The sequence below is a fragment of the Budorcas taxicolor genome, chromosome 3 (genome assembly GCF_023091745.1).
Source record: "Budorcas taxicolor isolate Tak-1 chromosome 3, Takin1.1, whole genome shotgun sequence".
NCBI lineage: Eukaryota > Metazoa > Chordata > Mammalia > Artiodactyla > Bovidae > Budorcas > Budorcas taxicolor.
The window spans coordinates 34342368-34411556 of record NC_068912.1 but is presented as its reverse complement, the minus strand read 5'-3'; the positions used below and the strand labels follow the sequence as shown (position 1 = coordinate 34411556).

At 48.6% G+C, this 69189-nt stretch overlaps 4 protein-coding genes and 1 pseudogene across 8 annotated transcripts; 4 read left to right on the top strand and 1 right to left on the bottom strand.

Moving 5' to 3' along the window:
* Positions 1-10828: 10828 nt before the first annotated feature.
* Positions 10829-11690, top strand: LOC128044795 (40S ribosomal protein S4, X isoform-like; annotated as a pseudogene).
* Positions 11691-24516: 12826 nt separating this feature from the next.
* SYPL2 (synaptophysin like 2) lies at positions 24517-39357 on the top strand. The gene is made up of 6 exons (XM_052636506.1): positions 24517-24834; positions 24994-25068; positions 32275-32399; positions 33749-33950; positions 34882-35073; positions 36618-39357. Exons 1-6 carry the CDS (start codon positions 24781-24783, stop codon positions 36762-36764), a joined length of 795 nt encoding a protein of 264 aa, XP_052492466.1. The 5' UTR covers positions 24517-24780; the 3' UTR covers positions 36765-39357.
* Positions 39358-41078: 1721 nt separating this feature from the next.
* On the top strand, positions 41079-50856 carry ATXN7L2 (ataxin 7 like 2). 3 transcript variants are annotated; one of them, XM_052637049.1, is made up of 12 exons: positions 41079-41212; positions 43105-43170; positions 43825-43929; positions 44347-44557; positions 44852-45138; positions 45773-45855; positions 46141-46394; positions 47215-47413; positions 47549-47670; positions 48156-48951; positions 49266-49330; positions 49960-50078. In XM_052637049.1, the coding sequence occupies exons 1-11, from the start codon at positions 41086-41088 to the stop codon at positions 49320-49322; spliced, it is 2307 nt and encodes a 768-aa protein (XP_052493009.1). In that variant the 5' UTR covers positions 41079-41085; the 3' UTR covers positions 49323-49330; positions 49960-50078. The 3 variants fall into 3 exon arrangements, with proteins under 3 accessions (XP_052493009.1, XP_052493008.1, XP_052493010.1); XM_052637048.1 differs by lacking the exons at positions 49266-49330; positions 49960-50078 and adding an exon at positions 50510-50856; XM_052637050.1 differs by lacking the exon at positions 49266-49330 and having other exon boundaries at positions 49960-50049.
* A 653-nt stretch (positions 50857-51509) lies between these two features.
* On the top strand, positions 51510-59420 carry LOC128044834 (probable transmembrane reductase CYB561D1). Of its 2 annotated transcripts, XM_052637265.1 has the most exons (4): positions 51510-51672; positions 52199-52236; positions 52806-53305; positions 59185-59420. In XM_052637265.1, the coding sequence occupies exons 1-4, from the start codon at positions 51525-51527 to the stop codon at positions 59192-59194; spliced, it is 696 nt and encodes a 231-aa protein (XP_052493225.1). In that variant the 5' UTR covers positions 51510-51524; the 3' UTR covers positions 59195-59420. The 2 variants fall into 2 exon arrangements, with proteins under 2 accessions (XP_052493225.1, XP_052493226.1); XM_052637266.1 differs by lacking the exon at positions 59185-59420 and having other exon boundaries at positions 52806-54149.
* Positions 59421-60839: 1419 nt separating this feature from the next.
* On the bottom strand, positions 60840-66263 carry AMIGO1 (adhesion molecule with Ig like domain 1). Of its 2 annotated transcripts, none has more exons than XM_052636683.1 (2): positions 66022-66263; positions 60840-65546 (listed from the first exon to the last, which is right to left on the bottom strand). In XM_052636683.1, exon 2 carries the CDS (start codon positions 65479-65481, stop codon positions 64000-64002), a length of 1482 nt encoding a protein of 493 aa, XP_052492643.1. In that variant the 5' UTR covers positions 65482-65546; positions 66022-66263; the 3' UTR covers positions 60840-63999. The 2 variants fall into 2 exon arrangements, with proteins under 2 accessions (XP_052492643.1, XP_052492644.1); XM_052636684.1 differs by having other exon boundaries at positions 60840-65520.
* Between the last annotated feature and the right edge of the window lie 2926 nt (positions 66264-69189).

Below are 69189 nucleotides of genomic sequence, written 5' to 3'. Positions count from 1 at the left end.
CTTGTGATGGTTAATTTTGTGTCAACTTGACTGGGCCATGGAGTACCCAAATAATTTGGTCAAACATCTGGGTGTGTCTGGGGTGGGGTGGGGGTTTGTTTCTGGATGAGATTAACATAGGATTGGTAGAATGAGTAAAGCAGATTGCCCTGAGTAAAGCAGATTGTCTAATGTGGGTGGGCCACATCCTATCAATTTAAGACCTGAATAGAACCCAAAAAAAACTGAGTAAAAGGGAATTACAACTGCCCAACTGTATAGCTAGGACACTGGTCTTTTCTAGCCTTCAGATTTGGACAGAAACCTTGTCTCTTCTTGGATCTTGAGCTTGCCAGCTTTCAGACTGGAACTTACACCATAGGTGTTCTGGTTCTCAAGCCTTTGAACTCAGACTGGACATGAACGTTGGCTTTCCTAGGTCATCAGCTTGCTGACTGCAGATCTTGGGACTTCTCAGCCTCTGTAATCACGTGAGCCAGTTCCTTATAATAAATTTACATCTATATCTAACTCCTATTCTGTTTCTCTGGAGGACCCTGACTAATACAGATACGAGCAGTGGAGTACAGCTGTAATAAGTAAAATGCAGAAGCAGCTTGGAACTGGATAAGGGGTAAAGGCTGGAATAATTTTAAGTTACATGCTAGAAATATGGACATTAGGGGAAAATCTAGTGAGATCTCAGATGGAAATGAGGAATATGTTACTGGAACTTGAAGGAAAGGTGATTCCTGTTATAAAATGGTAAAGAACTTGCCTGAATTCTGTCCTAGTGTTTGTGGAAGGTAGAATTTGAGTGATAAAATGGAATATTCAGCTGAGGAGATTTCTAAGCCAAGTACTGAAGGAAAGGCTTGGTCTCACCTTATTACTTAGAGTAAAACATGAAAGGAGAGAGGTGAATTAAAAAGCAAAGAGAAACTAGAACTTGATGACTTAGAAGACTCTCGGCCTACCCATATCGCAAAAAATGAGAAAACGTGTTTGAATGAAAAAACCAACAGTGTTACTAGATTATTACTTAAAAAGGAGTATAGGGATTACCTGAGCAGAAACACTGCCACTTTGAACTGAAGAGGACAGAGATGGGAAAAAATAAAGGATGGCTGTTGGATTTATTGAATTGGACAGGACAGAATAATAGATGGTCGTCAGGGCTACTGTGTCAGTTTTGACAGGCAGGTGGCTTCTTCCTGAAGCCTTGGGAGTGGGACTAGACAGCAAAGCCTTGGGAGTGATGCTGCCACCCTGTAAGACCTGGACAGCAGAGCACTGAGCCAGAGAATTGCTCTCAAACCTTAAGATCTAATCGAATTTTTCTCACTAAATTCTGAACTTTCTTAGGACCCATCACTCCTTCCTTCTTTCCTGTTTCTTTCTTTTAGAATGGGAATGCCTATCCTATATGCCTGCCCCTCCCCCCACGTTGTATTTTGGAAGCACATAACTTGTCTGATTTTACGGATTCACAGCTGGAGAGGAATTTGGCCGCAGGATGAATCATACCTTGAGTCTTACTATGTCTGATTTAGATAATATTTAGAGGAGGCTTTTTGGTTGATGCTAGAATGAGTTAAGACTTTGGGGGCTGTTGGGATGGAGTGAATGTGTTTTGCATGCAAGAATGACATGAATTTTAGGGGGCCGGGGGTGGAATGTTACGGACTGAATCTGTCCCCATCCCCATTCATATGTTGAAGCCTTAACTCCCAACGTGATGGTGAAGAAGAGACACCAGATAGCTCTCCCTGGCTGCCCCCACCCACGTGAGGGCAGAGTGAGAACGAGAAGGTGACTGTCTCCAAGTCAGGAAGAGGGATCACATCAGAACCTGAACATGCTGGCACCATGGTCTCAGACTTCCAGCCTCCAAAACTGTCAAAAAACAGATTTCTGTGGTTTAAACCACCCAGTCTATGGTATTTCATTATAACAGCCCAAACTGAATTAAGACAGAACTTACGGTAAGCCTCAGTGGAAAAATCAAAGTGCAGTCCCTGGGATTTGAGCAGGGCCATAGGCAATGGCAGCCCACTCCAGTACTCTTGCCTGGAAAATCCCATGGATGGAGGAGCCTGGTAGGCTTCAGTCCATGGGGTCGCAAAGAGTTGGGACACGACTGAGTGACTTCACTTTCCCTTTTCACTTTCATGCGTTGGAGAAGGAAATGGTGACCCACTCCAATGTTCTTTCTTGCCTGGAGAATCCCAGGGACGGTGGAGCCTGGTGGGCCGTCTATGGGGTCGCACAGAGTCGGACACAACTGAAGTGACTTAGCAGTAGCAGCATTCTATCTGTAGCAGAAAATTACCTAAGTTTTAAGAAACAACTCCTAGTGTGATACTGCGCGTTGGTAGAAACCAAACACTTAACCATGGGACTCCAAGTGACTCTGTGCCCAGAACTGCCCGTTATGGTCTGGGTTCTTTTGGTATTCAGATGGACCCAGTAGCATTTATTATAAGATGGAAATAGTACATCTGAAATGGACCTCAAGCACAATTGAGATACTTGTAAGCTGCAGAACCAAGTAATCCAGACTCCCATGTCACCCACCATAGCTGCACCAACAGCTGACCAGCTGAAGGAGGAGGGATAAAGGCTGAGTTTGGTTTATGGATGAGTCAGCTTAGTATGTGGGTGTAAGCCAAAATTAGATAGTGGCTCCTTTATAGCCACATACTTGATAAGCTTTGAAAAATAGAGAAGAGGAAAAATCTTCCTAATGGGTAGAGTTACAAGCATTGTCCCTGGTCATTTGGTTTGTCTATTGGGAGAAGCAGTCTGAAGTAAATATATATAGATGCTTGGGCATATGTCAATGGCCTGGCTCGCTGGTAGGGGGCTGGGAAGAAAAAGGCCTGAAAGATCAAAGACAAGAAGGTCTAGAGTAGAGTCTTATGGGTGTATATACAGGAGTGGGCATGAATTGTGAAGATTTTTGTAACACATTTTGCACTTGCCAGGGAAAAGGTACTAAACAATGAAGTAGAATAACTCATCCAATTGTCATTACCAACCTTAATCATTGGCTACCTTGGAACCAGTCTGATGGGAACTATTGTGGGTTATAATGTATCCTCCACCCCATTTTTTTTTTGAACCATCACACCATAATTTTATTTAGAAACACTGAGCAAGTTTTTACTCAAATGGGTGTGGAAACTCAGGGAATATTTATGTCTTAATTGTACCAAAAATAAAACACTTAAAAACAACCATTTGAACGTCAAGTTCTCTCTCCATACGGGTCTGCCACCGTGAGTACCTTCACCTGCCTGTGCCCCAGCCTGCAGTGCTGGAGAGGGGGCTGGGGTGGCCCACCTGACATCAGCCGCTGAGTTGTGGACGCGCCGCCCTGGGCAGGGCCCACACATGATCGCCTCCCAGGAGGAGCAGACAGCATAGTCATCTACCTTAAGGATCCTCGTTCTGAGACGGCTCCACGATACTCAAGCAGCAGTCCTCAAACTCCACAAACGAGTTCCTGCATGCAGGCCCGCATAAGCTTGGCCTTGTCATCTGCCTGACTGAGGTCAACCATCAGCTGTCTGAGGTGCGGGTTGAGCAGTAAGCTCCTCAGCGCTGCAGACTCCCCTAAATTCTTTAAATTCTGCAAAGACACTCTGTCCTCTTCCTCATCACTACTGAGAAAATCAGCCACAGAGTCGTCATCATCTTCATTTTCCACAGACTTTTTAGTTTTTGCAGTGAGAGCTGATCTTATTTTTTTCTCAACAAGACCAGTTGCAGGCTTGCATTTCCCTTTGTGCTTCCAGAAGCCGGGCAAGGAGCAATAGCGCACGCGGCAGGCAAGGCAGCGGTATTTGGGCTTCTCCAAACAGATAACGCAGACAGTGGTACCACAGCTGAGCGATGCCATGGTTTCTCCTGGGACATGCTCTGCACCTGCCTCCTCCCCCCAATTTATACGTTAAAGTTCTAATCCCTAATACCTCAAAATGTGACATCTGTAATTACACAGATGTAATTAGTTAAAATGACATCATAACTGCAGTAGGATGGGCCCTAATTCAATGTGACTAGTATCCTTATAAGGAGAAGGCAATGGCACCCCTCTCCAGTACTCTTGCCTGGAACATCTCATGGACAGAGGAGTCTGGTGGGCTGCAGTCCATGGGGTCGCACAGAGTCAGACACGACTGAAGCGACTTAGCAGCAGCAGCAGCAGTATCCTTATAAGCAGAAGGCCATATGAAGACAGACACACAGAGGAAATGCCATGTGAAGATAAAAACAGAGATGAGGGTGATGCAGTAAAAACCAAGGAATGCCAAAGATTGCCAGCAAACCACTAGAAGCTGGGGAAGAGAACATGGAACAGGTTTTCCCTCACAACCCTTAGAAGGACTCAAGCCTTCTGACACCTTGATCTCAGACTTCTAGCCTCCAGAATGTAAGAAAATGTATTTCTATTGTTTAGTACTTCCCTGGTGGTACAGTGGATAAGAATCCACCTGCCAATGCAGGGAACACGGATTTAATCCATCCCTGATCCAGGAAGATTCCATGTGCCCTGGAGCAACTAAGTGCATCACCACAACTGCTGAAGACCCAGTGCAGCCAAAAATAAATAAATGAATAAGTAAATTATTTTTTAAATTGTTTAAAAATACATTTCTGTTGTTTAAATCACTTTGGTAATGCAGCTCTAAGAAACTAATGCAGGCACACAAATGGTGTGCCCACAGTGGTAGAGACAGAAGCTAGCTCCTGAAGTGGGTTGCCATTTCCTTCTCCAGGGGATCTTCCCGACCCAGGTGGGTCACCCACATTGCAGGCAGACTCTTTACTAAGTGAGCCACCATGGAAGACAGAAGCTAGCTGTGGGCCCATGAAGCTTGGACTCCAAGTTTTTAAGGCCACCCTAGCTGCTGATGCCTAAATGCCCAACATATCAGCAATAGAGACCAATGCTGAGCCCCCAGTTTGGATCTGTTACTCAGGGAGACAGTTGGCTACTTGGTGACAAGTTGACAACATTGGGTTCCTTCCATTCTGGAGGGGCCAATAGTTCATTTTCATGATAACTGTGGGTTACCATGGGGTTTGTGGGATGTCCAATCCACAGGCACAGAATCCTGCATAATGTAGCATCCAAACAGGGCAACTGTTTCATGGTAAAAAAGAAAAAAGTGCGAGAGTGGACCTATGACCTCATCAGTACCACACCAATCAGAAAAAACTGACCTGATAAAGAGTTAGAATGACATTCCTAAAGGTTCAAGTGAAATGCCAGTCAGTGGCCACTCTGAAAAAGCAAGATGCTATCATCCAGGATATGTTATACACATTAAATCCTGGCCTTTATGAACCTGGTAGGAAAAATACATGGGTCCACTAACCAAGGAGTGGATGCAGAAATAGCTCCACTTACCTTTACTACCAGTGACCCACTAGAGGATTTTTTGTTTCCAATACCCACAAATCTGGAATACGTAGGGTTGGAAGTATTGGTCCCCAAAGGGATTACACTCCCGTCAAGGGTCATAACAAAGGTTCTGTTGAACTATGGGCTATGATTGCACCAGGGCACTTTGAATTCATTATTCAAGGGACCAGTAGATGAAAAGAGAAGTCACCATCCTGACAAGGAAAACTGACCCAGATCAGTAGAAAGTATCACTGCTTTCTACAGATTCCATGTGATCCGCTTGGGCATCTCCTGATACTCCCTTGCCTCACTGTAACTGTGAACACATGCAGCAACTCTGGCCTAAGAAGGATGTGGTTACTAAGAGCTCAGTCTCCACAGAAATAAAAGTTTGAACCACACCACCACACAAGCCATCAAGACCTGCTAAGTTGGTAACTGAAGGTGAGAAGAATTTAGAGTAGGTAGTGGAAAAGGGAGAGAATGAGTATCAATCGTGGCCTCCAGACCAGTTTCTGTAGTTCATTCCACTAACCTTCTTCCAAGTTTCTCTTCAGAAGGAGAGGTCGATGGAAGAGCTTTCCCCCAAACCAGCAAGAAGTAGATCTGTGGGGAAAGGAGTGGATTGTGGTGTTTCTGAAAATGGGCCACTGGATTTCCTGCTGTGGTACACAGTTAATTGATGACCTCAGATATTGATGTAGATCCGCCAATGTGTTCACAACTGAGGCCACACTTCCCACAACCTGCTCCTAGCTAATGACTGAGCATGGTGGAGTAATAATGCAAGCCCACTCCTTCCAGACTTGAGACTTCTCCAGTGGGCCACTTTAGCTAGAGAACTACTGTCAGAATTCAGAGCGCGGATGGAAATTTAGAAAAAGGCAATTTATGCAAAGACAGTTTAAAAAGGAAATAAAGATACAATCAGAAATAGAAAGCAAAAAAACAAGAGAGAAAATCAACAAGGCAAAACTTACTAATCTTCAAAAAGACTAAAAAAGTTAATCAACCCTAGAAAGACTAATCAAAGAAGAATTTAAGAGAATACGTTATCAATATCAACAATAAAAAAGGGGCATCACCACAGGTCCTATAGACATTAAAAATGTAAGAGAATACAACTTTATACCAATAAATTTGGCAATTCAGATGAAGTGGAAATTTTTATTGAAAAATAAAACTTATCAAAACTGAGATAATAATGAAGAGAAAATTCTATATTTTCTATTTTAAGGGAATTGAATTCATAATTCAAAACCTTTCTACAAAAAATATGCCAGATGGCTCCTCTGGTGAGTTCTTTCCAACATGTCTATTTCTTTCAGAAAGACATAAAAGGCATATTCACACTTTCTTATGCTTATATATCACACACTCTATTTGTGGATTAACTTCCCCATGCTCCATGCCTCATTCATTTAGCACCTTCTATGCATTATGTTAAGAGTTGTAGATAAGACGATGAATAAAGTTTTTGGCAGAGGGAGCTTTCAGGTTGGTGGAAGAAGCAGACATATAATGTAAATGCAGTGAAATAAGTGCTAATGAAGATTTTTATAAAGTACTATGAAAGATGGGTATGAATCCAGGGAAGGAAATGCTTTACAGGCATGAGAAGTGAAACAATATGCCATGTGCTGTGAGCATAAAAATAGCTGGAAAATAGGGGATATTCTTTCTCAGTCTTCCTTACTGGATCTACTCCCCTTATTTCCTCTAATTTTTGATACCTGTGGCTATTCCCTGGCTTCTGCTTTTCATTCATCCCAATTTCTTTTAGTTTCACATTTGCCCCTTTCATATATAGTTTAATCATTCCAAAATCTGTTACTCTAGCCTTAACCTCTCTCTTGAGCTCCAGGCCTGTATATTCAAATATCCAGAGAACTCACCTGCTTGAGAACTTTACTTCTTCACCTATGCTCCTCTTTCTTCTGCATCACCAGTCTTTCCTCCCTTCTTGAAGAAACCCTCCTTAAACGGCATATGCCTCTTCAGCTACTGCACTACTTTTCTGCTCCTCTTGATGTACAGAATCTTCTCACTTTCTTTTTATGTACTGTATATTAACTTCTTATGATACTTAAAACCTTTTATCCCTGTTACTTCTCTGAGACTTCTCTTATCAAGGTCACCAATAACCTTCATGTTGCCAAATCCAGTTCTCAAACTACTTGACCTAATAGCAACATTTAAGCAGTTGATTACTTCCTCTTTCTTGAAAGACTACCTTTACCTGGCTTCTATCCTTTACTGATTTTCTTCTTACCTGACTGGACACTCCTTCTCAGTCTCTTTGTTGGATCTTCCTTCTTTTCTCAACCTTTAAGCCTTATTCTACTGTTCCATCCTTGGACTTGTTCTCAGCCTTTGCTTATACTCATTTTAACCAATTCTATCATCTTAAATATCATTTATATGCCAATATATCCAAAACTATATATCTTAACCTTTCTCCTGAACTCCAGATTCATATCTCCAATAGCTACTCTACTTGGGAGTCTAATAGTATTCCAAACTAAACATGTCTAAAAATCAAATTCTTGACTTCCTGTCTATCAGTCTTTTCCATCTCAGTAAATGGCTCAGTGATTCAGCCTGTTGTTCATGCCAGAAACATTGGGGTCGTTGTTGACTCCTTTCTTTTTCTGCTACCCTCATTTAATCCATCAACACGTTGCATCAGCTCTGCCTTCAAAATATAAACCAAACTGATCAGTTATCACCAACTTGATCACTATTTTTCTAGTCCAAACTGCCATCATCTCTCACCCAGATCCCTTCCTTCCAACTGGCTACCCAGCTTCCACACTTGTCCCACTGTAGTCTTCTGGGTGTGATTTTTTTACAGTATAAGTTAGGATATGCCACCCTCTATTCCAAAACCCTCCAGTGATTCACATCACACTTAAAACCCAAGGTATTTTCCATGATCTATGTGCTTCTTGCTATATTCTGACCTTATCTTCTTCCATTTTCCCCTTCCTTTTTTTTTTTTTTTTTTTTTGGTACTTCAATCACACTAGTCTCATTGTTTTTCCTCAGACATATGACAAGAACATTCTCATCTCTGGACCTTTGTACTTGCTGTTCACTCTACCTAAAATACTCTTTCCCCAGATATTCACGTGGCTCATTTCTCTGTTCAGGTGTCACCCCCTCACAGGAACCACTTCATCTAAAATAACTCTCTCCTTCATTTGCTGGGCTGGGATTTTACTCTGCTCTATTTTCTTTCATAGCTTGTAGCATGACAGGGATTGTGTCATGTATGTATTTGTTTATTGGACGTATTATCTGCCTTCTATAGTAGAATGCAAACTCCATAAAGGCAAGAATTCATGTTTTGTTCAGTCCTCAAGTCCTATCAAATCCTCCCCCTTAAAAATATCTTCTGCCCATCTCCTTTTCCATTTTCACTACCTTTGCCTTAATTCAGTTGCCATCCCCACTTGCCAAGACTATCATAGCATTCTCCTACTTGACTTCCTGCCTTCACCTTCTTCTATTGAGGCCCTTCTCTCTCAACACTACCAGTTTGATAGCACTGTAGTTGATATGTATTCATATTTTTCTACATAGAATCTTTTATGGAGGACACCCTCTTTGTGTACTGGATAAAACCATCAACACAGCATCCAAGTCATCTTTCACAACCCCCTTGCCTTTACTCTCCAACAATGCCAAGCTGTTTATATCACCTCAAGTCCTTGCCTCTGTCCTTGGGGACATCTGGTTCTTCTATTTAAATGTCCTTTCCTGACTTTTAGAGATAGATAAATATTTCTTCCTTTGGCCATACTTCTATTGCATTTATATACTGCAGTGGAATTTTTGTTTATTTATTTATTTTGCTTACATATAGGTCTCTTATTGGACTTCCCTGGTAGCTCAGCTGGTAAAGAATCAACCTGCAATGCAGGAGACTCTGGTTCAATTCCTGGGTCAGGAAGATCCCCTGAGGAAGGGATAGGCTATGCACTCCAGTATTCTTGGGCTTCCCTGGTGGCTCAGATGGTAAAGAATCAGCCTGCAATGCAGGAGACCTGGGTTTGATCCCTGGTTTGGGATGATCCCCTGGAAGAGGGAATGGCAACCCATTCCAGTATTCTTGCCTGGAGAATCCCCATAGACAGAGGAGCCTGGCAGGCTACAGTCCATGGAGTCACGAAGAACTGGACATGACTGAGCAACTAAGCACAGCACAGCACAAATCTCTTATTAAACCAAGAGCTCTTAAGGAAAGAGAGTTGTATTTTATTTAGTTGTGTCTTCTGTCACATTCTAAGGGGTAGATGGAGACGGGAGTAGGGTGTTGAGAATGTTCAAAGTATATGGGACTGTATGTATAAACTCTCTGAGGCGTGAGGGAGCTTGGTATCTTCAGAAAAGAGCAAGGCCTGTGTGACAGGCCCAGTGAACAGAGGGGAGAGTGGCAGGAGGCAAGCCAGAAAGACTGAGGGAACCAGATCATGCAAGGCCCTTGTTGAACATGCAAGAGATCTTGAACAACATCCTCTGAGGAAACAGAAAGCCTCTAAAATATTTTACAGAGGAGAATAAAGACAAAATGTGTACATAAAAAACAACAACAACAACTTACATACATGTTCTCTACGTATAGAATGGGTTGAAAGAATACAAGAACAAATAGAGGCCTGATGGACACTCCTACAATCGTCCAGGCAAAAAGGGATGATACATTGGCTTGGGTTGGCAGCACTGGGGATGTTGAGAAGTAAATAGATTCAGGACATATCTTGGAGGTAAAATGAATAGGACTTGATAGAATAAATGAAGGGATGAGAAAGGTAGATTGCACAGTTGAATGGCTGATGGTATCATTTGCTGAAATGTAGCAGATTTGCCTAAGGAAGTTCAAAGAAGCAATATATAAGTTTTGAGAAGTTGAGTTTGAGATGTCTGAGTGTGAGTCATGTAAGGGATATGCTAAACAGGCAGCTGAATATGGAGGTATGAATTTCAGAAGAGAAGCCTGAGCTGGAAGAGTAACTAGGAGTAATGAGTACACAGACTGTGTCTAAAGCCATAAGAATTAATAAGAGGGTCTAAGGAGACACGGCAGCATGACAACAGAAGAGAACTGTGGATGACATGGAGTTAAGAAGAAATTCATTGGATTGGAGATAATGGGAACAGGAAGCTGAGAGGCAACATGGACTTTATAATTGCCCAGGAAAGGAACAGGAAAGCCATGAGCCAGGTGAGGAAAATGGCCAAGCATCTGGAAGATCATTGCATTCAGAAGGGATAAAAGATGAATGGATGGATGACATGGACCTCAAAAAGACAGATTTGACAAGAAGATGAGAGAATAGTGAGAAACATCCTTAATTTCCCGTTAATTATATTCTCTGTTTCAGGTAACAAGGATCTTTAAGATTGTCTTTGGTCTCTTTTCGTGCCTAGCGCAGCCATGGCTCAGGGTCCCAAGAAGCACCTGAAACGCGTAGCAGCTCCAAAACATTGGATGCTGGATAAACTGACTGGTGTGTTTGCCCCTCGTCCATCTACCAGCCCCCACAAGCTAAGGGAATGTCTCCCCCTCATCATTTTCCTAAGGAATAGACTTAAGTATGCCTTAACTGGAGATGAAGTAAAGAAGATTTGCATGCAGCGTTTCATTAAGATCGATGGCAAAGTCCGCACAGATATAACCTACCCTGCTGGTTTTATGGATGTCATCAGCATTGATAAGACTGGAGAGAATTTTCGTTTGATCTATGACACCAAGGGTCGCTTTGCTGTTCATCGTATTACACCTGAGGAGGCCAAGTATAAATTGTGCAAGGTAAGAAAGATATTTGTGGGGACAAAATGAATCCCTCATCTGGTAACCCATGATGCTCGTACCATCCGTTACCCTGATCCCCTCATCAAGGTGAATGATACCATTCAGATTGACTTGGAGACTGGCAAGATTACTGATTTCATAAAATTTGACACTGGTAACCTGTGCATGGTGACTGCAGGTGCTAACCTGGGAAGAATTGGTGTGATTACAATCCGGGAGAGACATCCAGGTTCTTTTGATGTAGTTCATGTGAAAGATGCAAACAGCAACAGCTTTGCCACTCGGCTCTCAAACATTTTCGTTATTGGCAAAGGCAACAAACCATGGATCTCTCTTCCCCGTGGAAAGGGTATTCGCCTTACCATTGCTGAGGAGAGAGAGAAGAGATTGGCAGCCAAACAGAGCAGTGGATAAAACGATCGCTATGTGATGTGATTGGAAAGGTCTTTGTAATTAAAGGTAATACCAAGTGAAAAAAAAAAAAAAGATTGTCTTTGGACTTTGCAGGTTAACTAGGGATGAAGAACTCCCACCTGTACTATTCCAGACTAAGCCTATCTCCTGGGCTTCATCAAGGCAGAGAAACTGCTAGAATAAGGAGGCCCAACCAGTGGGAAACTGACATGGAATAAGAATGGGAACCAAGAAGCTATACTAAGGGTTCAGGTGAGAAGTGGTGAGGGAATGAATTCATGCACAGGCAGGGGGACAGCAAGGAGGGGGAACCTGAGCAAACATCTCTAACACAGCTGAAGATTGAGTCGAATCATGTGGCTAATGACCCAATGCATCAGGCCTCCCTAGTGAAATCCCAATAACGTTTCTGGGTGCTGAGGCTCAGAGGAATTCCTGGTTGGTAAATACATGTGTGCTGGGAAGGTGACATGTCTTGGCTCCCCAGGCAGAAATATGGAAGCTTCGTGTTCATAACCCTCCCAGGTCTCACCCTGCCCTTCATTTGGCTGGCCCTGTTTGTATCCTTTAAATAAAACTGTAATTGTATAGTGCAGTGCATTCCTGCACTTAATTCTTCAAGAGGTGGGAAACTCTTCAAGAGATGCGAATACCAGACCACCTGACCTGCCTCCTTAGAAATCTGTATGCAGGTCAAGAAGCAACAGTTAGAAATGGACATGGAACAACAGACTGGTTCCAAATAGGAAAAGGAGTACGTCAAAGCTGTATATTGTCACTCTGCTTATTTAACTTATATGCAAAGTACATCATGAGAAACACTGGGCTGGAGGAAGCACAAGCTGGAATCAAGATTGCTGGGAGAAATATCAATAACCTCAGATATGCAGATGACACCACCCTTAAGGCAGAAAACGAAGACGAACTAAAGAGCCTCTTGATGAAAGTGAAAAAAGAGAGTAAAAAAGCTGGCTTAAAACTCAACATTCAAAAACCAAAGATCATGGCATCCAGTCCCATCACTTCATGGCAAATAGATGGGGAAACAATGAAAACAGTGAGAGACTGTATTTCAGGAATCCAAAATCATTGCAGATGGTGATTGCAGCCATGAAATTAAAAGATGCTTGCTCCTTGAAAGAAAAGCTATATCCAACCTAGACAGCATATTAAAAAGCAGAGACATTCCTTTGCCAACAAAGGTCCATCTAGTCAAAGCTATGGTTTTTCCAGTAGTCATGTATGGATGTGACAGTTGAACTATAAAGCAAGCTGAGTGCTGAAGAATTGATGCTTTTGAATTGTGGTGTTGAAGAAGACTCTTGAGAGTCCCTTGAACTGCAAGGAGATCCAACCAGTCCATCCTAAAGGAAATCAGTCCTGAATATTCATTGGAAGGACTGATGAAACTCCAATACTCTGGCCACCTGATGCGAAGAACTGACTCATTTGAAAAGACCCTGATGCTGGGGAAGATTGAAGGTGGGAGGAGAAGGGGACAATAGAGTATGAGATGGTTGGATGGCATCACTGACTCGATGGACATGAGTTTGAGTAAGCTCTGGGAGTTGATGAAGGACAGGGAAGCCTGGCGTGCTGCAGTCTACGGGATCGAAAAGAGTCAGGCACAAGTGAACTGACTAAATAGTGCATTCCTGAGTCATTAAGTTCTGTGAGTTATTCTTGTGACTTACTGAACCTGAGGGGATCATGGGAATCCCTGAATTTTTGCCAGCTGTCAGAATTGTGGGTGACCTGGGGACCCTCAGAGTGTGGCGGGCATCTGATGTAAGGGCAGTCTTGCTGAGAACTGTGCCCTTAAACTTGTGTAGTCTTGCACCAACTGCAGGTGGTTAGCATCAGAATTGTATTCAGCTGGGGTTTGTGTTAGAACAACAAGTAACACACAAAGAATCCTACTCAAACTGACTTTGAAAAGTAAACGGAATTTATTAGTGCACATTACCAAAATGTCCACAAGTATATGGCTTCAGGTGTGGCTTGATCCAACAACTCAAAAAATGTGACCAGGACCTGGTTTTTCTCTTCTAGTTTTTCTTGAGACGGTCTTCATCCTCAGCAAGCTCTCCCTTCCTGGTTCAGGATAGCTGCCTGAATCTAGGTGTATATGGATTTGTATGCAGTTAAGAGAGATTCTTATTCATTCAAATAGATGTTTAAGAATTGAGTGTAATTGGCCTAAATTGGGTCATATTCCCATCCTTGAATGAATTATTATGACCAGAAATATTGCGTAAGTCTATCAGAACCTACTGCTAAAACCAGAGGTATCATTTATATTACCTAAGCCATGTGGCCATAAATGGTGTGCCTTCAGCAAAATCTGGGTACCACTTTAGGGGAAATGAATGCAGTGGAAGAAATCAGTAACAGAACAGTGTTCAATTGATATTTATTTAATTGACTCCTCATTTTGAAAGGCCTTGTATTCTGCAAGGCAATCCCAGATTCCTTTAGCTCTTAAATTATACACTTAGTAGTTATTGTCTGTACTCCAGGTGGCTTAAATATCCTGTGAGGTTCTCTTTGCAACCTAATGATTTGCTGGTGCAATCCTGGAAGAGCGAAATACCCCTTGTTAGACTATGGTACAACTCATCTTCTAGAGATAATTTATGTGACAACTCAGTTATTCAGAGAATAAAACCCTAAGAGATGCCCACACTTAAAGAGTTTACTGAAGATGATTCTGCAGAGGAACATCTCTATGCCCTCAGCTCTGACAAACCACCTGGAGCTACCAAAATAGAGGTCATGAAGTTTATATATCTGAGTTCATGGACTTCATTTATGGGAAATGTTCTTCAGTTCTCACTGAGAGCCAACTGGCCTTGATTCTAGGTGCACTTCTAACAGATTTGTTAGATATAGTGATATAGTGATCACCTTTTGTTTTTGCTTGTTCACTATCTATTATTATTTTTTTAGACAAGTTTATTGAGGCGAGAAGGGCTTCCCAGGTGGCTCAGTGGTAAAGAATCACCTACCAATGCAGGAAACGTGGGTTCTATCTCTGGGGTCCAGAAGATCCCCTGGATAAGGAAATGACAACCCACTCCAGTATTCTTGCCTGGGAAATTCCATTGACAGAGGAGACTGGTGGGCTACAGTCTACGGGGTCACAAAGAATCAGACACAACTCAGCAACTAAACAACAACAATGTGAATTAGCAGCAGTTTCACTAATTTTCAAAAAAAAAATGCTATGAATTCTGAACACATGATGAAATAAAATCCAATATTTTGGTACTTGGTGTCGATACCAAAGGAAAGCAAAGGAAAACTACAAAATTCTCTCTTCACTGTCTCTCTTTAGTTTAAGAAAGAGTGAAAGAAAAAGAAAGAAAAAAGAAATAAAACAGTTTGGGATCCATATCATGACATCATGTTTTATAGTACAGGACAATGTTTGATAATCCTGCTTTGACATTCCCTATTTTTATACCTGTCCTCAATGGTTTTTCACACTTAAAACTATCTTTGATTCCTCTCTTAGTGAGTAGTTACAATACTGGAACAAAATTATGTTATTAATGTTTCTGTTTTGATTTCCTGCAAAGTCAAAATATTGGATTTTTTACATGTTTAGAATTTACAAAGTTTAAAAAATATTAATGTAACTAAGTATTATTTAATATATTTTTTTAAATGACAAAATATCCTTCTAGCCACTACTGGCTCTGCTGCTTTTTGCAGCTTTACTGCTCTCCCATCCATACCCCCACACACATCCACACACATACATCATCTCTGTTGTAGCTGGTCTGGAAGAGCTTCTAAACTTTCCTGCCCAATTTACAACCCGTAGAGTTTTCAGGGCTACTTCCTCTGATTGTAAATGACTTATCTCCTGTGAGCTCTAGCTGAATCTGACTCTTCTTCATCTCCTGTGGGGAGATTTCCTACTTCAGAGGCTCCTCCCATCTAATCCTCACTCAGTATTTTTGCTGAGAGAGTGGTAGTGGAGGATGAAGAAGTTAGCAGAGGTAGGGAATTACTGGAACTGGGTGGTAAGGAGGGGATGGGAGAGTTTATGGTGGTAGTGATGAGGAGGGGGTTAGAGCAGAAGGAAAGAGGATTTGAAGAGGACCTAAAGAGAGTAAATAAAGTTGTCAACAAATGTCTAGGATAATGGTATTACACCAACAAAAATACTTGAATTTCAGTGCTTAAAAATAGAGCAGTGTACGGGAACACTGGAGTATAGAAAACAGTAATGCAGTCATGACTCCCTCTCCCCTGACCTTCAGAGTAGCCTCTAAATCTTGGTAATTCAATTGCAGAGACATGCCATTCCACTGAGAGAGTCAACTTTCTGAAATATTCTTGGCACAAACTTTGGAAGGCTCTGGTTCTGTTTTAAGAAGGAAAGCCATGTACTTATATCGTTTATACACACTGCTGCCAGATTAATATTCCTGAAGCACAGCTCTTATCAGGTAGTCACTAATTACAGAATATTTGCTATGTGGCAGGCACCAGGCTCTCTCTCTATCATCTTATTTAATCTTCATAACAACCCCTCAAAGTAGGTACCATCATTAACCCCATTCTGTAGATAGGAAAATGGAAGCTTAGGAAAAATAAGTCTCTTGGAAAGGAAATATAACTACTAAATGGCAGACCTAGGTTTGGAACTCAGATCTCTCTCACTTGACTTGGGTTCTTAACCACTATTCTTTATCACCTCTTCCGTTCAGAATCTGAGTGAGCAGTCAGTGAAGTCTAAGGGCTTATCACTTAAGACCCTTACTCTCAACTGCCATTCCAATTTTATTTCCTACTATGCCCCTTCATACATCTGATTTTCAGGGCAAATAGAAGCATTTGCTGAACACCAGGAGGAGAAGGGGACGACAGAGGATGAGATGGCTGGATGGCATCACTGACTCGATAGACGTGAGTCTGAGTGAACTCCGGGAGATGGTGATGGACAGGGAGGCCTGGCGTGCTGCGATTCATGGGGTCGCAAAGAGTCGGACACAACTGAGTGACTGAACTGAACTGAACATCCCTCAGCAATTCACACTTCCATGCCTTTGTTTATGTAAGAATGTTTTATCTGTGTCACTGGTTCCAGAAAAAAGTAGAAATATTTAAATCATTGTTTCACACAATAATTGTCATGGTTTTTATTTTTACACATATACAAATTGATTTTTACAGGTATACAAATATATACACACCTGTATATTTCTTCCCTTAAAATGAACTATTCTGAAGTATGTACAAATATTAAGTGGTTTTGAAATGTATTAGGCCTTTATAAATTGTTTAAAAATCCAAGTCAAACAGAATTAGGATTCCAAATAGTAGAAGTCATTTTACCAAAAGTCCAACAAGTCTTTAGGGTCTCCCCTAAAGATTATCTAAAATTTAGATAATCCAAGATTGTCTAAAATTATGAAACAAAAAACTATTCAAGACAGAAATTTGGCAGTAATTAATCTCCTTTTGTAGGGTACCTCTCCTCCCAACAGGCATAATTTTTTAAAAAATGAAATATCTGCTGTAGAATAATTTCATGGATTAAAAAATGCTGAGAGAGTAATTTTACCTTAAATGGTCCTTTGATTTGGCTACAATACAGCTTCAGGTTTTTAAAAAGCTCTCCAGAAAACGAAGAGAAAGTAACATTTTCTAACTCATTTTAGGAGGCTACCATTACCTTGATAACAAAACCAAAGAAAGGGAGTCCAAAAAAGAAAACTACAAACCAATACTCCTCATGAACATAGGTGAAAAAAATCCCCAGCTGGGGGATTCCTGGTGGTTCAGTGGTAGGACTCCACACTTCTGCTGCACAGGGACTGATCCCTGGTCAGGGAACTAGGATTTTGCCTGCCAAGCAGTGGCGCGATCAAAAAAAAAAAAAAAAAACCAACTCAACAAATATTTAAAAATTGAATTCAATAATACATAATATATGCATATATAGTAGAAAACATATAAAGAATAACACATCATGATTAAAAAAAAAGAACAAGAGAATTCCAGAAAAATTTCTGCTTCCTTCACTACGCTAAAGCCTTTGATTACGTGTATCACAACAAACTGTGGAAAATTCTTCAAGAGACGGGAATATCAGACCACTTTACCCACCTCCTGAGAAACCTGTATGCAGGTCAAGAAGCAGCAGTTAGAACCAGACATGAAACAATTGACTGGTTCCAAATTGGGAAAGGAGTACATCAAGGCTGTATATTGTCACCCTGCTTATTTAACTTATATGCAGAGTAAATCACGTGAAATGCTGGGCTGGATGAAGCACAAGCTGGAATCAAGATTGCTGGGAGAAATATCAATAACCTCAGATATGCAGATGACACCACCCATAATATAAGGCAGAAAGCGAAGAGGAACTAAAGAGCCTCTTGATGAAAGTGAAAGAGGAGAATGAAAAATCTAGCTTAAAACTCAACATTCAGAAAACTAAGATCATGGCATCCGGTCCTATCACTTCATGGCAAATAGATGGGGAAACAGTGGAAACAGTGACAGACTTTATTTTTTTGGGCTCCAAAATCACTGCAGATGGTCACTGCAGCCATGAAATTAAAAGACGCTTGCTCCTTGGAAGAAAAGCTATGACCAACCTAGACAGCATATTAAAAAGCAGAGACATTACTTTGTCAGCAAAGGTCCATCTAGTCAAAGCTATGGTTTTTCCAATAGTCACATATGGATGTGACAGTTGGACTATAAAGAAAGCTGAGTGCCAAAGAATTGATGCTTTTGAACTGTGGTGTTGGAGAAGACTCTTGAGGGTCCCTTGGACTGCAAGGAGATCCAACCAGTCCATCCTAAAGGAACTCAGTCCTGAATATTCACTGTAAGGACTCATGCTGAAGCTGAAGTTCCAATACTTTGGCCACCTGATGTGAAGAACTGACTCATTTGAAAAGACCCTGATGCTGGGAAAGATTGAAAGCAGGAGGAGAAAGGGATGATAGAGGATGAGATAGTTGGATGCCATCACCGACTCAATGGATGTGGACATTGAGCAAGCTCCGGGAGTTGGTGATGGACAGGGAAGCCTGGCGTGCTGCAGTCCATGGAGTTGCAAAGATTTGGACATAACTGAGCAATGAACTGAAACGAAAACATATTACTCAGTGAAAGAAGTCAATCTGTGAAGGCTACGTACTGAATGATTCCAACTGTGTGATATTCTGGATGAAACAAAAGTAGGGAGGTAGGAAGATAAGTAGTTGGTTGCCAGGGGGTGGTGGGAAGGCAGGGATGAACAGGTAAAGCTTGGGATATTTTTAGGATGGTGAAATTATTCTGCATAACATTATAAGAGTGAATACATGTCATTATACATTTGTCAAAATCCATAGACTATATAATATACAAAGAGTAAACCCTAATGTAAACTAGGGACTTTGGTTGATAATGATGTGTCAGTGTTGGCTCACTGATTGTTACAAATAAATGTACCATACTGATTCCGGTTGTTGATGATCAGAGAGCCTGTGTTCAGGGACAGGGTAGGGAGGTGGGAATTCTGTGCACATTTTGCCAAATTTTACTCTGAATCTAAAACTTCTCTAAAAATAAAATGTATGTATGTATGTGTATATATATATACACACACACACACACATATATATGTATGTGTGTAAACATGTATTAATGCTTTATTTTAAAATGATATATATCAGTTCAGTTCAGTTCAGTCACTCAGTCGTGTACGATTCTTTGCGACCCCATGAATCGCAGCATACCAGGCCTCCCTGTCCATCACCAACTCCCGGAGTTCACTCAGACTCATGTCCATCAAGTCAGTGATGCCATCCAGCCATCTCATCCTCTCTCATCACCTTCTCCTCCTGCCCTCAATCCCTCCCAGCATCAGAGTCTTTTCCAATGAGTCAACTCTTCGCGTGAGGTGGCCAAAGTACTGGAGTTTCAGCTTCAGTATCATTCCTTCCAAAGAAATCCCAGGGCTGATCTCCTTCAGAATGGACTGGTTGGATCCTCTTGCAGTCCAAGGGACTCTCAAGAGTCTTCTCCAACACCACAGTTCAAAAGCATCAATTCTTTGGCGCTCAGCTTTCTTCACAGTCCAACTCTCACATCCACACATGACCACTGGAAAAACCATAGCCTGATATATATATTCCTATATAATTTTATATAGACATATATTTACATAACCTTTTAAAATTCTAAAAAGTAGGACTTCCCTGGTGGTCCAGTGATTAAGAATCTGCTTTCTAATGCGGGAGACACAGGTTCTATCCCTAGTCTGGGAAGATTCCACGTGCCACAGGGCAACTAAGCCTCCATGCTGCAACTACTGAACCCATGCTTTAGAGCCCATGAGCCGCAGCTACCAAGCCCGCATGCCCCTACTGAACCCTGCACACCCTAGAGCCTGTGCTCTGCCGCAAGGGAAGCCACCACAATGAGAAGCCCGTGCACTGAGACTAGAGACGAGCTCTGGCTTGTCACAACTAGAGAACGGCTGTGTGCAGCCACGAAGACCCAGCGTAGCCAAAAAAGAATTCTAACAATTTATCAGTGTAATCTACCATACTTGTCATAATTGTCCAAAGAAGAAAAAATATATGATCATTATCAATTGCTACAGAAAAAGCACGTGACAAAATTCAACATCCATCCATAATTAAAAATTCTCAGCAAACTTGAAACAGAAAAGAAACTGACAGAAGCTGATAAGGGCATTAATAAAAAACATAGAGTTAACATCACATGAAATGGTGAAAAGCTGGATACTTTGTCTGATGGTCAGGAACAAGGCAACGATGTCCATTGTCACCAGTCCTATTCGACATCATACTGAAAGTCCTAGCCAGTGCAATAGGACAAGGAAAATAAATAAAAGGCATACAGTTTATAAAGGAAGAAATAAAACTTTCTCTATTTGCAGACGATATAATTGTTTACATAGAAAATCCCAAGGAACCTACAAAAAACTCGTGGAACTAAAATGTGACTTTAGGAAAGTCATAGGATACAATGTCAACAGAAACAACATCAATCATGTTTCTATATGCTAACAATTGTCAAAAGGAAACTTAAGTTTAAAATTATATTAAAAAAATAATATAATATAATTTATAATGGCTCCTCTCACAAATTAAATAGTTGAGAATAAATCTGCCAAAACATGTACATGATCTGTATGCTGAAAACTGCAAATGCTGATGAAAGCAACTGAAGCCCTAAATAAATGGAGAAGCATGTCATGTTTATAGATTGAAAAATGCAACATAAAATTCATGTCAATTTTGCCTAAATTGATCTAGGCAGGTAGATTTAATGTAATTTTAATAAAAATTCTAGCAGAATTTTTTGAAGATATGGACAAGCTGATCTTAACATTTATTTTGAAAGGCAAAGGAACTAGAATAGCTAAATAATTTTGAAGAAGACCACTAAAGTTGGAGGAATTGTATCACTCTATTTTAAGATTTACTTTAAAGCTACAGTATCCAACACAGTGTGGTACTGGCAAGGGCACAGAGACGCAGATTAGACAGACAGTCCAGAAATAGACTCACACAAATATGACCGACTGATTCTTTTTTACAAAAGCACAGGAGCAATTAAATGGAGAAAGTATAGTCTTTTCAAAAAATGATGTTAGAACGACTGAATATCAACATGCTTAGAAAGGGTGGACGGAGAGAAGGAGGAAGGAAAGAAGGAATAAAGAAAGAACCTTGATCTAAATTACATAACTTATTAAAAAAAAAGAAAGCTCAAAAATATCCAAGTGGAAAGCATATAACTATAAACATTTAGGATAAAACATAGGAGAAAATATATGTGACCTGCTGCTGCTGCTGCTAAGTCGCTTCAGTCGTGTCAGACTCTGTGCAACCCCATGGACGGCAGCCCACCAGGCTCCCCCATCCCTGGGATTCTCCAGGCAAGAACACTGGAGTGGGTTGCCATTTCCTTCTCCAGTGCATGAAAGTGAAAAGTAAACGTGAAGTCGCTCAGTCAGGTCCAACTAGTAGCGACCCCATGGACTGCAGCCCACCAGGCTCCTCTGTCCATGGGATTTTCCAGGCAAGAGTACTGGAGTGGGGTGCCGTTGCCTTCTCCATATGTGACCTAGGGTTAGGCAAATGCAAAGCAAATTTATAATGACAAAGCAGATCAGCAGTTGACTGGGGATTGACAGCAAAATGGCAGGAAGAACCACATGGGAATGATGGAAGCTTTTGTTATCTGGATCATGGTGGTAGTTACATGGGTATAAACATTTATCAAAACTCAGAGTTGCAGTGTTCACATCTCACGACCCAGCTAGCTCACTTTTAGGTATAGAGAAATGTTTCTCAAACTGCTGGTAGAGATCCATCATTATAAATGAATCATTAAATTAATTTAGTGTGTCTACTCAGAGGGACCCTAAAACTAATGAAGCTTAAGCTTCAGGACCTCTCACTTGCAAAGCTTCTTCCAATACCTGGCTAATATATTTTTATTCATAATTTTCTATTCTTTTTCTAAAGAGAGTGCCCAAATTGTATAAACTTTAGCCCCCACAAAACCTGGATTTGCTTCTGGATCATCAGACTTTAAAAAAAAATGAAATGGAATAGAAAATATGGAAGCTTTTTGTGAAACTTTTGTTTCCATTTATATCACGGATCATGACATAAAAATGTATTTCTTACCAGCATTTGTATTAAAAAAGAAAAGTTTGGAAATGTCTTACTGTGAAGTAACCTAGGCACAGATGCAGAAGGACATATGTACACACGCGATGCAGGACTGTTTGTGAGAATAGATGTTTGGAAATAATCTCAATGTCCATCAATATGAGAATAAGTGAATACATATGGTATATGTATGTAGTGGAATTCCTTATAGCTAAAAAGAATGAACTAAAAGGTACGTGCATCAGGCTAGATGACTCTTACAAACACAACATTATGTTTAAAAAAAAAAGCAGAGGAAGGATACCTAACGTATGATATTGTTTACCTAACATTTAAAACAATCCGAAAAATAATACTATGGTGAATGTGTGTTATTTCTAGATACAGTCATACAGTCATGTATATAGTTATATATAGAGAGAAAAAGCACTAAAATGTACATGAGGCTAACTAAAAACAAATGCAGGGTGGGATAGTTGTTATTTACAGCAAGGAAAAAGGGAGAGAATGATATGAGGGTACACCCAGGGGTTCAATTTTACATGCAATTTTAATTTTGTTTTTAAAGAATAGATTTGAGACAAATGAAGAAGAGTGTTAAAATTTCACAAGGCTGATTGGTGGGTATGTGGATTTTTGCTGTGTTATTCTGATTCTTCTCTGATTGCATTGTATTCCACATGCATATTGTTGTTGACATTGCTAATGAGTGTATTATTTCATGTGTGTAGTGTGGGTATTTACATACCTTATACCACTTAAGCTGCTGATCACTTTATGAAATAAGGACAGAAATTATTATCCCTATTCCATAGAAAAGGAATCTCTGAGACTGCAGGACAATTTATTAACAACTGGATTGGGGCGGGGGGGCTTCCCAGGTGGCACTGTGGTGAACAATCTACCTGCTAGTGCAGGAGATGCAAGAGATACAGGTTCAATCCCTGGGTCTGCAAGACCCCCTGGAGAAGGAAATGGCAACCCACTCCAGTATTCTTGCCTGAGATACCCCATGGACAGAAGAGCCTGGCGGGCTACAGTCCATAGGGCCACAGAGTCTGTCACAACTGAGCATGTAGGCACTCATGGATTGGGGACTCAGCAGTTCCTTGCTTAGCCTAGATTTGCATGGAAGTCCACTGGAGAAATTCCCTTCAAGCCCAGGTGACTTGACCCCCCTTATTGACCACCTCCAAGCTTGCAAGGCACTTACGTAGGGGACAAATCGCATTAACAATAGCTAAATGTTCCCTCAAAAGTCACTCTGAAGTACCAGAAGGGACTTCCAGGAATGATACTCAGGCGATGGGTACACATTTACAGCCAATTTTTAGAAGGTGAAGGCAGTTTCTTTGACTATGCCCCACCCCATCCCCACTGGCTCGCTCAGGGACTTTGGACAAATCACTTAACCTCTCAGTACTTAACATTTACACTCCTGTAAACCGAACGTGTAATATGCATCATTACTCATTCCGGCTCGTGCAGAACCCAGTTGGAAAATTAGGGACCGATTTATGGTAGATCCTAAGTAACAACGTCAAATTTTCAACACAAAGTACATCTTCTGAGCCCCTTCCATTCCTCAAAGACTATTTTTCACTCTCATTTAAATGGCAGTGGCTATTTTAAACTTTTCAATGATCCATAACTTTTAAATCACTAAGGTAAGAATGGTTTTTGCTGTTAAAATATTAAAGCAACCCCTACTGCTGCTGCTAAGTCGCTTCAGTCTTTTCCGACTCTGTGCGACTCCATAGACGGCAACGCCTAACTAGACAGCACAAACTGGGTATCTTCTATTGCCCTTTTCGTCTGTTCTGGCTTTGAAGATTTTGGGAGAAAGCAGTTTGCTAATCAGAAGTTTTAGAACTTTATTTCAGTACTGATAAAATGCTTTGATGAGAATGCTTTAGGTTCTACATGTTGAGGAAGAGGAAAGGCACTGAGCAGCTCCAAATCCAGGAAAGTTGGGAAAGATAAACTTGGGAGCCGGTGACCGCCAGCGCGCCGGGCCAGTTCCCCACTTGGGTTGTGGGTCGGGGTGGCCGCGGTGTCTCGCTGACCCCTGGAGGCTCTGGCAAAGAACCGGAGCCCCCTCGCGGCCGAACTGCCCGCAGAGGCCACAGGTCCCTTTAAGGCGTCCCGCGGGCAGGGACCCGGGAGCTAAGGGGGCGGGAGGAGGGCTTGAGAGCGGGCGCCACGTGACTCGGCTGCCAAGTTGGTTCGTGAGTTTGACAGAAGTTTGAATTGGACTCGGGGGCTTTCTGCAGCCGGCCGGGTAGAGCGGCGGCCGCGGCCTCGGAGAGCGCGAGCCGCAGCGCCCCCCGCGACCCACCCAGCCAGCCTGGATCCCGGGCGGCCGACGGCCGCTCCAGCTCCGGTACCGCCCGCTTCCCGCGCCGCGGGTCAGCAGCCCTCAGCCCCACCACAGTCCCCGCAGCCCCCGCAGCCCCCGCGCCGCGCCCCGGCCCCGCTGCGCCAGCATGTCCTCGACGGAGAGCTCCAGCCACACCGCGGACAAGTCGCCTCGCCAGCAGGTACTCCCCTCACGCCCCTGAGGCTCCCTCTCGTCTCTGCTCCTCTCCCGGGGTGTCGGGCCGACCCTTATTCCGCCCCTTCTCCCGCATGTGAGAGAAAGAGGGCAGCGCCCTCCCTGGTCCCACCGCCCTGACCCCGGGCGGGCTGTGTCTCTGCAGGTGGACCGCCTGCTCGTGGGGCTGCACTGGCGGCGGCTGGAGGAGCCGCTGGGCTTCATCAAAGTTCTCCAGTGGGTGAGTCGCAACCCCAGCCCAGGGCTATTTCGGGAGCCTGGGCTGTGACGCTGACCCTAAGCAATGTGGCCGGAGTTGGGGGGTGGGGTGGGGAGGTGCTGCGGCTGGCCGGGCGGAAGGGTGGGGGGCGGCGACAGGTGGGCGGGGGAGGGGTGGTCTGGGGTTGCTTCTCAGCACTTGGTGGCAGGAGGGTGAGGAACGAGGCATGCGGAGTCCCGGATTCAGTCCTTCTATGTGCAAGGAGCTTTTGCCCAGGGCGCTCACATTTCACCCGGGCGAGAGGACCCGGGTGTAACCTTTCCAGAACTCTGATCCTGCACATACCACTCCCGGGTGGCGGGAGGGGGGAGGAGGACAAGGGGGACGAGGAAAGCTGCGGAGGGCAGAGGAGGGAAGGAGGCAGGCGATGGGTACCATCCTGTCCCCCCGACCTGCCAGGGCCTGACTGATCCTGGAGGTGGACTCAAGGGACAGGGTCCTGGCCGGCAGGCCTGCTCTGCTGAGATCACTAGAGTAATCTGCGTTGCTGTAACTGCGGGAGCAAGTGCGTGAATGAATGAATGGATTTCATGGCTCTGGGATGAAATAAAGAAAAGAAAAATAAGACAATAAAAGTCAGCCAAAACGTGCCTTGTAGACTAAGATATGGGGAAGGCAATGGCAACCCACTCCAGTACTCTTGCCTGGAGAATCCCAGGGACGGCAGAGCCTGGTGGGCTGCCGTCTATGGGGTCGCCCAGAGTCGGACACGACTGAAGTGACTTAGCAGCAGTAGCAGCAACAGACTAAGATAGAACATTGAGCTGGAAAGCTGGGGCCTTAGGTTGCAGACCTGGACCTGCCTTTTCTACCTACTTGACCTTGGCAGAAATCTCTTCTTTGGGCTTCAGTTTCCAATATTAATCAAATGTTGATCAGACCATCCCTAGGGTCCCTTTCTGCTCTAAATGGGTTGGCATGCTAGAACATTACCCTTGATTAGACTTATTCTGTGACCTTGAAGAAATCATTTGCCCAGGGCCTCAGTTTCCCTGTAGTGGTATAGGGGAAACACCATCTTCTCCTGCCTGACTGGTACTTTGAGACCTTAGCATGTTCTCTGTCCTTCCCAGTGTATAAATTAGGAATCTGGACAGGTGCAGTCACTCTTTCAAATTATAAAGACCTGTCGGGAGCATTTAGTGCACTATCACAGAAGAGATTTGTTAGACAATCCGCGCACCAAATGGTGTGTGAATAACTTAATTAATGTGCTTTCAGCACAAAATTCAGCTGGGGAATAAGTTACCATTAATACTGAGGAGGATTGAGTTCTAAAGGGCTTTTAACTCGCTGGAGACAGGAGTTAACACTGTGTCACTGATTCATAAGTCATCCTTTGGATGAGAATCAGCAGATCTGGAATTCAGGAGCAATAGTGCATTTGGGGTTATCATCCGATATCCGAGACCCTGACTGGGGCTACCGGCCAGCCTGGGGAGCTCCCGAGTGCAAACTCTGGGACCTAGTGGGGACTTTCCACTCTCCCTACTGCCTCAAGAGCATTTGGAATGATTGCTGACTGAGCTCTTTCACCTCTCCTCACTTCCCTGCTCTGACGCACCCCTTGAGTATCTGAGGGGTCCATGGAAGAGTGATCTTAAGGCTCCATGTGTCTGCTTTCCGGAGCTGGAAAGCCATTATGAGCAATCCAGAGGAGCAGAACCGGAAATAAAACAGTATGGTTTTATCATTAAACTAGACAATTGGATCTAAGGGAAATTTGAGAAAGACTATCAAGGGATGAGGAAAACAATGAGGTTATTAGACCACGGAATCATCCTCCATGGGGGGGATTCTGAAAGGCTTCTTTCTTCAACCTTTCTGTCCTTTTCCCAACCCACCCCCAGCCAATACCCATAACATTTCTGTAAGGCTGCACAAAGCAATGCCTGGTCCCGTCCACAGTCAGCTCTGATCCCTAAGAGTTAAAACCTGTTTGACTTTTAAGATCCTCAGTTTCTTAGAGAGGAAGTTATGCTTTTCTCTCATAATACTCAATCCAGGAGTCCATGGCTAGGCTCTGAACTCAGCTTTCATTCACAGGGTAGCCTCATAAAGAGATATGCTTTGCTTTTATTGCCATCCTGGTAACCTGAATCCAAAGTGAGTTTCACTTGCCCTGAGTCTCTACAGGTGAACACAGGCACTGGCCCCAGGAACCAGCACCAAAATGACAGTGAAAATATCATTTGGGACTTTTTGCATATTTCCTGCTTGGAGGGATCAAATACTCCTGTCTGGACAAGGGGAAAAAACCACCACACACAAAGCTTGCAGTTATTGTAATGATAACTGAAAACTCTGTTGTCACTATTACCAAAAAAGCAAAGCTTTTACTGGAATCCTGGTGAGATAAAGTAATGTTATTCTTCTATTAGCGTATCCTTTTAAAATTTTAACATGAACTAATTTCACCTCTATTTCAGTTCTGGGGTCTCACTGAGTCTACACTAAGCTAGGCAAAGAACATGGGCATATACCAATTATTGGGGAACTAGTTTTTCTCAGCTTTCTAGCTATGGAAGCTTGGATAAGTGATGAAATCTTCGTGGGTCTCAGTTTCTTATCTGTAAATGAGGGTAAGATACATCTCATGAGCTCTCTGGAAAGATTACAGAAAGTAATATCTGTAAAGCATTGGAGCATCTGAGAAGACCATGGTGAGCCTGGCAATCCAAGAGGTATTCAGTAAGTGTTGGTTCCCAAACCTCTCCTTCTCCCTAACTTTCCCCCTTATGCAGACTGTCAGCTAGACCTGTCCTTTGGTAAGATCATTTAGATGTTACTGCCAAATCCCTACTCTGTTCTTGTTCATTTGCTAAGTTGTGTCCAACTCTGCGATCCCATAGACTGTAGCAAGCCAGGCTTCCCTGTCCTTCACCATCTCCTGGAGTTTGCTCAAACTCATGTCCATTGAATCGGTGATGCCATCCAACCATCTCATCCTCTGTTGCCCCCTTTTCCTCCTTACCCTTCTTCTTATCTTCCTCCTTATCCTCCCTCTCCCCTTTACCCCACTCTGAGGGTAAGGTATGAATCACTTGGATTATTCAGTCACTGTTCCAATGAAAGTGAAAGTGAAAGTCGCTCAGTTGTGTCCAACTCTTGGCAACCCCATGGGTATACTCCATGGAATTCTCTAGGCCAGAATACTGGAGTGGGTAACCTTTCCCTTCTCCAGGGGATCTTCCCAACCCAGGAATCGAACCAAGGTCTCCTGCATTGCAAGCTGATTCTGACAAGGGAAGCCCACTGTTCTGATAATGTCATATAATTTTTAACTGGGCATGCCCTTGATCAGTAACTCACTTTTGAGGTACTAAAGTCACTTATTTGGCTCTGGGGTCTTGGTAGTGAAAATAAGGTATTTCAATAAATATGGAAAATTCAAAAGCCACACCATCAGAGTCTGTAACAACCAATGAGATGATTGTGTGAGAATAGGCTTTGGGGGAGAACTTGTCTTCCTTGTGCTCTGCGCTAGGTGGAAATGTTAGTGTTCTCAGGACTGACAAAGGTTATCACCAAAAAAGCAAGTCAGCGCCAAAGTGGAGCCTCATCCTTAAACTAGCAAGGTTATTCTTACATCTTTCCAACAGAGATGCAGAGGCAGGAGGAAGAGGAAAAGGAGGAGGAGGAGGAGGAGGAGGAGAGTATGGCCACTGCTGTTCCCAGCAGTGCAGGTCCATGTGGAGGAAGGCTAGTTGACGTGAGAGCCCCGGAGGTGTCCCTTGTCTCGGGGTCTCCATCTTTCCTTGGCTTCTGTTCTTTATGACCAGCTTGGTGCCTAGTAACAGAGGTGATTACTGGCCTTCTGTACTCTTCCCTGTGGCTCAGTCCCCTGACACAGTTCAGGAAAAAGGCATATCTGGTGCAGAAAGGTGGAAGGAGCTGGGAAAGCATCTTTCTCTGATCCTGCATCCCAAGGTGCACAGCTACTTCCTCCCTCTTTGCAATCCTCCCTGCACAGAGTGGAGATCTCTTTTTTCAGCCTTAATAATTCTGTGATCCTGGGTTATGTTTTGGCTTTTATTTGAGCATGACTCCTTTCTGGATGCAGACTCTTGACAGCAGGTACTGGTCTCATTCATCTTGGATTCTGCAGCGTCTGGCACAAAGTAGATGCTTGATAACTGTTGATTAATGAATGGATGACATAGAAAGAGCAGTGAACCAGCAATCAGGAGTTGTGAATTCTAAGTCTGGCTCTCACATTGGCTAAATGTGACCTTGGGAAAGTCACTTAATCTTTTGGGACTTTAGTTTCCACCTCTATGAAATGAGACTGTTGCGCTTGATAATCTCTGAGATCCTTTTTGCTCTGCTGTTCTGTGAACCTGAGAGATTTCCCCGAGATTCTACTATCCGTTCACTTAATAGCAAACTGTCATCTGTTATCTGACACCTTCTGACTGTGTTGTTCTGATTTAACCATATATTCTGGTTAATAAAATTATGTAAGTTGTTTAGAGACTCCTGACTTTCAAAGAATCAGAACAGAAGAGAATACAGTTAATACTAAAGTTACTATGGGTATATTTTGCCCATGGAGGAATCATAAAGCAGGGTTCAGGATTTTTAGAACCTCAAGCCTGTCTTCTGGACATAGCAGAACTTTCTGCAATGATGGAAAAGTTCTATAATCTGTGTGGTTCAGTATGGAAGCTGCTAGTCACATGTGGCTAGTGAGCACTTGAAATGTGGATAGTGTGACTGAGCCACCGAATCTTAAATGTTATTTAATTTTAATTAATTTAAATGTAAATAACCACATTTGGCTAATTGCTACCATAGTGGATAGTGAAGCTCTAGGGTACAAGATCCATGAAGACAGAGATTTTGTTTTTCTCTTTTGTTCACTAATAAGTCATATCGCCTAGAACAATGCCTGGGACATAGTAGATGCTCAATAGATGACATCTTTCTGTAGCTGGTCAGGAGTGTCAGTCAAGAGAGTGCTGGTAAAACAGAAGCTCCATAACTAACTGTTCATTGCCCTAGGTGAGAAGTACCAACTTTTATGGGGCACCTGTACAGAGCCACTCACTAACTGCCAACAGTAAAAATATATCCAACTGTCTGCCCTTCTAGAATAGTACGTCCTAATGGTGTCCAGTTCTGGACGCCAGAAGCTAAGAGGCACAAAGACACTTCCATGAGGACTCAGAGAACCACAGAGCTGACAAAAGATTAGAGAATCCTTATGAGGATGAGCTAGAGGAGTGCCACAGTTATGCCAGGGAGGCAACCTGGAGTATGTAAAGGTGATGAGGCAGAGGTTCTGAGTGACTTCTCTCCAGTTCTGTCAAGAAGATGAGCAACAGTGTTCCACTGTGGCCTCTGTAGCTTAAGTCAGATCAGGAATATTCTGACACTGGAGAGAGATTACACTATCTCCTTTCCCGGAGGAGTGTTAAGATGGAGACAATTCTTGTTTGTTCGAATTAAACCTCCTAGGAACAGAGAGGTACCCATCATGACCTTTAGAGAGGGGTCAATGGCTCCAGCCTGGAGAAGATCTGCCAGGCCAGGCGATGCAAGGTGGGGCAGTGGCACCGGACACCACCGAGGATCAGAGCGCAGCTGCCGGCAAACCCAGCCAAGAGCACATGGAGAGAGCTACCCTCAGAGTGAGAGAACCACAGAGCTGGAAAAGGCCTTGGGATGGCCTGCTCCAAACCTCTCGTTTTACAGATGAGGAAACTGAGATGCAGAGAACAGAATGGCTTGTTAGAAGTTGCTGGCTCATTAGTGACAGGACCAGGACTAGGACCCAGATTTCCAGACTCCTAACCCAGGTCTCTTTTCCTTCCACAACACTATCGAGCATTAGCAAGATACCATGCACACAACTCTATTCTATCAACTCTGGATGCAGGGTTGGGATGCGAATTAGCTGTCTTCCAGGTAATTCATGTCTGAGATACTGAATCACAAAGAAACACACAAAAGGTGAACAATTAACAGAATAAGCTCACTGCTTAACACAAAGGATTATATCATGGATAAGCCAATGGTAAGAACACAGGAAATGGGGCCTCAACAGATGATGTGGGAGAATAAGAAATTCCAATTTCTCACCTCCTTTTCTAACCAAAGTGTGTGTCCCCAGGAAGAAATTAGAAAATTGTAGGATGAGGAAATTCCATTTCACTCAAGATAGGAGGTTTAGTAACGTGATGAAATGTGAAGAGGAAAACAATTCAAGTAATCTGAAATGCCTTTGGTTCTCAACACCGAGAAATGGCAGCATCAACAGATTATAGAGTGAAACACCACTGGGGAAATAGCAAAGGCTGATAAGGCAAGTGGAGGATACTTTCCTCTGGGTTTGAGCCAGGACTGACGGCATCAACCCAGCCAGCACTGTTGCTGAAGGAAAGGTGCCTTTAGGGGAAGAGAAGTTAGCTGGTGGTACCATGGGATAGCAGCCCGGCCCCTGCCCCCTTTGCCCCTCTGAAGGCTTGACAGAAGTGGTCCCCTCCAGCTATATCTCCGCTGAGGCACGAAGTTACTGTAAGTTAGCAAGAAGGTTAGACAAGATTGAATGATGCCTTCAAAGGAGAAATGGAAAGAATTCCATGCATGCCTGATCTCGGTTGGCACAGGGGAGTTTCTAGGATGCCTCTCCCTTGGGGAGGAAATTCAAGTGCACCATTGAGATAGAAGTTTCCAAAGCCTAAATTGCTTTGTGTTAGTCATCATCTTAAGGAGGCTATCTGTGGTCTCCAATGTCACATCCAGTGGGGAGACCTAGAAACTGCCCATTTCTCCCTCTTCATTTCCCTCCCAGGTACCAGTCAAAGTCAACCCTATGCATTTGGCTATTTGGTCCAGCATCCTGTGCAGTGAACAGAGCACCCTGAGGCTGGGAGACCAACAGAAGCCATGGGTCCCTGGCCAGAAGGGACTTGATTAAAGGGACTCCTGGGAATGGCTACCCACTCCAGTATTCTTGCCTGGAGATTCCACGGACAGAGGAGCCTAGTGGACTATAGTCTGTGGGGTCGCAAAGAGTCAGACATGACTGAGCGACTTTCATTTTCACTTTCACTTGGCCCCATCCCATATCTGCACCTGCTAGGAGTGAGAGGGTGGTTCAGAGGGATAGATCTTGGCCAGTTGAGACCTTCTGACTCTCAAACGGGCTTCACTCTCCCTCAGCTCTTTGCTATTTTCGCCTTCGGGTCCTGCGGCTCCTACAGCGGGGAGACAGGAGCAACGGTTCGCTGCAACAACGAAGCCAAGGATGTGAGCGCCATCATTGTTTCATTCGGCTATCCCTTCAGGTGAGCATGAGCTGATTCTGACCCAGCACATCCTCTCTCATTGGATCAGCAGGACCTGAGTGGTCTCCTCCTCCTCCAGAAACCTAAAGACCTTTTGTTGTGTGCCACTCCAGTTTCAAATAGAATTACAAGGCACAGAACCTTCCTGCCCTTTAGGAATTTCAGACAGGAGAAGGCAATGGCACCCCACTCCAGTACTCTTGCCTGGAAAATCCCATGGATGGAGGAACCTGGTAGGCTGCAGTCTGTGGGGCTGCTATGAGTTGGACACGACTGAGCGACTTCACTTTCACTTTTCACTTTCATGCATTGGAGAAGGAAATGGCAACCCACTCCAGTGTTCTTGCCTGGAGAATCCCAGGGACAGAGAAGCCTGGTGGGCTGCCGTCTATGGGGTCGCACAGAGTCGGACACGACTGAAGCGACTTAGCAGCAGCGGCAGCAGCCAGAGAAAAATATAAGGGAAACTCAGATAAACTCTTGTTTTAATAATGTTCCAGTCCATGAATAACCAATAGCAGGTAATGACAGCTCCTACAGAAAGAACCCCACTGTGTGGGGTGGAGACTTATAGGAGTCTGGGCTAGCTGGGCAAGTCTCTTCTACCCTCCACAGCCTCCTCCCTGCCTTGAAGGTAAGGAAGCTTGTCAGTACTCAGATCCTAAAGAGGTGAAGGGGAACACTCACCTGTACCACCAGAATACAAGGAGGCACACCTTGACCAGGAGGTAGAAGGGAATACTCTTTCCTGGGTATCTAGGAGCTTAGAGAAGGGGGAGCCCAAGTGTTCAGAGGGGAATAGGGACAGGGCTCACCTCTTCAGAAATTTCTAGGAGCAGCATCCAAGTTAGATCAGCTGTCTCTTGCACATAATAGTGTGTTTGTTCTCCTTTCTTGATTTGGTCTAATGTGGTCTCACTAGGGGACTTAAAGTCTGAGAACAGGTAATTCCAATCTTAACTTGGGCACAGTGCTTTCCCAGGGGCAGAATGAAGCTGATTCCCCTGATGGTTTGGCTGACAGAAATAGATGAACTATATATATTGTGGTTATGACCTAAAGGGTCCTGGAGATACTTGGGAATACAGGGTCACTGTGTCTGGATAGCGTGGACGAGCGTGGGGTGGTGGCTGAGCGGGAGGTAGACTTTGGCCAGAATTCCAGGGAAATTCCTGTCTTGACTCCAAGGTTCCCTCCATAAACTTTCCTCCCTACATGCCCCTCTCTTGGCTCTGCAAGAGTCCCTGGGTGAGAACTGGAGCCGGACTGCCCCTGGGGCAGGGAGGGCCTGCTGCTTGCCTGGGGAGAGGACCGCCCTGAGCTCAGGATTGGCTTCATGCCACCTGCAGGTTGAACCGGGTCCAGTATGAGATGCCCCTCTGTGATGAGGAATCCACCTCCAAGACCATGCACCTCATGGGAGACTTCTCTGCCCCTGCTGAGTTCTTCGTGACCCTGGGCATCTTTTCCTTCTTCTACACCATAGCTGCGCTCGTCATCTACCTGCGTTTCCACAAACTCTATACGGAAAATAGGCGCTTCCCACTGGTGGTGAGTGGGAACAGCCAGGAGGGATGGGGTGGGGAGGAGATACTGAGGAGGTGTACGTCCTGGGCTGAGGACAAGCATGGCAGCTTTCCTGGGTCCCTGACCCTTGCAGGTGAACATCCTCAATCTCCCTGCCAGCTCTTTGCTGTTGGTCCCTTTGGGTGCTGGGGCTGCCAGGTCCTTGGGCCTGTAGAAGGCCCACGTCTCAGGGCTCTGTGTCTGCCAACTTCCCATCACTTGCTCTGCTCACAGGAGGCACAACAGCTTCAAGAAGCAGGCTCTAGAGTCAGATTTGCTTGGGTTCAAACCCCAGCACTGTCCCTTACTAGCCATATGCTCTTGACAAGTTATTTAACCTCTTTAAATGTTAGTTTCCTCGACTAGAAAATGGAAAGATAACAATAACTATCTCACTGTTTTGGAAGGATAAAATATCTGGTATAAAAATATATAGTATATAGTTAGCCTCCATAAGTGCTAGCGATTATTAATGCTATTTCCCCTTTGCTTTCTCCTTATCCTAGGCATGCAAGGTGGAAAGGGTGCCTTAGGGGATCCCCACTTATCTCCTGCAGTCTGCCCTAACTCTGCCACCAGGTGTAACTGAGCAATGGTGATCAAAGCAAAGGCTGGGACAGGGGAGCGTGGTGCGTTTAGGCTGCTTGGGTTTGGGGATGACACTGACCAATAGATGACTTGTTCCCTGACCTCAGTTCTGAGGGCATGGGCAAGGGTAGCCCTGGCTGGCAGGATTCTCTTGATGGCAGATTCCCCAGAATGATCTAGGCTCCCTGAGCCTCCAGGTTTCGGGTAGGATGGGAAGAGGCAGCTGTCCTGGGACCCCAGGATCACAGTGGATTAGGGCAAGAGGAAAAGAAGTGCAGAATCATGGAGTCCTTTCTGACTGTATTTCCTGTCCCTCTGCTCCTCCCAGGACTTCTGTGTGACTGTCTCCTTCACCTTTTTTTGGCTGGTAGCTGCAGCTGCCTGGGGCAAGGGCCTGACTGATGTCAAGGGGGCCACACGGCCATCCAGCCTGACTGCCGCCATGTCTGTGTGCCATGGAGAGGAAGCGGTGTGCAGTGCCGGGGCCACACCCTCCATGGGACTGGCCAACATCTCCGTGGTGAGAGTTGTGGCCACTGATGGGGTCTGGGGGAGGCAGCACTGTCCCTGATGCCCAGGCCAGTCACAGCAGTAGGGGCTGAGAAGAACACGGAGGGTGTCCTCATAGCTGGTATCCCGAGCACCTGCAGCCAGCACATCCCCTCTGCTTCACGCTGGCTGCTGGCCTCTGGCTGACCCCAAGGGACATTTGGGAAGGGCCACTCAACCTCCCGTTTCTTCCCCCTCCTGCCCTCTGCCTCCCATTTCCCTCTGTTCTCCCCACCTCCTGGCATGCTCGCTGTGACCACCTCCCACTCCTCCTGTCTCTTTATGTGTGTGTGCATGCATGCACACAAGTGCATGAAGAGGGCGCCTAGGGCCATGGTGGGGCGCAAAGCTGGGAGCTGACCCAGAGTGCATGAGAAGGAGCTCCAGGCTGGAAAAGAGTTTTGGGCAGTGGTGGGTCCAGCTGGTATGCATGTATTGGCCACCTTAGTTGTTAGAACATCAAAATATCTCTATATCAGTTGTTAAATAGCTGAGGCCTCGAGTTTTGCAAATGTACCCCTGTCATCCCAGCCACTTCAGCCCTGCCCTGGAAAGCTTGGCTTAAACATCCCCAGATAGAGACCTGGGTTCGATCCCTGGGTTGGAAAGATCCCCTGGAGAAGGGAAAGGCTACCTACTCCAGTATTCTGGCCTGAAAAATTCCATGGACTATATAGTCCATGGGGTTGCAGAGTCGGACACAACTGAGAGAATTTTACTTAGGGAAATCTCTCCCTGAAAATGGTCAAAACATCCCCAAGGCCCAGTAACTGAAAGGTTTAATGGCTGGTACACCAGGGAGCTTTCTAGACCTTGCTGGAATTTTGATGGTAGGTTCCACCTCCCCGCCACTCCCCCACTCCCAAGACTGTACTGTAAAAATGTTCACATACAGTGAATTTGAAAGAATTTTTACAATGAACACCCACACACTAATCAACTAGACTGTACCACTAACATTTTACTAGACTTGGTTTATCACCTATCTATCTGCCTCTGTTCATCTATCAGTCCATCTTATTGTTAATGCATTTCAAAGTTAATTGCAGACATCCGTACACCTCCCCTAAATACTTCCTGCTGATAGTTTTTAAAGTATTTTGAATAAATATTTGGATAGAGCCAGCTGGGTGGCTGCCCTAGGAAAGGAGCACCTTGGACAGCTCTGGCCCCGCCCATCCCAGGAGGCCCCAAGGATGCTGGGCGAGGCACCATGAGAGCCCTTGCTCTTTGCTCTGCTTTGCATGGTACTACACTCCAGGAATCACATTCTTCCAGCGACCAAGCCACAGTTTGGGTGCATGCTGCAGACAGAGTTAGATACCTTCATCAGAGAGCTCCTTAATGGGTGATGGCCCTACACCATGCTCTACAGCCAGTCCTCTGTCTTTCAGGCTTTCTAACCCTCTATGCCTCCCTCCCCCAACCTCACGCAGGAATCCCCCCTCCCTGTTCCCACAATGCCTTCCTTCCTATTCTCACGACCTCCCTCCTCCCCCCACCATGTCTTTGCAGCTCTTCGGCTTTATCAACTTCTTCCTGTGGGCCGGGAACTGTTGGTTTGTGTTCAAGGAGACCCCGTGGCATGGGCAGGGCCAGGACCAGGGTCAGGGCGCCAGCCCGGAGAGCGCAGCTGAGCAGGGAGCGGTGGAGAAGCAGTAAGCAGCCCCCAGCTACTCCCGAACAGGACAGCACCTCTTCAACCACCTCCGGCTTCCAGGACCTCCCTCTTCCTTCTCCTCCAACTTCCCTCCCCCATCATTCTGGGCTTTGAGACGTCTTCACTGATGGGCAGGCACCAGCTGTCGGAAACCTGGGCAGCCCTCCCAGTGCCTTCCTATCCCTCCTCTTCCTGGAGTCCCAGATGGCAGGAGCTCAGTGCTTCTTGTCTACTGCCTGGACCCAGGCATCTTCCTTGGGGTCTTACACGTACCCTCACAGCCTCTGAAAACCAGCCTCTGCTGCAGGCAAGGGCTGGGGTCAGGAGACCTGAGACTGGTTCCTTGCTGCCACGTCTATCGATCTGTCCAGCTTCAATAAAAGTGGGGGGAGGGAAAATTGGTTGGCAGCCTTCTCCCTGCTCTCTTGCATGGAGGGCCCACCAGTGGTTTAGTGACCTCTCTTCAGTGGCTGTCATCAAGGCCCCATGTCTGCACTGACCTGACATTAGTCTGAGCTCAGTATGTTCCCCACTCCCTCCTCTGGCCCCTGTTTGCCCACAGAGTCCATCATGTTTGAACCCAGGAGGCTGACTTGCCTAGAAAGCAGCCTTCCAGAGGGTCCCAATTGCAACTGAATTGCAACTTTAAGAAACAGTAGCCAGGAAACTTGCTTGGGAATCAGTTTTCTCTGTTCCCTTAGTTCTCCCACCCCACCCTGCTGGGGCACTTTCCACCAACACTCTGAACTCCTACTTGCCCTAGAAATTTTCTACCTTTCTCCCTGTCCTCCTTCTTGGGCTTGTCTTACACTTGGGACACAAGATGAGGGGGCGAGGGGGCTCTCTGTTTCAGCCCTCCCCACCTCCTGCCTCTCTGTCCAGCCCCCTTCCCCAGCCTCTTAGATCTGAAGCATTCAAGGTCCCTTTCTGAGTCTGTTCAGGCCTTCCTTTCATTCCTGTGGGGCCAGCTAGGGGCGTTGGAAGGAGGAAAAAGGACCATCATGAGTCTAAGCTGCCCCAGAGCCCCAGGACATGGATGGATGGGCCCACCTCCCCTTCACTCTCTTCTCCTTTTTTTCTCCTCCCTGCTCCTTCTCTGGACGCTGGTTCACACTTCCCCTTCTCACCTTTATGAAAGAATATGCCCTCTCACTTTGTCCTCCATTCCTCCTCTGTCTCATTTTTTCCAGGCTCTATCCCCCCAGCCCTCACCCCCACCTCAGTCCAGGGCAGGCTGATGCTATTGGTGCTTCTTCACTTTGGGACCCAGTTCCATATTTGTCCTTGGTGTGTCTCCTCTTCCTGACACCTCCTTCAGTCCCTCTCTGGACCCCAGGGCCCAAGAGTCACTGCTGACTGGATAAGGGCCACCTGCCTCCCATGCCACTCAAAACATGTCAGTCTGCCCTGGTCATAGAGCTGTCCAGGGAAGAATGACAAAGGCAGAATCCAGCCATTTTCCAAACCAGTGCCAGTTAGCCCATTTGTCATCCCAAAGGTGGATGTGTCCTGTGCCAGTTCCTCCTCAGGACTGAGTCAACCCCTCCAACCTCCTCGCCTTCCTCAGCACCCTCCGCAGTAACGTGTGCATTACTGGGGAATCTGGGTTGGCAGGACCTTTGACTTCGGGCCAATCTTTTGGGTCAGAGTTTCCCCGCTTGATAGGGGAGTGTGAGATTTATATCTTCAAATGCCCCAGAGTCCTTCAGTGAAAAACTAGGTATTTTGTATTTTTTAGCTTTCGGGGAAAGGATTTGAGGAGGGAAGCTGGGAGATGGGGATGAGGGTGTTTCTAAGTCTGAACCCCTCTCTGTCCTGAGCTGTTCCCGTGATTACTCAAGGACAAGGTGGGACAGCTGTGCCTGCAGCTCCAGAGCCACAGAGAACAAAGGGGTTCCTTCATGTTTTTTCAGGCTGGCCCCTGTGAGGGTCTGTGCGCAGCTTCTACTGGAACTATGTTTCATTCTGTGTACGTATTTATAATTCATCTGAAATGTGATGGATAAAGTGTTCTCATTTGGGGGGCCTAAGTTACTAATTGGCCCTTCAGCTAGGGAAAGGGGGTGGGTAGGTATACACTCATGCCAAGGACTCCTAGCCCAGAACTCTCCCTTAGGCCAAGAAGGCTCTTTTATCCTCTTCAAGTGGCCGGCTTGTTCTCAGCCAGAAGAGCCTTGATCTAGGCTATGGCCTCTCTCTTCATGGCCATCCTAAAAGGAAAGGCTGCTTCACCTCATTACCTTCAGAGGGCTGGACTGTCCTCAGAGGACTCATGTTCCCTCCAACCAGGGCTGGCATCACCACTTTGCCTAGTGGAGCCTGAGGTAGGAGAAGGTGTCTGGTTTCTCCAGCTGCCGGGAGGAGGCCAGCTGGTGGGGCACTTGCCTTTGCCCTAGTAAATTCTGGCCCTGCCAGGATGCCCACCTTGGACCTTTTCTGAACACGAGTTCCCTCCACTATCATGGTCGTAGATGTCCTTCTTCTGGGATTGCAGATCAGGGGTGGGGGGAGAATGTTGCATGTTGTTTTCTGGTGCTTGTCATTATACATATGAATAAACAGTGCTTCAAGCATTTGGCATGAAGGAGCCAAGAATGTAGCCCTTATGGGGATTTTTTTCCTCCTCCCCTTGCTTTAAGTTCTTGGACAAATGTCAGCATTTTCAACCAAAACATCATTCTACTCCTCTCCACTCTGCACTCCCAGGGATAAGAGTCTGAAGGCTGAGTTGTTCCTGGCAGACCCCAGCCTGGTGACATCTCCTCAGTCCAAAGTAACTGAGACTCATTAATAAATTTAGAGCAAACTCAAAAGGCAGGAGATAGTGGCTTCCATAATGTTGTTTCCATATGCTCTCCTACCATTTGTGACCTAATCTAGCTTCCTGTCAGGAGTTGAGGGCCTTATGCGTTGCCCTCTCAACCTTACAAACTTGCACCTCTATGCCCCTTCTGACAGATAGTCACAGGCTTCATTGATATTCCCTTGAAAAATACACTTGGGCACAATATTACACTCAATGTCACCAGGTTCACCAACCTGCTAGGAATCATCTATGGTTTTCAGGTTAAGAAGCTCTGCCATAAGAGATCATCCTTGAAGTACTTTAACATTCCTTGGGTGGAAGTGAGAAGATGCTCAGAGGTCTTGAAGTCAGACCTTGACTTATTTGCCTCCAGTTTGGTTTCCCCTGAGATGAAAGAATGAATATGGGGTGAGGTGTAAGGGAAAAGAGAATTAGTATCTCTTTTCCGATGTGATGGGGTAGGGGACAGGCTTTTGTCTGTTGATGTATGAAGGTGAGAAAGAACGTTATCAGCTGAGGAGAGAGATGTGGGTGATTAAGGTATCAATATTTTCTAGGCCTTAGCAAGGAGAATAACAGATCTGATGAGAAATCACCCGATGACGAAGCTCTGGTAGCAGCCCTGCCAGCACAGAAAATATTCGTTAGAAAAAGAAGCCAAAGTGATGGATGAAGTCAGGGTCCAACCAGGGTTTGGGAAGAGGCGATACAGGGTATCGATTATCGATCGCAGTTATCTGAAGAGGAGAGACGGATCAGCAGAGACGCTGCAAACACCAGCGGCCTCGGGGCTACCCCTGTTCCGGGGCTGGCTCTGGCTCACAGATAGCCTTCTGTCATCCTGACAGGTGATCTTGGTCAGCTCAGCTAGGTCCTACCAAATCCAGAAAACGCTACTCCAACCCTCTGCTCTGCATCAGGGCAGCGTGGGTTTCCCACAAAGGCACACCACCAGAGTTGAGGATCCTCCCCCACTCCAGCCCCTGTGTCCTTCAGCACATCCTACAGACCCCCTCCCTTTGCCCTTCTGATTCACAGCGCCCACCTCCCTGCACCTACCCTATTCGATCTACAGGGAAGCGAAGTCGCTCGTGGCCGCCAGCCCGGGAAGGGGAGCCAGTCAGCGGGCGGAGGCACGGCTTAAAGGGGCATCTTGGGCGGAGAGGTTTGGAACTGGGGTCTGTGTGCAGTGAGTTTAAGAGAGGGGCTGGTAGCAGAAAGAATGTGTTCACAAGGCTTAGTAGAGGAGGTCCTGAGGCTTTGGTCTCTTTCTACCCCCGCAATCATGCATTTTGGAGGGGCTCTCGCGGCAAGTTCAGTAGGCAAGAGCACCACCTAGCTGACTACATTTCCCAGAAGGCTACGTGGGCGAGACACTGAGAGCCAGACGAACAGTGATGCACTTGCGCAAGAGAGCTGGAGAGGTGGGAGGGAGAGGGGAGGCGTGCCCGCGGCGGGGATGAGGGGAGGGGGCCGCGCGGCGGCGGCGCCGGGGCGGGCGCGCGTCCGCGGCGGTGATGGCGGTGCGTGAACGCGCGGCGGCAGCAATGGCCGCTCTGGAGCGGCGGGTGCCGAGTCTCGATGACTTCGCGGGACAGAGCTGGAGCTCGTGGGTGGAGCGGGCCGATGTGCCCGCAGCCGACGGTGAGTGAAGCTCCCCTAGAGTCTGAAGACCCCATCCCTGTCTCCCCTCCCCCCCTCCGGGCCCCCGCCTGCAGAGGGGAGCTGCCGACGGGAGCCGCCGTCCGGCTCCCCGGCCCCCCAAACAAAGGACCCGCCGGGTCCTAGTGCCCGCCTTCTCCACCACCTTCGCGCCTCCGGGTCCTAGCGCCGGCTCTCCGCCAGCAGCCCACCCTGCCCACCTCTGTCTCTGCCGTCGCCCAATACCTGCCCCTACATCTGCTTTCCTTTATGTTTCTTCTTGCCTGCTGTCCTCCAGCTTCCGCCCCTCCTGCACCTGCCTCGGGCTTTCCCCATCCGCAACAGTCCTCTCCACGTGTTTCCCACGCACCCCACTTCTGTGCCCCCCTCCTAACCCCCCTTGTTCCATCGCCTTCTGCCCCACACCTTCTGCTCCTTTTCGGCGTTTGCCTGTCGACTGCAGTGCCACTGGACCCCCGCCTCCTCCGCATTAGTTCATCGGTCCATCCATCTATCCATCCTCCCTTCCTCCCTCCTTCTGTCCATCCATCCATGCCTCCAACCCCCCGTCCTTTCCCGGGCCTCTTGCCTTACCTCCCGGGCTCTCTCCCCTGACACCCACCTTCTCTAGGCCCCTGAGTGCTTTTGGTGGAGCGGGCTGACAGCCCCTTTCCTGATCTTTGTCTCCTGGGCCCCAGGGGGCATCTGGCCTCGTGGCTTTTGGGGTGACAGCAGGCATCACGCCCCTGAAGAAGTTTGCAAGTGAGAAGAGGTGGAGGAGGAGACCACATGGAGCCGTCTCTGATGACACTTGTTCTCCTCTGAGACATCCAACTCCCAGCTCAGTTCTGTCCATCACTGCATTTTAACGGACTTCAGAGTGGGGGCTGCCCCTTGTCTCTTGCATACCTAACCCCCCCCCCCCCCCACATCTGGAGATTATATAAGAATGTCAGTATTCTCATTCTAGAAAGGCGCAAGTCTGTTAGTAGGTGTCAGAAGCAGACCTAAGTGGGAGCCTCAGGCCACCCTAGAACTGCCCCATGCTGGGTGGGCAAGGATGGGGCCATTGTCAGGGTCTGGGTGCATTGAGAACCGGAAATGGAATCAGACGGGTTTGGTGACTCAGAATTGATTTTTTTTTTCCAAGGGACAGGGAGGGGGCGTAGAGGAGGGAGGGGAGAGCAGTAAGGTAGGGGGATGGGGAAAGAGCTGCTTTGCATAGCTAAGATGTTTTTGTCATCAACCCAGAAACTGAGGTACAAGGGCAACCCTTGCCCAAACCCCCTTAAGAGGAAGAGGGTTTGCGGAGCTGACCGAGGGGACTTTGAAGATGCTGAAGGGCCCCAAGATAGCAGTTTCTCTGCTCTACGGCCATTCTGTCAGTGCAGGACCTGAGCAACTGGGTGTAACTTTCACAATGCCATGGCAACCCAAGTGAAACAAAATTGAGGTTGGGGACCTGGGAGAGTATCTGTTTGAGATCCCACAGAAAAGCAGAAAGAACACATCTGGGAAATCTCAAGAAGGGCCTCAGGGATCTGAAGGAAAATAAGTGAAGGACTGTTCCCCATTTACATGGGGAAGCAGGCCCAGAAAAGAGACAAGTACCCACAGTCACCCAACTAGTCAGCGATGGGATCCTGAACTGCACCTTGGAGTAAAGGAGCCATACGAAAGGATCCTCCTGATGAAGCCAGCTTATTCCAGAGGTAGCAGGTGAAGAAAGAATGACCACTTGAGAAAGATCCACTGAGTGGTTCTCTGGGTGGTCCTGAGCACCGGGTGCTTGTCAAGAGGCAGAGGCTTCCTCCTGCTTGGCCACAGCACCTGGTCGGGTTGGAGATGGGCGTCTGGGATGGGAGTGGTCCTTCTGAGCTGTGTTTCTCCTTCAGGGACTGAGTTGGAGGAGAGTAACAAAAACCCGAAGAAGTTGGATGCCATGACCCTCATTAAAGAAGGTGGGAGTCGGCACACATTAGGGCTGGGGCCCAGGGCAGACAGGACCACCTTTCCTTCTTCCACTACCACACAGGAGGTGGCTGCAGCCGGTGAAGCAGCCAGTCTGGCCATTCTCACTTTGATAGGTCTGAGTCAGCCTCTTCCTCTGGTTCCTGTGACTTACTGAGGGAGATCCTAATCATTGGTGTTTGGTGCTCTCACCTGAAAGCCTCGGAGAAGGCAATGGCATCCCATTCCATGGGGAAAATCCCATGGACGGAGGAGCCTAGTGGGCTGCAGTCCATGGGGTTCGTAAGAGTCGGACATGATTGAGTGACTTCACTTTCACTTTTCACTTCCATGCATTGGAGAAGGAAATGGCAACCCACTCCAGTGTTCTTGCCTGGAGAATCCCAGGGACAGGGGAGCCTGGTGGGCTGCCGTCTACGGGGTCGCAGAGTCGGACACAAGTGAAGCGACTTAGCAACAGCAGCACCTGAAAGCCTGCATTCTTAGGGATTGGTTAGATTGAACTCTGGAAGCATCCATCATAAAGCCTGTTATATCAGCTGGGAGGGGAAGTGTCATCTGAGTGGTGGGTGGGTCTGTTCTCTGATCTTACCAGGAAACCCTGGTATCCCCAGCCCCAGTGATAAGGGCTTCTGTCGTTGCAGACATGTCCATCTTCGGGCACTGCCCTGCCCATGACGACTTCTATTTGGTTGTATGTAACCATTGCAGCCAAGTGGTGAAGCCTCAAGCTTTCCAGAAGCACTGCGGTGAGGGGAGCCCTAGGGAGGAGATAGAGGGAACAGGGGAAGGTGGAACTTGGAACTCGGAGGCCAGGGCTAGTTGGGAGGTCACGTGGGTAATGGAGGGAGGCTTTGTGAATAGGAAGGTGGGGTGGGGTGGAGCTTCAGACATTGTGGTTGGTTGGGATTATTGTTTAAGCAAACTTCTAGCATCTGGTGGAGTAAAGTTTCTAGCATCTGGGAAGAGCTAAGAGGTTCAGGAAGCAGAGTCCTAGAATTTTCAGTCTTGAAGGTGCAGATTCAAAGGGGAAGGAGGCAAATCTAAAACCTAACATTCGGAAGCTGCAGATTCTCTATCATAAATCTGTGAGCAGGGTTAGGAGGATGGGGCAGGAGGCAGTTAACAGCACTCACCTCGATTGCTCTCTCCACCTCCTGCGACAGAAAGAAGACATGGGCCCCTCAGCAAGCTCTACACCCGGGCCCCACCTCCACCTCCGGCCCCTGCCAGCTCTCAGAAATGCCATGTAGTGAATGGGCAGGGCCCTGCTTGTAGGGCCCCAGGTTCTACCAAAACCTCCTCCAGGGAGAAGGGCCAGGGGTCTCGCAGCCGTGGCCACCAGCCTCCTGAGAAGACCCAGAAGGACAACCTCTGGTAAGGAAAGGCTGGAGACTCCCTGAAGCAAGCCCTGACCACACAGCCCAAGGAGGGGTTGACACAAGTGGAAGCAGCCATGGGGCGATGGGCACTGCTCGTGGTGGGAGGGAGCCAGCTTTCTCTGCAGCTCCCTTCCGCTTGCTCCAGGGAACATGGGATTCCCTTGTCTTGAGTTCTGCACCCCTGCAGGAGCCCACCCAAATTCTGGGAAAGGAGATGGTCCTGGGCTAGAATCCGGGGCCCAGACCCAGCCTCCCTACCTCCCAGCCCACACCATCTCTCCACGTATAGCCTTTTCGTGCCTGTGGTGAATCTGGAGAAGATGTCCAGTCTTCCGAAGCCCGATGGACATGGAATCAGGGTGGCCCCGCCCTCTGCTTTCCTCAGCCAGCCAGGTGGCCTCACCAAGGACTCCCCTGGAAAAAATCCCATGGCATCCCCTTCTAAAGAACTTCCTGGCAGAGAGAGCATCGAGATAGCCCCCAGCGAGGGCCCCAGTCACCGGACTGAAGGCAGCCCTTCTGAAAAGGAGCCTGGTGGGGCCAAGCTGCCCCCTAAAACCCACCGGAAGATGGCTCGTGAGTAGTCATGGTCTTGAGGGACAGGAAAGTAGAGTGGGGACTCCTTTGGACAGGTTTGTCCTTGGGTCTGATGGAGAGGGGGTCAGTGGAGACGGGGCTTGGCCATCACAGATTGCTGGGGTACAGGGACCCCTGGTCATCCCTTGACGTGGGCACTCACTTGACCTGCTTGCTTTCTTGGAAGATTCTGTTCAGTCCAGCTGTCTTGATTAAGGCTATGGGAGTCTGTGCCCAAGTAGGTGAAGGTACTGTTCCTCACACTGGGCTATGGACCTTTATCTTTTTTCTCACCTAGATCCAGGGCACCAGAAACCTCCCATAGCTGGTTTCCCTGGCATTCCAGATGCCTGTGGCTACTCCTCTTTCTTGGTATATGTTGCTCTTTTGGGGGCTTGGAGGCCCCCAAAGGATTCTTGGGCTGGTAATGGGGACGGGATGGTTCTTACACCCAGCAGAGAGCTTCTGATGCCCAGAGGAGTTTGTCTGGAAGGCTACAGCTGCAGACTTGAGAGCCAGAGGCTTTCCTGCCTTAGGCCCAGCTCTTCCCAGGCTTTTGGCATGGAGATGCCAGACCTTCCCCTGGGCCTCCTCTAAGTGGCTGTGGGGTTCATGGGACCTGCTTTCCCCACAGGGAAGGAGTGCGACCTCAACAGGCAGTGTGGGGTAATAAATCCAGAGACCAAAAAGATCTGTACCCGCCTTCTCACTTGCAAGGTAAGCTCTACTCCCTCTGCCTGGTGAGGGAGAACGCGGGCCCTGGGAAGGGAGAGGAAGTGCGATCTTATCCAAGGTCCAACTCAAGGGATAGGGATTAAGCCCAGACCAGGGATGGGGAGAAGGGGCTGCCCCAGTGGGCCCAAGGTAGGGACAGCAGGCAGGGGGGTGGCTCCCAGATCCCCCACCCCCAGTCTCTCTGCTTGCCTAAGCCGGAGCACACTGCTGCCCCTTCCCTTGCTCAGCTCACACCCCCTCCCCACCCTCCACCCTGCTGTGTCCTAGATCCACTCAGTACACCAGCGCCGGGAGGTCCAGGGCCGAGCCAAGGACTTTGACGTGCTGGTGGCGGAGCTGAAGGCCAACTCCCGCAAAGGGGAGTCTCCCAAGGAGAAGAGCCCAGGGCGCAAGGAGGCAGCTGTAGAGCGCCCCTGCCAGGAGCCCCCCGCCTCAGTCCAACTTGTGGCAGCAGCGGCTGCTCCCAGTGGCGCCTTCTCTGCTCGTGCCAAGCCGACCTACCCCTACTGTGCACTGCCCAGGTAGGTCCCGGAGCCAGCACCCATCTGACCTGGGGATGCTTGGCCCCAAACCGTCAGGGACCCCTGGAGACAGGCCCGGGGGTGTCCTGGAAGATGCTGCTCACTCCACCCTGACGTGGGCGGGGAGCCCTGGCAGTGGTGGGGAAGCAGGTGATTCCCCCACTGCTCTTCTGGCAACTGCAATGCCCCTGCCTCTCCACAGCGATCCAACACCCAGGATAAAAACACTCTCCCAGCTGCTCCCACCAGGCGAAAAGTTGTCACTGGGGAGCCAGAAGGGTCAGGGTCCTGGGTGAGGCAGTTCTTCTGTGTATTTATTCACTGGCCCCTTCATGTGCAGAGGCTGCGCTGGACCCGGGGGAGAGCCTGCCTTGCCGAAGGAGACACACACCCATCTCTGCCTGTAACACGAGGGGCAGACACCAAACACAGGCTCAGCTCACAGACAGGCTCACAGGAATATGTGATGCAAGAAAGGGGTTGAGAAAATTGACTGGGTTGACCCGAGCTGAGTGCAGTTACACTCAGAAGATTTTCTGGAGGAGGCGAATCTGGAGCAGATTTTCCCCCTCAGGAGGCAGGGCCTGGGAAGTGAAGGGGCAGGGCAGAGAATCCCTTGGGAGCTGTGGCCCCTGATCTTTCCGGCTCTTAACTCTGTGAGCTCTGTTGTCCCCTCCCTCCCTGGCCCCCTTCCTCTTTGTCTGATGGCCCACAGGGTGTCTGCCCTGGCTTTTTGAGTTTGGCGGGTTCAGGGACAACCCACCCCCGCCCCCGCCCCACTTCCATCATGTTGCCCTCACATCCCCTTTGGCCCTTCCAGGTCCCAGGCTTCCTCTGAGAGTGAGTTGGATGATGAAGGCCCTTGTGGTGGTGATGGGGATCCAGGCCTGTTCCCCTTCCCCCTGCCCCGGGGTGGGGCCCAGGCCTCCAGCGAGGAGAGTGAGGAGGAGGGGACATCTGATGAACTCCACCTCCCCACTGACTGCCATTATGCAAACCGGCCCCCTCGGCCGCAGGCGGTAAGGACCCAGGGGGGTGGGGGTGAGGGGGCAGCCCTCCTGGCCCAGAGTGTGGGAAGGAGGTCCGATTCTGTGTGAAGGTACTCTCCCTGTATTTCAGGCACCGGTAACCATGTACCTTCCTTCTGCCTCCAGTTCTGCACCTTTGGGAGCCGGCTGGTGAGTCCAGGATGCTACGTGTTTAGCCGCCGGCTGGACCGGTTCTGCTCGGCCCTGAGCTCCATGCTGGAACGGCACCTCAGCTCCCACATGTGGAAGTGAGTCTCTCGGCCCCAGAACTTCCCTCCCTGGGTCCCAGGCACTCGTGGGCTTCAGAAGCCCTAATTTTTCACACATACCTAGAGACGTGGCTTGGCTATTAGCCAGGAAACCCCCCAAGTAGGATGAAGGGGAAGTGGGGAATCTTGGCGGCCTAGAGCTAGGCTAAGGTCGGGCATGAATGGGTCGTCTGGGGGTGGATCTTAACTCTTACCTGTCACTTCCAGTACCTTTTAGGTAAGTAGGGATAGTGGATGGCTAACCTGAAATTTACAGTGAGATTCTTAAAGCATCTATGTATTAGTTCCATCTCTGTCTGTCCCCGGGCCTTCTTCGTGTTCCTCAGTTCCAGCATCTCCCAGCAGATGGCAGCACTGCCAGGGTTTCTGGGCCATTTCTCCGTGGGGCGGAAAGGCTGTTGTATATTGGTGGGGATGCCCTCTGGCTTGCTTGACATCACAGTGGGGCTCTCTTTTTGCCGCAGGAAGATCCCACCGGCGGCTGAGCCTCCATCCCATCTTGTCAGCTCCCTCCCATCTGCTCCCCTGAGTCCATCCCCTACGGGCAGCAGCCCTCGCCTTCCAGGCCCACCCCCCAGACCCGCCTGCCCCGCCTCTACGCCCCCCACCAAGGACAGCCTTGTCCCCAGCTACCCTGCAGGCTCCCCCAGCGTGGCAGCTGCCTGTAGTCAGGCGGAGTGCACGGGCGGGAGCCAGGCCATCACCTCACCACTGCCTGCCAACACGCCGTCCCCGTCCTTCAGCAAGCTCCCACCTTCCAAGGCCAGCAAGTCGTCCAAAGGCAAGGACAGGCTTGAGGTGGAGGCTCCTTCTCGAAAGCGAAAGTTATCACCTGGCCCCACCACTTTCAAACGGACTTGCATCCTGGAGCCCACTGGAAAAGGCAAGCCCTCTGGATGCCGGGGCCTCACAGCCAAGACTAAACCCGCTCTGGGCCTGGGGCTTAATGGGACAGTGGGGCCAAGAGTGAAGAGGGCAGGGCCTCTGGATTGTCGGGATTCCCCTCATCAGCCCCCCACGCCAGTCAAGGCCTCTCAGCTGGACAGCCAGGGGGCGGCTGGACACGCGGCCAAGGCCCTGCCAACCAACTGCCTCTCTGAGGAGGAGGTAGCCAAGAAGCGGAAAAACCTGGCCACTTACTGCCGGCCAGTGAAGGCCAAGCACTGCCAGGCTGGTGCCCCTGCCGACGCGGCCTGCTCTGTGCGCCGCAAGAAGCCGGGTCCGGCCCTGGCCTTTGAGGAGAAGTGTTCTACACTGCAGGTACCAGCCCGGCTCCCTGAAGAGCGGGGGCAGGGAAGGGTCAGGATGGATGAGGTTGGCATGCCCAGCAGGAACCTGACAGAAAGAGGTGCCTAAGTAAAACATTTGTGCAGGGAGGGGAAGACTGGGGAAGTTGAGGGTTCCTGGCCATCTTCTCTAGGGAGAGGTGACCCCAGCTCTGGCTTGGTGGGCCTTCCCCTGTCCCCAGCCCTCTCTCTTGGGCTAAGGAGATGTTGCCTCTGCCTCTCCCCCTTCCCCCACTTCTGTTTTAATTAAAGGGCCACTTTCTGAATTGGCTGTGGCCCTCACTCCAGGAACTGGAGCCACCTCTGTTCCCTGAAGGAAAGGAAGTTGGACTCCATGAGCTCTGATAAGAAAGGTTTGGGCAGTGGGGTTGAGCTGGGGTCCCAGAGCTGTGGCCTAACACGCTGGGCACAGGGTGGGTGGGCTGGTCTTGTTCGTTGGTTTTGTGTCCGGGCATTAGGGCCTGAAAGGGCAGGGACACCACCCAAGGTCCCCATATGCATGACTGCCCACCTTGCACATGTATCCACTGCCAGGTTTTCAGGTGTCAGGCAAACTCTCCAGGGTTTCCAGTAAAGCCAGCAGCCAGATTTATTTGCCTCTTTTGATGGGAGCCCTGGAGTAGCATTCTGTGAGCTATACATACGATCTTAGCCAGGAGGGATGAGTTGGGTGGGAAGGGGGGATGCCCTCCTGGTTTAGGCACTGACCAGATGCATCCCAACACATTTGGCACCCATATGAGAGTAACAATAAGTTGACAGTTGCCCAGGGTTTGAGTGTGTTTGTGTCCCCCGCTTGCATGGGTGATCTCCAGACTGCCTCTGCTGGGCAGGCATTTATCCTCCCCCGTGCCTAGCTTTACTCAACAGACCAGTAGGAGGATATGGAACCTTAGCTTTTATGACCCACATAGTTCGCTAGATAGAAGGACAGGTAGACCCTCTAGCCTGACCCTGTCTCTTGCCTCTTGTCTTCCTGCAGTCAAAAGCCCATTAACGAGAAAGTGCCTGCCCACTGCAATGGAGCCGCCAGCACCTCCTCCCCTCCAGATCCGGGCCCCAGGCTGCTGCCGCTTTTTATAACTTTATATTATTTTTTTTAAGAAAAAAAAAAGAAACCTCTTTAAAATACCTCAAGACTGTCTTCCTGTTCTGTTGCTGCTAAGAAAATATAAAAACAGAAACATAGGAAGGAAAGAAGTGTAATAAAATGAGTGTCCTTACTGTCCCCAGCTACACCCCAGGAGGCTGACCTGATAGGCAGCCAGCCTCCAGCTCCTATCACTTGCCTGCAAAAGAATCTCTTATGCTCATATGATTTTGTACTTTTAGTCTCTGGAAATGGCTAGGGGTTGTGTCACTGGGGGAGTATTAGGATGAGGAGGCATGTGGCTCCTAGTGAGCAAGGGGACTACTGTCCTATTGGGGAAGGAAACTTGATGGGGAGGGGAGCCACACCTCTGGGTCTACTCTTGGATCTTCGCCTTGAAGGTCTAGGAGAATCAGCCTGTGGCCCTATTCTGGTCTTCCAGCAACCTGGCGCCTGCATCCTGTCTGAATTACTGCCTCAGTTTCTTCAGCTCCTCCTGCCTCCTACTAGTAGCCTCATTTTCTCAACCACTGGAGCTGAAGTGGAGTTGGTAATTGCTCTCAGGATGTTCCTGATTCCTGTGGGACTGCCTGTTTTGGTCTCTCGCCCCATGGCCTGTGGGTTTACCCTTAAGGAAGGGGTGCAGCCTCTCCCAGGTAGGCCTCCTTAAGTGGAAGCACACCTTTTCTGGAGGCAGAAAGGGAAAAGGTAAGACCACTTCCAGAATTCCCCTTGGTGTGGGAGGCAGCCAGCTTGTGGGAGGTTCTAGTCCCTCAGGATCACCTGGCTCCCCAGGGCTGAGCAGATGGTGTGCAGGCGGCAAGGGCTGGGAGTGCCCTAGATTTTCCATTTGTCTCACTGGGGACAACAGCTACTGTGCAGATAGGGGGCACGACTGTTGGGTGTCCCTCTTTCGGTCCTCAAACCCTAATTCACCAGGCATGGGGCACTAGTTTTTAGCTTTATCCGTTCGTTTTCAGTCTCCTTGCTTGTAGGCAGAAGGGACTCTAACTCCCTTAACAAGACGGAAGGAGGGGTGGTGGGAGAGAGTAGGCAATCAGGGAAATCCAGTATTTTTGGAAAACTGCTCAAAACTGGTTTCACACTCTTCGTTCTGTGTACCAGATTTGTGACTTGGGTGAAATCAGTTGTCATGAAAGTAATTTTCACAGGCTATTTGAGACATAAGCCCCATAAGCCCGTGTAGACATAAAGATACCAATGAGGTTGGTTGAAGAAACAAGCTCGGCCCGGAGCTGTCCACCAGCTTCCTGCCCTCGGGGCTCTCCAGGACCGAGGCTCTTTCCCCGACTCTGCAGAGGGCGCTGTGGGCGAGCCGCCGCATTGCCGGCGGCGTCCCGGGGAGGAGCCTCTCCCGCAGCCGCGGCCGCCTCCGCGATCACAAACCCGGAAGACTTGCCCTGGCAGCTGGGAGTGTGCGGCTGCCGGGCGCCGCCATGCAGTCTCTGGAGGTAGGTCTGGTTCTCGCTCCGCCGAGGGAGCCGAGACTGACCCGCTGGCTGCGGAGAGGCAGTGGGATCTTGGCGCATCTGGTCGCCGTGGGCTTCACCATCTTCCTGACTGTGCTGTCCCGGCCAGGAACCAGTGAGTGTGCGGGGAGGGGCGGAGCCAGGAAAGGGGGCGGAGCCGAGATGTTTGAGGGGCTGCGCTTGGATCGCTAAGAGGCGTGGAGTGGGGACTCAGTGGATGGGCGACTGTCGAGGGGTAGTAAGGGCGTGGTGGGGCGTGGTCCTGGGGGTGGGTCTTGGAAGGGTGGGGCTCTGGGTGCTGGGAGGAGAGGAGAAGCCTGAAGCGAACTAACTGAACTCGCTAGTTCCTCACCAGCAGAGCCCCTCATGGATGCAACAAGTAAAGGAGTCTATTTTAGGACTGGGCTGGTAGCTGCGAAGTGCTGAATGGGGAATCCAGGCCAAACTGGTATGTTTGCCCTCTTGGTTGCTCAGCCTAAGGCCGTTTGGCTGCACCACTTTGTCTGGAGGTCCTGATTACTGATTAGGGTTGAAGACACTACACTGACCTTTCCCCTCCAGCCAGATTCTTTGGGCTCCAGCCAGCCACAGGGGCAGAACCAATAGTGCCCCGCCGTCAGTCTGTTCTCTTTGATTCTTAGGTCTTTTCTCCTGGCACCCTGTATTCATGGCCTTGGCGGTGAGTTTGGGTGATTGGTTTGGATATGCCCCTAAGAAAGCATCTAGCCTTTAGAAGGCTTAATCTTTCTTTGGCTCAGAGAGGTGGGGGGAAATACCCAGGGCCCTGTCTTTCCTTGCAACCACTGAGATCAGGAAACATGGAGGGCTGGGCTATAGGTAATCAGGTGGTATAATGGGGTGGGAGGACATGGAAGATACCATTATTTTCTCCACTCTGGGCCTGAAAAGAGGAAGTGGAAGGGGCATTATCCAGTTGCTCCCCACCCCCAGAGTTCAGGAGAAGGTTTAAATTTTGCTGTTCCCATTGGTCAAGAAATGAGAGTCCTTGCTGTTGAGGATGTGGGGCGGGTGGTAGGGCATGAATGTCAGCCTGAATGATGACACTTCCACTCAAGCGAGGATTCCCAATTCTGCCCACAAATGCCTACCTGTGAGGCAGGTGGTTCTGGTGGGAGGTTTTTTAGCCCCAACCCTCTGTCTTCCTTGTTTGGAAGTATGAGGGCACCTCCCCTTTTGCAGGCCTCTGAGCCGGGCCTGAGGCTCACTGGCCCTCTCCTGTGTTCACAGTTCTGCCTCTGCATGGCTGAGGCCATCCTGCTCTTCTCGCCCGAGCACTCCCTGTTCTTCTTCTGCTCCCGAAAGGCCCGGATCCGACTCCACTGGGCAGGGCAGACCCTAGCCATCCTCTGTGCAGCCCTGGGCTTGGGCTTCATCATCTCCAGCAGGACCCGCAGTGAGCTGCCCCACCTGGCGTCCTGGCACAGCTGGGTAGGGGCTCTGACGTTGCTGGCCACTATCGGCCAGGCACTGTGTGGACTTTGCCTCCTGTGTCCCCGGGCAGCCAGGGTCTCGAGGGTGGCTCGTCTCAAGCTCTACCATCTGACATGTGGACTGGTGGTCTACCTGATGGCTACAGTAACAGTGCTTCTGGGCATGCACTCTGTGTGGTTCCAGGCTCAGATCAAAGGTGCAGCCTGGTACCTGTGCCTGGTGCTGCCCCTCTATCCAGCCCTGGTAATAATGCATCAGATCTCCAGCTCCTACTTGCCAAGGAAGAAAATGGAAATGTGAGTTCCTCCAAACTCTGAATCGAAATGGGACACTTGACTTGGACTTCACTGGCTCCTTTAGTGACCTTCAGGGATCCACTTCAGAAGGGGTAGGGTTTTTGTATGTCTTAGCTGGGGTGGAGGCTGCAGAAACCCAAGCTGCCATTGCTGACAGATGACTCAGTGGGCCAGAACGGGGAAGTGGATGGGGCACAAGTGACAGGTGATGGAGAGCTTGATCCTGAAGCCTCCACTCTTGATGGGAGGGCAGTGTTGGGTGGTGCTGGCAGTCATTTCTTGCTTGCATGCCTAATGAAAAATTGGATTCTTGTAACTTATGAGTGGCAGCAGCTCTTTGGGTCACTTTGAGAAATCAGTGTAGTGGAGAGAGCCAATGTACTTTTTTTATGGGTATGGTCCTTATAGGCTCTGTTGTGCAACCTTATGTGAGTCCAGTGTCTCAGGGACTCAGTTTCCTCATCTGTGTAATGGGTGATTGTTTCTAAACAATCTCTCCTAGCATTCAGTGTCTGTCAAGTTGATGTCACAGAGCATCTTCCCAGCTCTGAACCATGGCTGGACCACTCATCAGACTCAGGGTGTAATTCTTACATTCATTGTCTCCTTACCCCTCTAGAGGGACCAATGTAGTCTCCTGGCTTTCCAAGAACCTGTGCTGATTTGGCCCCTGCACCAGGGGACAAAGCATCAGGGGCTGTGGAGAGAAGGGGCCCAGGTGAAAGTCTCCAGAATACCAAGACAGTAAGGGCACTAAAGCCACCTTAACCTTTTGGAGGAGCAGAAAGGCATTGGCTTAACCAGGCCTTGGCTCCTGGCTGGGTGTCTAAGCCCAGCTAAGAACTTCCTTCAGCTAATCTTGGGATCTGGGCTTGGGAGCGCAAGACGTCCATTCTCAGTGGCAGAGCAGTCCTGAGCATCTCGTGTTTTGCCCTTCTTAGGGCTTGGGTCCTTGCCTTAGCACATAGCTTCCTGGAGCTATTCCAAAGCTTTTAGAACAAAGTAAGAGCCAAGGAAATGGGGCAGGGCGCTTCTGATCTAGAGAAAACAGTCTCCCTGGTTCTCCTTCTCTCCTCATCAGCTAAGTTTCCCTTCAGTGTCATCTCTTGCCAGCTCTTTGGCCCAAGAGGTGGCTGAATTTGGTGCCAGCTGGCAAATGAGGGCTGGGCTTTCTTCCCTGCAGAGACCCCTCCTCGTTCCAGACTGAAAGTAGTTCCGCAGACTGCCCTCATCCCTCGTTGGTGACAGCTGGATGTTACATTGGTTAACTGTGGTCTGGCTCATTCAGGAGTTGGGACCTCCATTGTGGTGGTTGGTGATGGTTTAGTCGCTAAGTTGTGTCTGACTCTTGTGACCCCATGGACTGTATGCTGCCAGGCTCCTCTGTTCATTGGATTGGGACCTCCATAGATCATGGCAAAAACTGAGAATGGCCGAGCCTGGAAAGCAGCATTGAGGCAGGTAGAGAGAGCTCAGTGGTGACTCTGGGAGACCTGCGGAGTAGGACCTAGAATTTGAGGTCCCAGGAGCAGGGGGAGGTGTTCCCAGATAGCAATAGTTTGTCTATCCCAGGCCTTTAGAAGATTCCAGACCTCCTCCCTGGGTGACTCAGCAGCAGGGAGGTCGGTATGATTCGACAGGACAGGCATGAGAATGGCAGGGGCAGAAGGGTCCTCAGAGCAGACTGTGCTGGGTCAGATGGCATCTCCTAGAAGCGCCCCAGACCCTGAGCATCTCAAGGGGCCCCCTGCTGGTTACTCCTGTCTCTTCCATTGCCCTTTTCCCACTTTCCAGCTCTCCACTATGGTTGACCTTGGGAGAGATGGCTACTGGGGCTGCATGGAGGAGATTGTCACCTCGGGTCATTCTGGCCAGGGAGTCCCTCTCTGCTGGCCTGTACAGTCAGTGCTGGGGGTCTCGTTCTGTCTCCAGCAGGGTAGGAAGGCTGGGTGAGCTTGCTCGGGGAGCCAGGCAGGCAACACCAGAGAGCCCGAGCCTGCCTGAGGTGTTGCCTCCTCCCAGGTGGTGCGGGGGATGGTGGGCGGGCAGGCGGGCTGACAGCCGGCAGTTTGCGTGGGCAGTGCCAGCTGATGTCTATTCCCAGCCCTGAGAGGAAGGGGGAAGTCATTTATATTCTGCAGGAGGAAGGGGTCCCAGCTGTCACTTCTCTGACCGGTAGGCCCCGGCTGGGGGTGGGCAGGGGCACAGGGCAGAGAGGGGGGCACAGGTGGTCTCCGCTTGCTTAGCCAGTCTGATTGCAGTATTGGGAGGAGGTCACCAGGAGGAGTCCTTCTTCCCAGCTGGCCAGATTGGGGAGGGACTTCCCTCCCCTCCGCTCCTTGCTCCTTCCATCACCACCTGCCCTCCCATCCCAGGGCAGCAGCTGGACAGCCATTAGACCTCAGTGCCAGGGCACTCTTCCTCCAGCTGGGATCTCAGTAGCTGGTGGCTGCATATGCCTCCTGCTTGTGTTTCCTCCCCCTGCACCCTCTGTCCCCCCGCCACCATCCAGTGTCTCCCCATCTGCGGTATTATCTGGGCTCCTCAGAAATGAAGCAGAAGTCTTGAAGGAGAAACAAACGGCTGCCCTTTTGCCCTTGTCTGACTAAGCAAAGCTGCTAGTAGCCAGCCTCTTTTGCCTTTAAAAATAAAAGCCAGGGTGCTCGAGACTTTTTTAAATTTCCGTGTCATTTGCACAAATTTGCATATCAGGCTCTCTGAGTCCTGATTCCAAATATGATTACATTCAAACTCAACCTTGAGGACATTAGAAATATAGATGGTTTTTGTATCCAAATCCAGATGGTAATAAGATTACCATTCTGGATTCAGATGCCACACCCAAGCCCCCATCTTTCCCTTGGCCACCCTTCCCCTCCATACTCCACTCCCCCACCCCCCACTGGGGGTGGTGTTGAATGGCAGGAGCTCTGTGTGGGGAAGTCTCCCAGCCTCACCTTCTGGGCTTTTCAGCTGCATTAACGGTATCTTGCCAGCCTGTACCACCTCCTGGCCCCACCCTCTCACAGGGCAGACTACCCCTCCCCACTCTCTGACACTAGCCTGTCCTCCCCCCCGACCCCCACCACACCAGGCATGGCTACCATGGGTCTTGTTTTTAAAACCTCACTGTCGGAGATCCAGGCATTCTCCCAGAGCCAGCTGGCTGCTATGCCAAGGCCTGCTCAGAGTTAATAATAATCATTAGCTGAACAGGGCTGGGGCCTTTCAGCTCCAGATCTCCAAGCACTTGCAGACTGAGTCAGCCAGCCCTCACCTTCCCCCTCTTCCTGGGCTGCAGAGGGAGGAGGGGTCAGAAGCCTTACCTCCCAGCCATGCTTTGAGCCTGCCTTCCTCCTGGAAGCATCCCTGGGCGTCGTCTGAGTAAACCAGTCAGGTCTTTTCACCTGACAAAAGGACACAGTGCATGCTTTGCTGACTCTGGGAGTGGCATTGATGGTCGTTAGCCTTGAATCTCTAGTACTCCTGCCTAGCCTTCTGTTGACCTGTCTCAGCCTTCAGGGGACACCTCTGACTCCCTCAGCATTTCTGAGGACTCTCTGCAGGCTTAGGGAGCAGGGAGGCTCCTGGTTTAGTGCTCCCGTTGCCCCTGCCTTTGGTGGGCATAAAAAGCCTATGTATCATGAAATGAAAAGCACATCGATCCGGGAGCTAGGAAACTTGCAGTCTGGGTTTACCCAGCCGCTGACACTGGTGTGGCCACAGGCAAATCACTTACTACATGACCTGTCTCACAGGGATGTTGTGAACGCTAGATGACAGAATGCATGGTAACAGGCATTGGGATGTTCAAAGTAGTAAACACATGTAAACAGGCGGCTTATGATGTTCCTGTCCTTATCTCTTACTCAGCCTGGCTCTGGGTTTTATACTTCTTTTAGGGAGGTAATAAATAGTTATGGATAATGATGCTTAGGGGATCCAAGTCTCAGAGAGGTTGTGTTGCTGGCCACCATCAGAGAACACAGACATTTCCTCCTGGATGCAAGGTCAGGAGTGCTATGGAAGCTATGACTCTAGTGAAGCTTGTCCTAAGTTGCTGCCAGCTGATGTGTTCAAGTCATGAGGCTGATTGCAGATCTGGAGTCATTCCGATTATGCCCCAGGTCCAGCCTGGAGCTCCTGGTTGCAAGTCTACCTAAGTTTCTCCTGGCTGATCCTGCTCTTCCCAGGGAAAGGTGGAGCAGACAGGCCAGGAAGGGAGGAGCAGCAGCGGACCCACACTGCCACACCAGCTCTCTGGTTGCCCCCGGAGCCACAGGCCCTCACCTAGGGTGGAGGTGGGAAGCTGCGAAGCACAGCCCCTGGCTTGTTCACAGCTTTGTTTCTCCTTCCTTGTTTCAGGCTCTTGGAGTAGGATCACTGTCCTTTCCTGCTCAAAGGACATCATTGGAATTAACACACACACAAGCACATGCACCATGAAAGCAGTTATGTTTAACTTGAGGATATTTTCCATTCCATTGGTTTGAGAACAGTCAGCAGTCTTCCTAGAGTGGACCCAGAGAGGCAGGCACCATAGTAGCATGGAAAGTGAAAGTGAAGTCGCTCAGTTGTGTCCGACTCTTTGCGACGCTATGGACTGTAGCCTACCAGGCTCCTCTGTCCATGGGATTTTCCAGGCAATAGTACTGGAGTGGATTGCCAGTAGCATGGAGGCGTCAGTATTTTTTAATCTTGGGTGTTTTTCCTCCGCTATCCTGGGATCCAGGAATGAAACACTGATCAGGCATTGTGGTCACGGCCTCAACAACTGTCACCAGTGTAGACACAGGGAAGACACAACTGAAAGGCAGGAGGACAGTGCCCCAGAACTGCTCCGGAGGGTGACTTAACGTAGATGGTCTCCAGCTCAGCTTAAAGCAGGCAGATTCTTTCCAGTAAGACGACCTTCTCCCTACCCACCCACTCACCCAGAAGCCTTGACTAACTCACCAGTGTGCAGGGAATAAGTCCCAGTTTTAAATCTACCTGCTTCTATCAGAATTTCCTAGATTTTGTAAAACCTCTTTTGAAAGCATTTTAAGTAGCTACTTCAGGTGATTCTATCCTCTGGTATCAGAGGATTCAACTCTGTCTCACTGAGTATTCATGAGGCCCCCCGGCACCCTTGTCTTTCAGGCAGATCCCCCTTTATCTCTCAGTGCTTTCTAAGGATTCCCAGGACTGGGCTAGACCTTTCTGCTGAGGTCCACACCTAAAGCAAACTATGGCCAAGGGAAGGAGCAGTGGGAGGTGAAGGAAAAGCAGGATGAAGTTCTATCCAGCTGCGGCGCTCCATGTGTGTTTGCAGACACATATGCATACAAGCCTCCAACTCTGGGGTCAGTGACTCTTACTTTAAGTATGCTAGTGCTGTAGGGCACCTAGAAGTCCTTGCAGGGTCCTATCTGTGTCCTAAAGGTTGGTTCTCTCCACACCCGCTGTGATTCTGGGACTGTAACCAGGCTGATGTCAACTGGAAGGCCTCAGAGCAGGTCTAAGTATCTTCACCACTTGATGTTTTCCACACGACAGGCTATATGCCTGATGATGGGGCCTGATGTGGCAGCTGCTTTAGCTTTCCTCTCTCAGCCCTGGAGAGAGGAAGCATCCAGCGTAGGCTCCCTGTAGCCAGACCAAACAAGCTGACCATACCACTGAATGGTCCTGAGTCTTTTCTGCAGTGTGGGTGGGGCAAGTAAAGCTCCTCCAGTGATTGCTTCGGGGACAAGATAAGGGGTCCAAGAGTTACAACTGCAGAAAGGGAAGGAGTTGAGAGATCAGATGGGAGAGACACCAGGCTGGCCAATCCACCGAACTCTCATTTTCTGTTCTAAAAGATAACCATCGAACTTACCTTTTCTATTCTCCCGCAGTGCCACCTAAGAGGAGCTAGGGGAAGAGCCGCAAGACATGGCAGACCATCTTGGCCAGAATTTATGGAACTTCTTGGGGACTGGCAGGGGAATGGGGAGGGTTGAAGAGATGTAGCCTTGGGATGATGGAGAAAGGAGTATCAAAACTTCCTAGGCGCAGAGACAGGGCTTGACACAGGCCAAAACAGAGGGGAGGATTTTCAGTGGTCTTCTTCCCCAGACCTGTTCTCTTTACCAGCTCGTCCTCTTGGCTAAACTCAGCCATAGCAAAAACTGCTTTGAAAAAATTTAAAAAATACCAAATATGTGTAGACTCGGGGGGACGGGGCGGGGGGGCAGCCTGGCTTCAACATCTGTCATTTCATCTACTGCCAGGGTTGATATGTCCAGTGTGACTGGCTGTGAGGCATCTCCATCCCTCACTCTTTAGTTGTTCCCTCATGAAAAGAAAAAGTCAACTTTCCAGACAGAAGAGGACCACCTTTCAGTCAAGATTTTAGCAGTTGTAATAAATGAGGTAATTATTCAAGTTCTGATTCTTTATTTTTTTCAGCTGCACTGCGCGGCTTGTGGGATCTTAGTTTCCCACCCAGGGACTGAACCCAGGCAGGTCCTGGGCAGTGAAAATGCCAAGTCCTAACCACTGGACAGCCAAGGAATTCCCCCAATTTTGATTCTTTTCATTTCTTTTTTTGTTATACCATTTCCCCTCCCTTTTGGGAATCTACCATGACAGTCCCCTTCCAGAAGTACCAAGAAACTGCCTATTCAGAGTTCAGTAGAATCTAGGCCAATTTCTGATAGGCTGTCTTCTGTACCAAGAAAGCGGGGACTGCATTTCTCTGTTCAATGCAATGCTAGGACACATTACATTGTCAATGAATACCACCTGCCCATTAGACTAATATACTTTAAGCCAAACTAAGATGGTTACCACTCACAACATGAACATATATTGGTAATAATCAAAATACTGCGGACCCAAGCTGCTCACCATCATTTCTTTTAACCCAATTCAAATATTTTCCACGGTACAGTTTGTAGGCTTGATCCAGACTTTCAAGAGGGCTCTTCAGGGAGACAACCCTCCTCCCCAGGGATCCAGAAAGCCTTCATTATCTACAGGCTCTAGCCCCAAGTCATGGAATTTCTAGACTCCTGCTAAAGTGTCAATGACATTTCTTTTGAGAACATTGGGTTGGCAAATTTGTCCACAGGCCAAAACCAACTTGCTGCCTGGTTTTTTGTGGTTTGTGAGCCAGTAAGAGTTTTTGCATTTATATATGGTTGAAAAAAACCCTCAAATACATGTTACAATGATATGAAAATCACATTTCAATGTCCATAAATAAAGTTGACTGGAACAGAGCCACCGTCTGTCTGTGGACTTTCTATACCTTTCTGCCACAACGGCATCACTGAGGAGCTGTAACAGAGGCTATATGGGCTGCAAAGTCTAACATGTTTCCTGTCTGGCCCTTCACAGAAAAGGCTGGCTGACCCCTGGTCTATCTTCACGCCTCGATGTGGACTCTACCCATGCTCTCACAACAGCATTTAACTATTCTACCCCTAGACAGGTTGCACCCTTCTGAGGTGCTGTGAACCCTCCCCACAGGCTGAAAAGATAAACCAGTCACAGACTACGCCAGAACAGAGACTCAAGCCAGGTTTTAATGATCATTGTCTAGTTTTCAGAGCCCAGAGGCTCCAAGGTTTGCCAGCCTGGGAGTACACAAGTGGAAGGACTAGGATCTTGGACATGGGGAGGCCTGCTCACTTTGCCAGCAGGGCTACAAGGAAGTACAGAGGTAAGGACACACGGAGAACTGGAATCAGTCGCCTTCACTCTCCCCAGCTGGGGTCTCCCCACTCCTGGCTCCCTCTTAGGAGCCTCATAAATACAGGGAAAGAAAGAAGATCACAATCACACAGATTGTACAGCCCTGACATACTGTTGTCTCCAGGGACTCCTGCTTCCTGGGAGACATGTCTGGTTGACTGATGGGGGTGGGGGTGATCGCTTGACCTTTTCTTATAACCAGACCTGGCAGTTTCCTACATAGGGTTCCAGTGAGCTTACATCTGCTGAGTAACCAATCCCTCAAGTAGAAAGCTACCTTTGGGTTCTAGTCACTGAAACCATGGGAAGAGGCCAATCAGTTCAGTCTCTTGGTGGGGAAGCCAGGAACACCTACCAGGCTCTCAAACTGGTAGGTCCTGGCTAACCTAGTGGATACAGTGGGGAGACTAAGAGCCTCATGCCCTAAACTGGGTAGGACTTAGGAGGAAAACGGCCTTCCTAGTCCTTGGGAACTCAGGATGTCCAGAGAACCTACTTCATCTGACATCCACTTGAAAGATTTTCAGAGCCCTAGATGATGGGAGGGGAAGATGCTGCCTGGAGGTGAGATTTTCTCTGATAAGTCTGAGGAGGGGATCCTGGTTCCTATAGCTTCAGTGTCAGAATCTTTAGAAGTCTCTGGAATATGACCACACAATTTTTCCCTCCTGCCTCTAGCTTACTAGGGCAGTTAACATAGGAAGAGCAACTTACAGCTGCTTGGTCCCCTGCCAGTGTTCTTCTGGATCTGTCACTGACCTAGTTTTACATTTATTTCTGACATACCATTACTCTAAGGAAGGTTTCTGAGGAGTCTGAAGAGCCAGCTTGCTCCTCATCAACCCTTCTCTCAAGGTCTTCAACCTGCAGCTCTCCTAACTCTGGGCTTTACAGAGTGCCACAGAGATGTGGGGTGAAGATTTAGGCAATTCAGAAATCGAAAGTACAAAAGTTTGTATCTGCAGAGCCTGGCATGGTCACAGTCTCCTACAGGGCAAGAAAATCACGTGCATGAAGTGCACGTAAGTAGAAACCACTCCGGAAGTGGACATTAGTGGGGACTGAAGAATCATCCTGATGGAAGTCAAGGTTCTGGGGTGCATGCAGACCTATAAGCATGCATCCCTATGAGCATGCAAGTACTTGAGGGAAACGCTGCACCTCTCTCGACAAAGCTAGGTTACTAATAAAGGATGGACAGCGGTCTGGACATCCCAGCAACAGACAAGGGGAAGATGTTGAGTTCCAGTCCCCACCTCGGATCTTAACAGGCAGTGGGAGTTAGGACCTCCTAGCAAGCAGCCTTCACCCACAGGTAAATGACACTTCTTGGAACCTAAATAGCAGATTGGAAAATTGGAAGAGCTGGAGAACTTCTAAGGACAGGGGACTTGGTGGGAGAGAGGGGACAGACTGAAAAAACCAACGTCGGAGAACATTTTTACCTTTGCCCTTCATGTCCCCTTGCCAAAGCTCAGAGCCACCAACCCCCAGGGCCTGCAGTAGAGTCAAAGGAAGTGGCCATCTCTATGCTCAAAGTATTCTGCCACTTTGATGGAATGGAATGTTGAGCCTGTTCGTAAGTTCCTCTGGTCTGACAACTGTGCACACCTCTGGCTGAGAGGGTCTCCTGAAAGTTTAGTGCCACTGACTGTCTCTGTTACAAGACTGTCTGGAACCTTGCGGAGAGGGCAGAACTCTAAGCCATCCTCCGAACCGCCATTCCTTTGTGGCAGGGACCACTTGATTCCAGCCCCGCAGATGAATCCCATGCTCCAGCTCTGCAGCAGGGGTGAGATCTCTAAGAGAGGAGCAAGGCGGCTTTGTCAGCACAAAGGAGATGTCTGCCTGGTCCCCTCCATCCCTGAGCCCAAGCTAAGCCAGCTGGGGCCAGACTTCTTGGACTCCTTCTTTTGCAGAGCAGCATATTAGGGAACACTCAGAATTCTACCTGAGCCTATCAGGAGAACAAATGAAGAGATGGCATACACAGAAAATCAGGTAGATTCCACTGGATGCTACGTAACAGTGGCTGGTTTAATGTCCACCTCCTCGTGCAAAGAGGCCCTCACCCCACGTCTGTGGCAGGCATCCACAGACACTCTGCTTCCAGCACCCCACACCTTGACCCGGCACATGGGTGCTGGGAATCAGATGCTAACCAAGAGTTTCACCAACTGGTTCCAATCTGGAGTTTATCCCCCATCTACAGGTTTTGTGCTGGCATCTATACTGTCACAGGGACCCCTTGGTTCATGCTGTACCCCTCTGCGCCACTGGTCACAGGACAAGACACAGATACCGCATCTCACATTGTTGCCACATCTGACAGGCAACAGGCCAAGCTCCTGCAAAGACCCATGCACCCAGTGCTCCTCTGGAAAGAGGAAGGTGTTCCTAGGAAGTCTTACAACAGCTTTGGGGAATGTTATTGAGGTCCCAGCCTTTTCCTGACTTCTTTTCCCAAAGGTTCCCCATTCCCAGCTGTGACGCGTGGCTTCCTGGCCAAGGAACACAATCTAGCTCTTCCCTAATGTGGCTCCTGTGGAAGCTCCCCCCAGTACACACAACAGCACAGGTGTGGGTGGGCAGAGAAAGGGAAAAAGTGACTTTTTCCCAAATGATTTTCTCTGAAGGAGCTAGGGATGACTTCAAGAAAGTTTAGGGGATCTGCTCTTTCACCCCTTTCCTCATTCCCACCAGCAGACACCCTCTTCTTCCACCACCTTGAGAACTGTCAGGGCTCTGGGAAGGGGTGTCGTATTTGCCTGAGGATGAGTATATCCACGTTTGAAAATCATGGCAGCCACACCCTGCTTGGGGTCTTGCCTGCTGTTGTACCTGTGGCCAATTCCCTTGAGTTCGAGGGGAACCCACTCCCTTGGGCAGCTAGCCCTCTCTTCCACCCCCTCACATCCTTCAAGGGCGCATTACCTCTCCCGGGGCAGAATCTCCCCACCAACCCATTCTGCTCACACCACAATGGGCGTATCAGAGAAGACCGAGCTGACCGATTCCGGATCCGACATCCTCCGCTGGCCCTTGCCTGTCGCCTCAGGCACTGGCAGGGTGTTGCCCGGCTTGAGCTTGCCGTTTTGACCCTGCGCAGGTCCAGCAGGTTCCAGGAAGGCCACCCGCCGGTCAAAACCATCATCCTTGTCCCCGCCAGCCATAGGGTCGTGGTTGGGTGTGGTACTAAGCATGGAAGAACTGAGGCTGTCTGCCTGATGGCTGGAAGGTTTCTCAACACCCCGGCACCAGCAGCGGCACGGAGTGAGGTACAGGTATATGAGGACCAGGACTACACTGAGGATACAGCCCACAAGAGTGGTATAGGCTGTGTTGAGGGTGTCGTGGTGTCCGTGCAAGGTGAAATTGTACACTTTCAACTCCACAGACAGGGTCTCATTGAAAGCCTCCCCCATGGCATAGCAGGTATATACACCCCCATGCTCAATCTGCACCCGGTGGAAATGAAGACTGCCATCCTTGGACACGGTCACCGTGCTGTTGGCCACCTCATCCAGCACTCGTTCATTGCTGGGTGTCACCCACACCTTGGTCATCCCCTGCTGCTTGGTGTCACACTTGATGGTCAAGGAGTCACCCAGGTGGGCCTCCCAGGCATGCTCCTTGTACTCGCTGCAATTGAGGAAACTCAGGTTGAAGACATTGTGCAGTTTCTTGGAGCTCATGCAGTACAGGTCCTCCTGAAAGTCCATCACAGAGCTCAGCTGCCGATACTGCCAGTGGGAAAAGAGCTGGTAGAGCTCGCAGTCGCAGTGCAGGGGGTTGTTGTGTAGGTACAGCCCATTCTTGATCCAGGCGGGCAGCTTCTGCAGGTCAGGCAATGGTAAGTTCTTCAGCTTGTTGGAGGAAAGGTCCAGGAGCGTTAGTTTCGGGAGCTTGGCTCCTTCCTTTACCAGTTCCAGAGGGAAGCGGGAGATCTGGTTCTGACTCAAGTAGAGTTTCTGCAGCTGGGTCATGTCGTCGAAGGCGCAGCGGTCCACTGCCATAATGTGGTTATTGTAGAGCAGCAGCACCTCCAGGACCTGCAGTTCGCTGAACAGGAACTCATCCAGCGTCCGCAGCTGGTTGGAGGAGAGGTCCAGGTAGCGCAGGTTGGGAACCGGGGAAAAGGCCTCAGAGGAGATGAAATTCAGGTGGTTGTGGCTCAGCAGCAGGGAGTGCAGGTGGGTCAGGCGCGTGGGGGTCCACTCGGCCCGCAGACGGCTCAGGTTGTTGTGGCTGAGGTCCAGGAGGGCAGTGTAGCTGGGCAGGGAGTGGGGCACGTTGGGCAGCTGCTGCTTGGAGCAGCTGAGGATGTTGCTGGCACACAGGCAGGCGGCAGGACAGCTCACCACTGGCCGGCCAGCTCTGGCCACCTCAAAGACGAGCAGGAACAGGGACAGCAGCAGGAGCCAGAGGCCTCGCAGGTCTCCTTGGGGTTGCATAGTGTCACTGCGGAGGGCGAAGAAGGCCGCAAGGAAGACCTGGTAGGAAATCACCCGGGCATGTTCTGGTGGGGTAAGGAAGGGTCACTTTCATTACAGGCTTAAGAGAGAGTATAGGTTTGTGGTCACCAGGATCTCTGGAGGGAAGGACCCAGTCTCCCTCCTTCTGTTCTCCTCCCCCCTACCCACCCCACACCACCCCTCCTAGGGCTAGAAGAGAAAGGAAGCCACGCTGAGTTGTTCCCAGGTACCTTGGGGGCGGGGGGCTCAAAATACTGGGACCGAGGAGGAGGTGAGCACAAGGGCCTACCAGGCTGGGGTAACAGGAGTGGAAGGCCGGGATCTCCCGGGATGTCAGGGGCTGCTGGGGTCACAGAGGTTGCAGGGCCCAGGTCTGGAGGCGGGGTCAGCAGAGCCTTTGGGGAGGAGCTGAGGGAAGGTCGACCCCGCACAGGCTGTGCAGGGGGAGTCCTAACCTGGCCGAAGGGGCCTGTTGAGGGGGCCTCCCCGCCGCTACCCCGGGACCTCTGATCACTGCACCTGCTCGGCGAGGACGTGTCTCAGCCCATGGCGGGTCCGGGAGCTCCGTCGCGGCCTCCCCCAGCAGCGCCTCACCGGCTGGCCTGCCGCGGCGCCCGCCTTACGCAGGGGCCCGCTCCCGGTCACATCGCCTCCCAGGGACGCGCCGGGCTCCGCTCCGCTCCCGCAGCGCGGCGCCGTCGGAGCCCCCAGATCACGGCCGCCGTCTCCGGATCCGCGGGGCAGGCGCGCAGCGCTGCGGGGAGCTGGAGACGCAGCGATCAGAACGCAGGGAGCGGCGTGGGGGCAGCGAGCACCGCGCGCGCGCCCGTCGCCACCGCCGAGCTTCGGGGCGCGTGCGCGCGGCGGGGGCGGGGCGCACGTGCGTGTGTTTGTGTCGGAGCTGGATGGGCGGCCGCGCGCTGCTCATTCTCTTAGAACAGGTCCCGACCTGGAGAAGGAAACTGTCTGGCCCCTTAGTTTTCCTGTTACTTCTTCCACCTTTTTCCATCCTCTTCATCCCCCAACCCCCACCCTTCTACTTACCAAACCGCTCTCACGAAAAGTAGGTCTAACTGAAGTGAATTCGCTGCAGTTGACTCCAGGCCGAGACGCGTCACATGTCTTCTAATATTACAAATTAGAAAAATCTGGCTCAGCTCCCAGCTGTCAATGTTGGCGGGAAATTCATTAGTCACGTTCCCGAGGTACTCCCTCCCCTCTCGCTAGGGTTGTGAAGTTCCAGTGTTGTAGCCACGCGTTCCAGGAAACAAACTCACTCAGAAGGACAATGCAGGTAGTGGAGTGCAGTTTATTACACCCGCGGGCCCAAGGCAGAGTCTCCTCTTAGCTAAGGGCCCCGACCAGCATTTGTGAAAACCTTTTATATCCTATGTGTACGTGTCGGAACCCACCACCCCAAACTCCTTGAGACTTACATAAACCAAGGAAAACACAATCCCAATAACCCATCATTCACGTGCTATGTGCTCATGTGCTCAAACAGTTAGCCAATAATCAATAAACCTGAGGTTACACTCCGATAGATACAGAAAAATTTATGGCCTGTCTGGAGGAAGGGGTGATTAGTGTATGTTTTCTCTTGGGCGATGTCTAACCTAGATACGATTTTCAAGGTTCTCCTGTCTGGAGGGGGTCTTATCCTTCTGTTGCTTTTTCATAGGCACTAAAGTTCAGAGTTCAGGCACTGAAGTTCAGGCACAGAGGTTCAGAGTCCATTGGAAAGGTGGCCGAGCACGATCAGCATGAACAGGCCTAAGATGGAGTCTAGGCCCTATAAATTCCTCTTCACCAACATTTTGGGGAAAGATTTGGAGAAGGGCCTTTTTCTTAAGACTTGATGCCATGACCCATGGGGTACCCCTTAAAGGGTACAGCTCTACAACCTACAAGCTGGTTGGGCAGGAGTAGGAGTACACCCTGTGAAGCAATCTCTCACTCTCTGTCACACACACACACACACACACGCACGCATGCACATGCACGTACACATACACAACCCGACTTTGTACAAGCCAGGGACAAGTTTCCGTTTCTGGAAGCTCAAACATCTTTCCCAGCCTGGGGGAACTCATTCCTCCCTTAGGGCTGGCCACTTGCCGTCTTCCTAAACCAGTATAATTTCTTTCCACTTCCTTCCTGGGGCAATTCCAGCATAGTTTCTCTGTTACCTAATCCTCAAAATGAAGGGGGTGAGAGGCTTGTCATCTTTAGGGTAATCCCTGAAACACCAAGAAGCTGTTAACCAGTGTGGGTTTTAGGGTTGGGCATGGGAAGAAGGGCATATAAGCAGAGTCTAGATCTTATAATTAAAACTTTAGCTGTTCTTCAGATGCTAGAACCTGAGGGAGAATTTACCTTTCTATTCTTTCTAGTTTCTTACAACAGCAAGAGCAAGACTGAAATTAATGTCTCAATACATTAGCCTGCTAAGAATTTTAAAAGGAAAGAATTTATATCTGTCACATATTTTACCATAAATTTAAGGGAGTGTATTATCTCTTCAAGGGGTTATGTTGTTGTTGTTAAGTTGCTAAGTTGTGTCCAACTCTTTGTGATCCCATGGACTGCAGCACACGAGGCTCCTCTGTCCTCCACTATCTCCCAGAGTTTACTCAAATTCATGTCTGTTGAGTTGGTGATGCTACCTAACCATCTAATCCTCTGCCGCTCCCTTCTCCTTTTGCTTTCAATCTTTCCCAGTATCAGGCTTTTTTCCAGCGATTGGGCTCTTTGCGTCAAAGTATTGGAGCTTCAGTTTCAGCATCAGTCCTTCCAATGGATATTCAGAGCTGATTTCCTTTAGTGTTGACTGGTTTGATTTCCTTACAATCCGAGGGAGGGAGTCTGAAGAGTCTTCTCCAGTGCCACGATTTGAAAGCATCAATTTCTCGGCTCCCAGCCTTCAAGGGGTATTAGCATGTTAACTCTATGCACAGTGTGAAAAGGTCTTTCCTATTTATTTCAGGCATCAGTGATAAGATAGGGAAGTTATTGAGGGGGTGGGAAATTTTTAAGTCATATTGTATTAGTTCTTTATTACAGCATAAAAATTACCCCCAAACTCACTGTTTTAATATAAGAATATACATTCATTGCCTTTCACATTTTCTGTTGGTCAGAGATTCAGGAGTGGCTCGAAAGGCAGTTCTGACTTGGTAGTTGCAGTCAAATGGAGCTACAGTCAATGGAAGGCTTGACTGGGGCTGGAGAATCAACTTCTGCAGAGGCTCAGTTCCATGGCTCACTTGTGTGATGGGCTGGCTCTTGGCCAGAGGCCTTGACTCCTGTCCATAAAGTCTTCTCCATGAGACTGAGTTTCCTCACAGCACGGTAGCTAATTTCCCTCAGAGCAAGAGATCCAAGAGAGAACAAGGCAGAAGTCACCAGGACTTAGCTTCCTGAGGCCACATCTGTCACCTCCACTTTGGTCACGAGGATCAGTCCCGATTCATTTTTGTAGGAGACTACACAAAGTATGAATACAGGAGGAGATGATCTTTGGAGGCTGAATATCACATTCATCATTTCTAAAAATCACGTCTATTTTTCAATTTTGAAAAATTTCTAACATACACCAAAGAAAATAGTCCTATGAATGCCCATATACCCATCATCCATGTTTAATAATCATCAAGGAAATTTCATCGTTTTATTTTGTGGAGGTAT

Coding starts and splice junctions, on each gene's coding strand:
- SYPL2 (XM_052636506.1), top strand. CDS start 24,781: ATGTCCTCGACGGAGAGCTCCAGCCACACCGCGGACAAGTCGCCTCGC. Junction 32,400..33,748: donor TCATTCGGCTATCCCTTCAG/GTGAGCATGAGC, acceptor TGCCACCTGCAG/GTTGAACCGGGTCCAGTATG. Junction 33,951..34,881: donor ATAGGCGCTTCCCACTGGTG/GTGAGTGGGAAC, acceptor TGCTCCTCCCAG/GACTTCTGTGTGACTGTCTC.
- ATXN7L2 (XM_052637048.1), top strand. CDS start 41,086: ATGGCGGTGCGTGAACGCGCGGCGGCAGCAATGGCCGCTCTGGAGCGG. Junction 47,414..47,548: donor GGCCCCCTCGGCCGCAGGCG/GTAAGGACCCAG, acceptor TTCTGCCTCCAG/TTCTGCACCTTTGGGAGCCG. Junction 48,952..50,509: donor AGAAGTGTTCTACACTGCAG/GTACCAGCCCGG, acceptor CTGGTCTTCCAG/CAACCTGGCGCCTGCATCCT.
- LOC128044834 (XM_052637265.1), top strand. CDS start 51,525: ATGCAGTCTCTGGAGGTAGGTCTGGTTCTCGCTCCGCCGAGGGAGCCG. Junction 51,673..52,198: donor GCTGTCCCGGCCAGGAACCA/GTGAGTGTGCGG, acceptor TTTGATTCTTAG/GTCTTTTCTCCTGGCACCCT. Junction 52,237..52,805: donor CTGTATTCATGGCCTTGGCG/GTGAGTTTGGGT, acceptor CTGTGTTCACAG/TTCTGCCTCTGCATGGCTGA.
- AMIGO1 (XM_052636683.1), bottom strand. CDS start 65,481: ATGCAACCCCAAGGAGACCTGCGAGGCCTCTGGCTCCTGCTGCTGTCC.